The 70,279-nt window shown below is 43.9% G+C and overlaps 3 protein-coding genes, 1 long non-coding RNA gene, 5 other non-coding genes and 1 pseudogene across 21 annotated transcripts; 6 read left to right on the forward strand and 4 right to left on the reverse strand.

Moving 5' to 3' along the window:
• The first annotated feature begins 996 nt into the window (after positions 1 to 996).
• LOC110496406 (intelectin pseudogene) lies at positions 997 to 2,451 on the forward strand (annotated as a pseudogene). The gene has a single exon (XR_016488553.1). The product of XR_016488553.1 is annotated as an intelectin pseudogene (transcript).
• Positions 2,452 to 16,468: 14,017 nt separating this feature from the next.
• On the reverse strand, positions 16,469 to 27,964 carry LOC110496407 (glucocorticoid modulatory element-binding protein 1). Of its 6 annotated transcripts, none has more exons than XM_090208837.1 (10): positions 27,469 to 27,964; positions 26,272 to 26,419; positions 26,026 to 26,072; positions 25,822 to 25,940; positions 25,258 to 25,361; positions 24,839 to 24,987; positions 24,385 to 24,522; positions 21,329 to 21,466; positions 20,814 to 20,936; positions 16,469 to 20,548 (listed from the first exon to the last, which is right to left on the reverse strand). In XM_090208837.1, the coding sequence occupies exons 1-10, from the start codon at positions 27,569 to 27,571 to the stop codon at positions 19,569 to 19,571; spliced, it is 2,049 nt and encodes a 682-aa protein (XP_090064963.1). In that variant the 5' UTR covers positions 27,572 to 27,964; the 3' UTR covers positions 16,469 to 19,568. The 6 variants fall into 6 exon arrangements, with proteins under 6 accessions (XP_090064963.1, XP_021427962.3, XP_021427963.3 ...); XM_021572287.3 differs by having other exon boundaries at positions 20,814 to 20,951; positions 27,469 to 27,930; XM_021572288.3 differs by having other exon boundaries at positions 25,822 to 25,943; positions 27,469 to 27,930.
• LOC118941242 (U11 spliceosomal RNA) lies at positions 27,795 to 27,930 on the reverse strand. The gene has a single exon (XR_005037571.2). It is a non-coding gene; the product is annotated as a U11 spliceosomal RNA (small nuclear RNA).
• Positions 27,965 to 28,589: 625 nt separating the features above from the next.
• Positions 28,590 to 35,936, reverse strand: LOC110496408 (ras-related protein Rab-39B). Its single transcript, XM_021572290.3, has 2 exons — positions 33,949 to 35,936; positions 28,590 to 32,853 (listed from the first exon to the last, which is right to left on the reverse strand). The coding sequence occupies exons 1-2, from the start codon at positions 34,161 to 34,163 to the stop codon at positions 32,418 to 32,420; spliced, it is 651 nt and encodes a 216-aa protein (XP_021427965.1). The 5' UTR covers positions 34,164 to 35,936; the 3' UTR covers positions 28,590 to 32,417.
• Positions 35,041 to 38,445, forward strand: LOC110496411 (uncharacterized). 4 transcript variants are annotated; one of them, XR_002469550.3, is made up of 9 exons: positions 35,041 to 35,533; positions 36,173 to 36,237; positions 36,504 to 36,563; positions 36,786 to 36,852; positions 37,046 to 37,093; positions 37,321 to 37,379; positions 37,665 to 37,740; positions 37,939 to 37,996; positions 38,189 to 38,445. It is a non-coding gene; the product is annotated as an uncharacterized LOC110496411 (long non-coding RNA). The 4 variants fall into 4 exon arrangements; XR_002469553.3 differs by having other exon boundaries at positions 35,466 to 35,533; positions 37,665 to 37,744; XR_002469551.3 differs by lacking the exon at positions 36,173 to 36,237 and having other exon boundaries at positions 35,468 to 35,533.
• On the forward strand, positions 36,279 to 36,414 carry LOC118941233 (small nucleolar RNA SNORA16B/SNORA16A family). Its single transcript, XR_005037562.1, has one exon. It is a non-coding gene; the product is annotated as a small nucleolar RNA SNORA16B/SNORA16A family (small nucleolar RNA).
• Positions 36,609 to 36,688, forward strand: LOC118941232 (small nucleolar RNA SNORD103/SNORD85). Its single transcript, XR_005037561.1, has one exon. It is a non-coding gene; the product is annotated as a small nucleolar RNA SNORD103/SNORD85 (small nucleolar RNA).
• On the forward strand, positions 36,881 to 36,959 carry LOC118941231 (small nucleolar RNA SNORD103/SNORD85). Its single transcript, XR_005037560.1, has one exon. It is a non-coding gene; the product is annotated as a small nucleolar RNA SNORD103/SNORD85 (small nucleolar RNA).
• LOC110496409 (CTP synthase 1) lies at positions 37,899 to 47,907 on the reverse strand. 4 transcript variants are annotated; one of them, XM_090208839.1, is made up of 17 exons: positions 47,784 to 47,907; positions 46,214 to 46,386; positions 45,383 to 45,553; positions 44,743 to 44,843; positions 44,377 to 44,577; positions 44,165 to 44,245; positions 43,794 to 43,945; positions 43,091 to 43,223; positions 41,825 to 41,913; positions 41,444 to 41,538; positions 41,188 to 41,294; positions 41,001 to 41,097; positions 39,448 to 39,503; positions 39,272 to 39,368; positions 39,033 to 39,159; positions 38,824 to 38,906; positions 37,899 to 38,725 (listed from the first exon to the last, which is right to left on the reverse strand). In XM_090208839.1, the coding sequence occupies exons 1-17, from the start codon at positions 47,831 to 47,833 to the stop codon at positions 38,709 to 38,711; spliced, it is 1,830 nt and encodes a 609-aa protein (XP_090064965.1). In that variant the 5' UTR covers positions 47,834 to 47,907; the 3' UTR covers positions 37,899 to 38,708. The 4 variants fall into 4 exon arrangements, with proteins under 4 accessions (XP_090064965.1, XP_021427968.1, XP_021427966.1 ...); XM_021572293.3 differs by having other exon boundaries at positions 39,033 to 39,177; XM_021572291.3 differs by lacking the exon at positions 47,784 to 47,907 and adding an exon at positions 47,390 to 47,637 and having other exon boundaries at positions 39,033 to 39,177.
• On the forward strand, positions 38,050 to 38,123 carry LOC118941244 (small nucleolar RNA SNORD99). Its single transcript, XR_005037573.1, has one exon. It is a non-coding gene; the product is annotated as a small nucleolar RNA SNORD99 (small nucleolar RNA).
• Positions 47,908 to 70,279: the final 22,372 nt, after the last annotated feature.

Raw genomic sequence — 70,279 nt, forward strand, 5'->3', positions numbered from 1 at the left:
TTTTACTGAGTGACTTTTACTCAAGTATGACAATTGGGTCCTTTTACCACCACTGGTATATATATATATCAGCAAACAGTGGAAAATAGGAGGGGTGTTCAACAATAATGTAATATAGAATAAATACCCACACACTACTGAATGTGCAGGTAGACATTTATTTTCATGAATCTTGCCTTGTAGGACTAAGTGATTTCCACTAGATGGGTCAGCTGCAATGTCAAAATTGGCTATATCGTAAAAAGTCATGAAAAACTAGGTTAGGGTTAGCGGTGTGGTTAAGGATAGGGTTAAGGATTAAAATCATATTTTACTACTTTGTGGCTGTGCCAGCTAGTGACCACTCTGCAGAGCTGTCTCCAAGGCAGGATTCATGACAATAAATGCCAACCTGCGATGAATGCTCCCATTGTTAACTATGCACAGTAAAACAACATTGGCGTTCATCAGCGTGCAGATATCTTTTAATTATTTCAGAAGTACATTTTTTGTACCCAGCTCCTATAAGTCATTAGATGTGTGTACACTAGATTTGAAATGAGTGCTCAACAACAAGGACAGGAATCCAAAAAAGGGCTTACCCAATAAGAAATATTAGAATGCTGAGGTTTCGTTCCATGAGATGGACAGAACAGGTATACTGACGTGGAATTCAAATTTTCTGTTTGAAAAGGAAACTGTAGCACACTTGCATTTTTTTGCCAAAATACCACCACCAATGTTTAGTACCAGATCCATTAAACACATTGTGGAGCGTAAAATTGAGGGCAACATTTCCCACCTGACAGGTGTCTTCATGAGAGGAAAATGTTTCCCAAGTCATTTTTTTTCTACCAAGTCTGCAAAGATTTTTGATTTCAACATTACCCCATTTGCCAGGTGTGTCATTGTTAATAACTACCATAGTACTGACAGCTATGTGCTTTAACAAACATTGATATTGGAACATTGCCAAAACTTAACATATAAGTACCTCAAGGAAGCAACGTTCAACAGATCCTCACTACAACAGACATGATGTACCAGGCTTTTCTGCTGGCGATCCCTCTACTGATGGTGTTTCAGACGTCGTGCATAAACACTTCACCGCTTGATTCTGTAAAAACGATTGAGCAGGCAAGAGCTCCAAAAGTTAGCTTGAGCCGTCTTGATGAGCTAAGAAATAGGGCTAAATTCATTGGCAGAAGCTGCAAGGAAGTTAAGGACAGATATGGTCAAGCTGAAGACGGTCTGTACTACCTGACCACGTCTACTGGGGTGGTGTACCAGACCTTCTGTGACATGACCACAGCGGGCGGCGGCTGGACTCTGGTGGCAAGCGTGCACGAGGACAACATCTACGCGAAGTGCACAGTTGGCGATCGTTGGACCAGCCAGCAGGGAAACAACGCCAACTGGCCAAAAGGGGAAGGCAACTGGGCCAACAGGAAGACTTTCGGAACAGTGGAGGCAGCCACGGACGATGACTTCAAGAATCCTGGCTACTATGACATAGATGCAGAAGACATGTCGGTGTGGCACGTTCCCAACAAAACGCCCTTTTACCACTGGAACCTGGCCGCCATCATGCGCTACCACACTGAGAGGCGCTTCCTCCATCTGTACGGAGGAAACCTGTACTACCTCTTCCACCGCTACCCGGTCGAGTACAACGTTGGAAAACACCTGTCCGACAATGGACCCTCCATTCCCATAGTTTATGACTTCGGGGACAAAGAGTCCACCAAAATGTTCTACGGCCCTAACACTAGAGGGGAGACTGAGGGAGGCTTCATCAGTTTCAGAGCCATAAATCTTGAACGGGCGGCCACAGCCATCTGCTCTGGGGTCAAACCCAAAGGCGGTGAGGTTGATGCATACTGTATTGGTGGTGGTGGGTTTTTCCCTCAGGGTAACCCTCTACAGTGTGGGGATTTCACCTCCTTTGCCTGGAACGGCTATGGGACCAATGTAGGCTGGAGTGCATCAAAACAGATGCTGGAGTCAGCTGTGTTACTCTTTTACCGCTAATTCACAGTGCATTTATTTTTCTTTGATTGTTTCATAGATTGATTGATAGATTTTTGGGTAAAACAATTCATACAGTTTAAAATGAAAAGTACATTTAAAAGTAATTTTGGAAATATTAGTAATACCTTTTTATATTTTTTATCTATTCATTCCATTACTACAAAGAAATAGCATAAAGCAATAACGACTCCATTCATCATACAAATATTTGTGTCTCATACAATCATTAAATAGTTATAGCTGATAGTGACAAGTATTATTCTGTCATGTGAGGCTCTTAATAACTGAATTACGGTAAGGTTAGTGTAAACCACTTTGTAACACCGGTTGTGTTGGGGTGATGAGGGTTGGAAATTCAGTGTATGGATTGTGTGTGCTTGTTGGAACTTTCTTCCTGCAATAATGTAACAATAAAGTAGTCTGTGGGTCTGAGAGCATGAAGTGAGCCTACTGTACTTTTTCATTATACAATTTCTTTTTTTGGTGGGGGGGGTTAAGATGAGCTTACCTTTTGTCAAGGAGGGAGAGAGAGACAGAGAGGACATATTCTGAGGAGAGAGGGAAACAAGAGAGAGAGTAGAGAGCTATAAGGTGAGCGAGAGAGAGAGAGAGAGAGAGAGAGAGAGAATCAGAAGGAGGGGAGGCAAAGGGACATAGAGAGGACTTGTTCTGAGTGCTGTAATGATGCCCAATTGTTTGACACAACTAGATACACTCAACAACAAAAAATGCTGGGTTGTTAGAACAACCCAACTGCTGGTTTGCAGGGATTGGGTCACTTAGTTGTGTTTTCTTTAACAAGAGCAAGGTTCTGATCTTAATGCTGGGTTATTGATGTTGGGTTATTGAGATATGACCCAGTGGGTGGATTATTTATCCCACAAATGTAGAGGATCAATGTGATCCAGCAAGCTCGTGAATGAGGATTGTTGCAGCTGTGTACCATACAGTGCAGCTGGCACTGAGTAGAATTACTTTTAGACAGGCAAATGGCCAAAGCTTTGTGGCTGACCCCCCAAAAAAGCTAGGAATAAATTACCTAGCTATCATAATTATATTATCTCAGTAATTGACAATTTTATATAATCAGAGCTAGCAAACTACTTAGCTAACATTTTCTAATTTAGCTGGCTAGCAAGCTATTTTCCTGTGCTGTGTGTGGTACTAAACATTTTAAGTTTGGTTGTATTTTTAAAATCCTAATTGTTTCTGAATTGGCTAGCTAGATGGGGATACCTAGTCAGTTATACAACTGAAATGTGTCTTCCGCATTTAACCCAACCTCTGAATCAGAGATCGACATAATCGACATCCACGGCACCTGGGGAACAGTGGGTTAACTGCCTTGCTCAGGGGCAGAACAACATATTTACCTTGTCAGCTCGGGGAATCAACCCAGCAACCTTTTGGTTACTTGCCTAATGCTCTAACAACTATGGTACCTGCCTCCCCCTAGTCTCAGTCTGAATGCAGACAGTTACTTTAACTTCATATTGAAATGAAAAAAGCGTCTCAATTGTTCATCCAAGTTTAGACTCTCCACTTAATCTGCGTTAACGTTGTCTTTGTCACCAACTGCCCTGATACTAGAGGCTGCATGGCCCTGATACTAGAGTCTGCATGGCCCTGATACTAGAGGCTGCATGGCCCTGATACTAGAGGCTGCATGGCCCTGATACTGGAGGCTGTATGGCCCTGATACTAGAGGCTGCATGGCCCTGATACTAGAGGCTGTATAGCCCTGACACTGGAGGCTGCATGGACCTGATACTAGAGGCTGCATGGCCCTGGTACTGGAGGCTATATGGCCCTGATACTAGAGGCTGCATGGCCCTGATACTAGAGGCTGTATAGCCCTGATACTAGAGGCTGCATGGCCCTGATACTGGAGGCTGCATGGCCCTGATACTAAAGGCTGCATGGCCCTGATACTGGAGGCTGCATGGCCCTGATACTGGAGGCTACATGGCCCTGATAGTAGAGGCTGCATGGCTCTGATACTGGAGGCTGCATGGTCCTGATACTGGAGGCTGCATGGCCCTGATACTAGAGGCTGCATGGTCCTGATACTGGAGGCTGCATGGCCCTGATACTAGAGGCTGTGGTAAATCACATAACCCAACAGTGCTGGATCAAAATAACCCAGTGCTGGGTATGTACTGTAGTGACCCAGCGCTGGGTTACAGGATTTACGCAAATTGGTCATAATTGACCCAGCATTTTTTTAGAGAGCATGTAATGTTTTGAAATGTAGATATACATTATATGCTGCTGTCTGTCGGATTAAAACATGTTTGTCACTTGACGAAAGACACTGAACATGATCGTATCCAACTAATAGTGCTCCTCCGCCACACACACATGGCTGAGAAGCAGCATGTGACACAATGATGAAGAGAAGAAAAGCAGCCAGCCTGGCCTCAGAAAGTCCATGGCAATACAGCATCATTATTTCTGGGTCTTTTTCCCTGGTTGAGGCTTTCCTGGAGGTTGAGAGCCAGAGATGCTACCACCACTATCAGAGTAAAAGACACATAACTAGAGTGTTCTGGATAACACACTTCACCTTGTGTTAGGATCACAGTCACACACAGCCGTACACACACACCAGTGGAGGTTGCTGAGAGGAGGACGCCTCATATTAATGGCTGAATTGGAGTCAATGGAATGGTACACGTAGTTTCCATGTGGTTGATACCATTCCATTGACTCCATTCCAACCTTTACTATGAGCCGTCCTCCCCCCAGCAGCCTTCACTGCCACACGCGTCAAATCAAACTTTATTTGTCACATGCGTCGAATACAACGGTGAAATGATTACTTACAAGCACTTAACCAACATTGCAGTTCAAGAAAGAGTTAAGAAAATAAAGATAAAGTTAAAAAATTATAAAAAAAGCAACACAATAAAATAACAACAACGATAACAATAACGAGACTATATACAGGGGGTGCCAATACCGAGTCAATGTGCAGGGTTACAGGTTAGTCGAGGTCATTTGTACATGTAGGTAGGGGTGAAGTGACTATGCATAGATAATAAACAGCGAGTAGCATCAGCGTAAAAAACAAGTGGGACGGGACGGGACAGGGGGGGGGGGGTCAATGTAGATAATGATTTGATTAGCAGTCTTATGGCTTGGCGGTAGAAGCTGTTAAGGAGCCTTTTGGTCCTAGACTTGGCGCTCCGGCACTGCTTGCCATGTGGTAGCAGAGAAAACAGTCTATGACAATTTTATGGGCTTTCCTCTGACACCGGCTATTTTATAGGTCCTGGATTGCAGGAAACTTGGCCCCAGTGATGTACTGAGCCGTACACATTACCCTCTGTAGCGCCTTATGGTCAGATGCCGAGCAGTTGCCATACCAGGCTTTGATGCAATCGGTCAGGATGCTCTCAATGGCGCAGCTGTATAACTTTTTGAGGATTTAGGGACCCATGCCCATTTTCAGTCTCCTGGGGGGGAAAAGTGTTGTCGTGCCCTCTTCATGACTGTCTTGGTGTGTTTGGACCATGATAGTTTGTTGGTGACGTGGACACCAAGGAACTTGAAGCTCTCAACACGCTCCACTACAGGTCCATCAATGTTAATGGGGTCCTGTTCGGCCTGCCTTTTCCTGTAGTCCACGATCCGCTCCTTTGTCTTGCTCACATTGAGGGAGAGGTTGTTGTCCTGGCACCACACTGCCAGGTCTCTGACCTTCTCCCTATAGGCTGTCTCATTGTTGTCGGTGATCAGGCCTACCACTGTTGTGTCGTCAGCAAACTTAATGATAGTGTTGGAGTCGGGTATGGCCACGCACGTAGGCAAACGGCTGAGAGGTTGAGCACAGGTTCAAGGTCTAGTGTGTGTGTGTGTGTGAGAGAGAGAAACACAAGGGTAACCTACAGGCTAGTGCATTATTAGGAGGGAACCCTCACTGCACGCACACACAGCAGAGGTATGTCATAGTTTTGAAACAAACTCTACATGGGACACTGAGTTATGCACCTTTAAGTGAGCCATTGAGAGCATACGTCATCACCCATCACGCAATAGACGTCATCAGAGCGCACAAAAGATCAGTGTACTGTCTACATTGTTGTTTTCATGACATACTGTAGTTTTGATTAAATTGTTTTTAATCATGTCAACAACAACAACATCTTTAACGATTGTAGGTTCTGATAGCTAACGATTCCGCAACGCGGTTAGCTTATTTGGTTGAGACCGCAAGTTTGTTTCCCGGATTCCTGCAAAAAAACCACGAATGTTATTGGTTAGCCATCATGCTAACAAAGCAAGATCATGCTAGCAGCGCTAGAGTCAAAACACCAGCGGTATTTGTGTCTACGTCTGGGCTCAAATGCGCTAGGTGCTCAGATCATATCTATGCAAGAGTAGGAAAATAAGGTGGAACTGATATATTAACAAATTCTTGTCTGTTCCAAATGTATCATCATCAAGCAGCTTAGAGAAGAGATTATCCGACTGCTAGCTTAGCTGTGGAAAAAACACAGCATTTCAGTTCTGAATGCCTGCTACCGCCAAGGGGTGCCGACGAGACGGGTGGGAATGACGTGATCCAATCCACTGGACAGATGGTAAGCTCAACTCTGCGGCCCGTGGGAGACTTGACACTGGAAAGACGAAGGAGGTCGGGTGAAAGGCAGTCTGGTCGGCCTCCATATATCCTAGAGGATCAGGTCCAGCTTTTTAACAGCTTTACCCTGCTGGAGGTGGACATACTGGCCCCGGGGGTCAGCTCTGATCCTGGGAGTACACCAACAGCCATCAGCTGCGTAAGGACACCCTCCACAGCTCAGCCGGTCGCTGATCAAAGGGAACTAGGTCTTGGGACCTCCTCTATTTCCCAGAGGATTCCTACGCCATCCACTGCTACTGGTACATGTACAAACCTCCCCCCCCCCACCATTGTCATGGACTGCTCGACAGTGAGAGATTTTGGCCTGCCTGTGGCCTGTGGGCAGACCAAGGTTCACTGTCACCCAGGCACCCATTTCCAAGACATCAACTCCTTCATGCCCACAGTTCTAGCCAACTACTCTAATATTGGCACCATTGTCACTCACGTTGGATTTAACATTTGCTTTCGGCAATCTCAGGAACTGAAAAAGGACTACAACATTATCTTGAACACCCTTGTTAGCACATGGAAGAGAACAGTCATCTCTGGTCCCCTTCCATGCTATAGAAGGGGAGCGGAACATTACAACCTCCTCGCTACCTCTGAACGAATTCATGAAGAAACTGTCTCCTTTTGTGAAAATGTTTACTTGCTATGGGAGCAACCAACACTCTTTAAAATATTTATAAGATTGTGTTGTTATAATTTATATTAATATTATCTAATATTGTTACAAAAAAAAAATCTGGCTGTTTTCCATGATATTTGGTTAGTTCTCTTAAAAATCTCCCTCATACACTACCGTTCAAAATGTTGTCCTTGTTTTTGAATGAAAAGCTAATTTTTTGTCCATTAAAATAACAGAAATTGATCAGAAATACAGTGTAGACATTGTTAATGTTGTAAAGGACTATTGTAGCTGATTTTTTATGGAATATCTACATAGGCGTACAGGGGCCCATTATCAGCAACCATCAATTCTGTGTTCCAATGGCACTTTGTGTTAGCTAATCCAAGTTTATCATTTTAAAATGCTAATTGATCCTTAGAAAACCCTTTTGCAATTATTTTAGCACAGCTGAAAACTGTTGTTCTGATTAAAGAAGGAATTCAACTGGCCTTTAGACTAGTTGAGGATCTGTAGCATCAGCATTTGAGGGTTTGATTACAGGCTCAAAATGGCTAGGAAAAAATACCTTGCTTCTGAAACTCATCAGTTTATTCTTGTTCTGAGAAATTAAGGCTATTCCATGCGAGATATTGCCAAGAAACTGAAGATCTCGTACAACGCCGTGTACTGCTCCCTTCACAGAACAGCACAAACTGTCTCTAACCAGAATATAAAGAGTGGGTGGCCCCGGTGCACAACTTAGCAAGAGGACAAGTACATTAGAGTGTCTAGTTTGAAAAACAGATGCCTCACAAATCCTCAACTGGCAGCTTCATTAAATAGTACCCGCAAAACACCAGTCTCAGTGTAAACGGTGAAGAGGCAACTCCGGGATGCTGGCCATCTAGGTAGAGTTACTCTGTCCAGTGTCTGTGTTCTTTTGCCCATCTTAATCTTTTTTGTTATTGGCCAGTCTGAAATATGGCTTTTTCTTTGCAACTCTTTAAAGTATTTAGCTTCAAACAGGAGTAAAACAAGGCAGTCTGTTCTCTCCATATCTATTCATTTTGGCCATTGAAATGCGATTAAAATTAGATCCAACAAGAACATCAGGGGGTTAGAAATCCAGGGGATAAAAACAAAAGTGTCACTGTATGCTGATGACTCAAGTTTTTTTTTTTCTTAAGTCTGCAATTTGGATCCCTGCACAGTCTCATTGAAGATCTTGATCTCTTTTCTAGCTTCTCTGGACTAAAATTGAATAATGACAAATGCACCATACCACGCATTGGATCGTTAAAAAACACTACCTTGTAGTTTACCAATAAAATGGGCGGATGGGGATGTAGACATACTTGGTATTCACATCTCAAAAAATATAAATGAACTTACTGCAATCAATTTCAATAGAAAATTAGCAAAAATAGAGAAGATTCTGCAACCAGGGAGAGGTAAATACTTGTCTATTTATGGAAAAATCACATTGATTAACTCTTTGTTCCTATCACAGTTTACTTACTTGCTAATGGCACTGCCTACTCCACACAACTTGTTTTTTAAATCATATGAGCAAAAATTATTTAATTTTACAAAATTAAACGTGCCTATTTATATAATGCATATGTGTTTGGGTGGCTAAAATTATTAAATATTAAAACTTTAAACCTCTCACTAAAAGCTTCACTCATACATAAAATATCCTTAAACCTAAAATGGTTTTCCAGTAGATTAATAAGAATCCTTTGTTCAAAATGGCCTTTGTGCCTTTAAACAGATTACAACTTCTCATTTCCAACTAATTGAAAATCAAATTTTGTTTAAAGTATGGCCCTTTCTTTCTTATTAATGATATTATGAATAGAAATTGAGGAGTTATGTCACATACGCATGACAGCTGCGCCACACAGGTTGCAAAATGAATGGGTAGAGATTTTTGATGTACCAATTCCATGGCATGGTGGCCAGGAAAAACTCCCTAGAAAGGCCAGAACCTAGGAAAAAACCTAAAGAGGAACCAGGCTATGAGGGGTGGCCAGTCCTCTTCTGGCTGTGCCAGGTGGAGATTATAACAGAACATGGCCAAGATGTTCAAATGTTCATAGATAACCAGCAGAGTCAAATAATAATAATCACAGTGGTTGCCGAGGGTGCAACAGGTCAGCACGTCAGGAGTAATTGTCAGTTGGCTTTTCAAAGCCGATCATTCAGAGTATCTCTACCGCTCCTGCTGTCTCTAGAAAGTTGAAAACACCAGGTCAGGGTTCCATAGAACATTTGAAACTGGAACAGCAGCACAACCAGGTGAACTGGGGACAGTAAGGAGTCATCAGGCCAGGTAGTCCTGAGGCATGGTCCTAGGGCTCAGGTCCTCCGAGACAGAGAAAGAAAGAAAGAAATAAAGAAGAGAAAAAGAGAAGAGAGAATTAGAGAGAGCATACTTCAATTCACATAGGACACCAGATAAAACAGGAGAAAGACTCCAGATATAACAGACTGACCCTAGCCCCCCGACACATAAACTACTGCAGCATAAATACTGGAGGCTGAGACAGGAGGGGTCGGGAGACACTGTGGCCCCATCCGATGATACCCCCGGACAGGGCCAAACAGGCAGGATATAACCCCACCCACTTTGACTAGAAGGATATCTTCAACCACCAACTTACCATCGTGAGACAAGGCCGAGTATAGCCCACGAAGGTCTCCCCCACGGCACTCCCCCATGGGCGCCAACCCGGACAGGAAGATCACGTCAGTTACTCAACCCACTCAAGTGACGCACTCCCCCTAGGGGTGCTATGGAAGAGCACCAGTAAGCCAGTGACTCAGCTCCTGTAATAGGGTTAGAGGCAGAGAAACCCAGTGGAGAGAGGGGAACCGGCCAGGCAGAGACAGCAAGGGTGGTTTGTTGCTCCAGTGCCTTTCCGTTCACCTTTACACTCCTGGGCCAGACTACACTCAATCATAGGACCTACTGAAGAGATGAGTCTTCAATAAAGACTTAAAGGTAAAGGTTGAGACCGAGTCTGTGTCTCTCACATGAATAGGCAGACCATTCCATAAAAATGGAGCTCTATAGGAGAAAGCCCTGCCTCCAGCTGTTTGCTTAGAAATTCTAGGGACAGTAAGGAGGCCTGCGTCTTGTGACTGTTGTGTACGTGTGGGTATGTACGGCAAAACTAAATCAGAAAGATAGGTAGGAGCAAGCCCATGTAATGCTTTGTAAGTTAGCAGTAAAACCTTGAAATCAGCCCTTGCCTTGACAGGAAACCAGTGTAGAGAGGCTAACACTGGAGTAATATGATCAAATTTTGGGGTTCTAGTCAAGATTCTAGCAGCCATGTTTAGCACTAACTGAAGTTTATTTAGTGCTTTATCCGGGTAGCTGGAAAGTAGAGCATTGCAGTAGTCTAACCTAGAAGTGACAAAAGCATGTATTAATTTTTCTGCATAATTTTTGGACAGAAAGTTTCTGATTTTTGCAATGCTAAGTAGATGGAAAAAAGCTATCCTTGAAACAGTCTTGATATGTTCGTCAAAAGAGAGATCAGGGCCCAGAGTAACGTCGAGGTCCTTCACAGTTTTTTTGAGACGACTATACAACCATCAAGATTAATTGTCAGATTCAACAGAAGATCTCTTTGTTTCTTGGGACCGAGTTTAATAGTAGAACATTTGCAGCCATCCACTTCCTTATGTCTGAAACACAGGCTTCCAGGGAGGGCAATTTTGGGGCTTCACTATGTTTCATCGAAATGTACAGCTGTGTGTCATCCGCATAGCAGTGAACGTTAACATTATGTTTCATCAAGAGGTAAAATATATAGTGAAAACAATAGTGGTCCTAAAACGGAGCCTTGAGGAACACCGAAATTTACAGTTGATTTGTCAGAGGACAAACCATTCACAGAGACAAACTGATATCTTTCCGACAGATAAGATCTAATTTAGGCCAGAACTTGTCCGTGTAGACCAATTTGGGTTTCCAATCTCTCCAAAAGAATGTGGTGATTGATGGTATCAAAAGCAGCACTAAGGTCTAGGAGCACGAGGACAGATGCAGAGCCTCGGTTCTGACTCCATTAGAAGGTAATTTACCACCTTCACAAATGCAGTCTCAGTGCTATGATGGGGTCTAAAACTAGACTGAAGCGTTTCGTATACATTGTTTGTCTTCAGGAAGGCAGTGAGTTTCTGCGCAACAGCTTTTTCTAAAATTTTGGAGAGGAATGGGAGTATAGGCCGATATTTAAAAAAATATTTTCTGGGTCAAAGTTTGGCTTAATAAAGAAGATATTCTTTATTACTGCTACTTTTAGTGAGTTTGGTACACATCCGGTAGATAGAGAGCCGTTTATTATGTTCAACAGAGGAGGGCCAAGCACAGGAAGCAGCTCTTTCAGTAGTTTAGTTGGAATAGGGTCCAGTATACAGCTTGAAGTTTTGGAGGCCATGATTAATTTAATCAATGTGTCAAGAGATATAGTACTAAAAAACTTGAGTGTCTCCCTTGATCCTAGGTCCTGGCAGAGTTGTGCAGACTCAGGACAACTGAGCTTTGGAGGAATACTCAGATTTAAAGAGGAGTCCGTAATTTGCTTTCTAATTATCATGATCTTTTCCTCAAAGACGTTCATAAATGTATCACTGCTAAAGTGAAGGCCATTCTCTCTTGGGGAATGCTGCTTTTTAGTTAGCTTCGCGACAGTATCAAAAAATACATTTTGGATTGTTCTTATTTTCCTCAATTAAGTTGGAAAAATAGAATGATGGAGCAGCAGTGAGGGTTCTTCGATACTGCACGGTACTGTCTTTCCAAGCTAGTCGAAAGACTTCCAGTTTGGTGTGGCGCCATTTCCACTCCGATTTTCTGGAACCTTGCTTCAGAGTTTGGGTATTTTCTGTATACTAGGGAGCTAGTTTCTTATGGCAAATGTTCTTTGTTTTTAGGGGTGTGACTGCATCTAGGGTATTGCGCAAGGTTAAATTGAGTTCCTCAGTTAGGTGGTTAACTGATTTTTGTACACTGACGTCCTTGGGTAGGTGGAGGGAGTCTAGAAGGGCATCTATGAATCTGTGTGTTGTCCGAGAATTTATAGCACGAATTTTGATGTTCCTTGGTTGGGGTCTGAGCAGATTATTTGTTGCGATTGCAAACATAATGAAATGTTGGTCCGATAGTCCAGGATCATGAGTAAAAACATTAAGATCCACAACATTTATCCCACGGGACAAAACTATGTCCAGATTATGACTGTGGCAGTGAGTAGGTCCAGAGACATGTTGGACAAAACCCACTGAGTCAATGATGGCTCCGAAAGCTGTACATGAGGCTGTGAATTAACTGAGAGAGAAAGCACCTACGGCCCTCTACGCCATTAAAAAACTAATTCAAATTGAAATGCCTACTAAAATTTGGCAAATACTAATTGAATGTGTCTATGAACCAATTGCACTTTATGGCATCTGTGTGTGGGGTCCACTTTCAGAACAAAATTTCACCCAATGGGACAAACACCCTTTTGAAACCCTGCATACAGAGTTCTGGAGAGAGATGTGTGAGCAGCCAGTCACTGGATACGTTTTTAATTTTTTTACATTTCACCTTTATTTAACCAGGTAGGCCAGTTGAGAACAAGTTCTCATTTACAACTGCGACCTGGCCAAGATAAAGCAAAGCAGTCAACAACAGAGAGTTACACATGGAATAAACAAATGTACAGTCAAAAACATAATAGAAAAAAAAGTCTATATACAGTGTGTGCAAGTGGCGTGAGGAGGTAAGGCAATAAATAGGCCATAGTAGCGAAGTAATTACAATTTAGCAAATTAATACTGGATACATTAAGAGATTAAGTGTACCCATCTATACACAACGTGTCAACTGTGTTGTCAGAATACTCTGAATAGCCAAAACACTGAATAGACTCAGCTACCATTCTAGCTGGAAAAGGACACTACAGTTACGGGTCTTCTCTTTCTTCTCGTCCTCTGAAGATGTATGGAAAGGTAACACTATCCAGACACTGTAATAGACCTTTCCACAGCTTCTCACCTTGACACAGGTGTGTGTGCATGTGCGCGTGTGTGTGGCCTGCATGTGTGTGTGTGTGTGGCATGCGTATGTGCACATGTGTGTGTGTGTTTGTGCGTGCACGCATGTATGTGTGAGTGCTCTCCGAACAGTCTCATGTGTGTGTGCGTGTGTCCTCCAAACAATCACATCATCGCTAGTTTAGCGTTGGCAACTTCCTCCTGCTGACGTGCTAAAGATGGTTAACACACACACACAAACCCACTCACACACCTCTGTAACTCACCCGACACAGGTGAGATGGGCACAGGTGAGATGGGCACGTCACATCCCCTCATGTGCTGTTGTTGCTTGACACCTCATGACAGAATACCCTGTGATTGGTTCACACCAACCCCACCCACTTGGCCACTTCAATGGTGTTAAGTGGCTGCAATGTATATTGCTAAACTTCTGTGTTGTGGTCATGTCATGTAATGTAATGCTTTGCTTGTGTGTTTGATTGGAGACACTCTGACACAAGACAGATTTCCCCAAGGGGATCATTCAGTAAAGTCTATGATGTCTGGCTCCTCTTTTTTATTTTATTTTTTACCTTTATTTATCGAGGCAAGTCAGTTAAGAACAAATTCTTATTTTCAATGACGGCCTAGGAACAGTGGGTTAACTGCCTGTTCAGGGGCAGAACGACAGATGTGTACCTTGTCAGCTCGGGGGTTTGAACTTGCCTCTAGCCTGGATCCATAGTTATTTCTGCTGTAGGGGAGAGTGGTGTAACTTGAGCCTAAGTGGGTATGTTGAGCCACACTAGCTTCTTGGAAACCATACACAAAATGTACAATTTGACAAAATATTTAGGAAGAGGTCATAATTTCATGGAGTCTGTAAAGGAAGAATGTGTGTGGCCTGCATGTGTGTGTGTGGCATGCATCCAAGATGCATACAAGATGGCGTAGCAGTGGGGATATCTGTTATGATTGTCTTGTCACGTCCCTTGTATATGTCGTCTTTCTATAATATTTGTATTATTATATATTTTTTAAATCACATTTTCAAACTACGGATTTAACATACTCACCTGCAACCCACCTCACCCAAAGTGGTATGGATCTGCTCTTTTTACACTTTGGAACCGGAATCCCCTAGCTACTGGTTAGCCTGGAGCTAGCCTCGAACTAGGCCCATCTCCCGGCTAGCTGAAGAGATTCCATCAAGCAATCCCTGGGCTTCAATTACCTCTTTTACCAATTGGCCTGGACCCTTTGCTGCTGACACAGAGCCTCGCCAATCAATCATGACTGGTCTACCGACGTAACCGTCCAAGGGGGTTTCTGTCCCGAAGCAAGCACCAGTTAGCCTGGAGCTAACCTCGAGCTAGGCCCTTCTCCCGGCAAGCCAAAGAATTTCATCAGATAATTCCTGGGCTTCAATACCTCTTCTGCCAATTGGCCTGGACCCTTTGCTGCCGACACGGAGCCCCGCCGATCCATCACAACTGGTCTGACGACGTAACCGTCCGAGAGGGGTTTCAACAGACTCTTGTTGCAACGTCCACCTGAGGCCCATCTGCAATGCTGCTGCTAGCCTCGGCCTGCTAGCTGTCTGAATCGCCGTGCCTCCAGCTCGCCTAGCTACTCACTGGACCCTATGATCACTCGGCTACACATGCCTCTCCCTAACGTCAATATGCCACCTGTGCTACTCCTCCTGCCTACATGCTTAGCCCTCAGACACTCTGACTGTTCAGTGTAAGGAAAACATCCCATATAATAACCAGCTGGGCCCAGGTACCATGTCAGCAATGCACTGCGACAAGCCCCACGCCCTTCATGGATACATCACATGACAAGGCGGATTAAACCCTGCAGAGCAGTGGGCATGATAGAGAGAATCCAGAATCCAGACAGTGTATGCGTGCTGTCTATATTAATGAAGGACAGGGCAGAAGCAATCCTTGACTCAAGCTCTGCAACCTACAATGAAATAGATCTCTACTGCTCTCTAGTGGTGATATAAGGACATTACTTTCTTCCTTTCTTTAGGAGCATGCAGCAGGACCCTCAAACTCAACTCTGGACCTCGAAGCCAGTTCCACCACAGGAGGTTGGTGGGACTTAAATTGGGGAGGACGGGCTTGTGGTCAAGTCAAGTCTCAAGTAATAAACTTTGAGTTTCGAGTCCTTAACAAGTCATAATGTGCTCTTCACCAAATGTAATACCATTTTATATTTTTAACAAGAGTAATAGTTAGTATATTACATTTACACAAATCATGAATGCTTTTAAAAATATCTATATTTTTATTACTTTATCAAGTTAGCTTGAATCAAAAGGCTCAAGTCGAAGTCACGAGTCAGTGGTGTTAAAGTCAAAGTCGAGTTGCAAGTCATCATATCTGTGACTCGAGTCTGACTCAAGTCCTAGTCATGTGACTCAAGTCCACACCTCTGTTGAATACCCTACGCAGGCAATCAACGACTCCTCTCCATAATACTCTCTTCTGGACTTCTCCAGCTCATTCCACCCCCTGCCAGATCTTTTGGTATCTGCTTCAAGCGCTCACCTCCAGGTGTTTGTGGATGCCCTCTCTTCTATTTCCCTAGTGCAGGGGTATTCAACTCTTACCCCATGAGGTCCGGTGCCTACTGATTCTGTTATACCTGATAATTTATTGTACCCACCTAGTGTCCCAGGTCTAAATCAATCTCTGATTATAAGAGAACAGTTAAAAAGCTCTGTTGAACTTCGAGGTCCAGAGTTGAGTTTGAGGTCCCGAGCTGCATCTAGTACAGAGCTTGCCTGGTGATGTTGGAGGGGACTTTAAGAGGGTGTGGCCAATCCATCCATCTCCATCCCCTCCTCCACAGAACATGACTGGTGCGCTCCCAACCACCACACCCACAATAATCACCACACCACTACCAACCACCACACCCACACCAACCACCACCCACCAACCACTACCAACCACCACACCAACCACCACACCCACACCAACTACCACCCACCAACCACTACCAACCACCACCAACCACCACACCCACCACCAACCACCACACCCACCACCAACCACCACACCACTACCAACCACCACACCACCACCACCACACCCACACCAACCACACCACCACCAACCACCACACCAACCACACCAACACCAACCACCACACCCACACCAACCACCACCAATTTATTTGTCTTTTAATTTTAATATTAAAACACATTACAAAGTCATTATGGAAATAATTTTTCAAGCCTTGAGTAAACAGAGGTTAACTATAGAACAGGTCATTACATATATATTAGTTAACTTCAAATACCCTGCAAGTATGTTCACATTCATTGACCAAAATAATTGAATGGATTTATTAATTTCTGTCTCAACACTGCACTTCTGTGTCTGAAAGCAATCAGGATCATGGAACTTTGCATGTTATTATGAGTAAAGAAAACAAAGTAAGAACTTTTGTTTTTTGTTCTAGGCTGGGCAGCGGTTTGGGTAAAACTATCTGACGGTTGTTATGAATGATACTGCAAGCTTTACATTTTAGTATTTTAGCAGACGCTCTTATGCAAAGCAACTTACAGGAGCAATTATGGTTAAGTGCCTTGCTCAAGGGCACATCGGCATATTTTTCACCTAGTTGGCTCAGGGATTTGAACCAGCGTCCATTCTGTTAATGTCCCAACGCCTTCAACAGCTAGGCTACCTGCCGCCTCAAACACTGATTTCTCACATAAATGCAAATATTAATTCAGGTTACAGACCATGTAACTACGCCTAGGACCCCTAGACAAAACGAGTGCAACAATATCCGTAGGCTAGTGAATTGTTATGAATGGTTTCATAAAGGTGTTATGAATGCCGTATGTATACCCCCTTCCTAAAGTGTTAACAGCATTTTGTTCAGCTTGACATTAGAGTCCCTGTTATTCTACTTTGACTTACATAAATAACCATCTTAGTCATACTTTAACTTTAGGTCCATTTATATCTATTAAACTTGTGAGGCAAAATAACCACACACTAAAAATCATAAACAGAGAAAGAAAATGCAATGGAGAGAAATATGTTGTTCTCTATGGAACTTGCATATACAGTACCAGTTAAAGGTTTGGACACACCTACTCATTCAAGGGTTTTTCTTAATTGTTTAAAACTATTTTCTACATTGGAGACTAATAGTGAAGACATCAAAACTATGAAATAACACATATGGAATCATGTAATAACCAAAAAAGTGTTTAACAATTCTTCAAAGTAGCCACCCTTTGCCTTGATGACAGCTTTGCACACTCTTGGCATTCTCTCAACCAGCTTCATGAGGTAGTCACCTGGAATGCATTTTAATTAACAGATGTGCCTTGTTAAAAGTTAATTGAAGAATTTCTTTCCTTCTTAATGTGTCTGAGCCAATCAGTCGTGTTGTGACAAAGTAGGGGTGGTATACAGAAGATAGCCTTATTTGGTAAAATACCAAGTCCATATTATGGCAAGAACAGTTCAGATAAGTAAAGAAAAATGACAGTCCATTATTACTTTAAGACATGAAGGTCAGTCAATCTGGAATTGTAAAGAACTTTGAAAGTTTCTTTAAGTGCAGTTTCAAAAACTCTCAAGAGCTATGATGAAACTGTCTCTCATGAGGACCGCCACAGGAAAGGAAGACCCAGAGTTACCTCTGCAGCAGAGGATAGGTTCAAGTAACAGACACATCTCAACATCAACTGTTCAGAGGAGACTGCGTGAATCAGCCCTTCATGGTCGAATTGCTGCAAAGAAACCACTACTAAATAATAATAAGAGACTTGCTTGGGCCAAGAAACACAAACAATTGACATTACACCAGTGGAAATCTGTCCTTTGGTCTGATGAGTCCAGATTTTAGATTTTTAGTTCCAATCGACGTGTCTTTGTGAGAAGCACAGTAGGTCAACAGATGATCTCTACATGTGTGGTTCCCACTATGAAGCATGGAGGAGGTGTGATGGTGCTTTGCTGGTGACACTGTCAGTGATTTATTTAGAATTCAAGCACACTTAACCAGCATGGCTACCACAGCATTCTGCAGCGGTACGCCATCCCATCTGGTTTAAGCTTAGTGGGACTATCATTTGCTTTTTAACAGGACAATGACCCAACACACATCCAGGCTGTGTAAGGACTATTTGATCAAGAAGGAGAGTGATGGAGTGCTGCATCAGATGACCTGGCCTCCACAATCACCCGACCTCAACCCAATTGAGATGGTTTGGGATGAGTTGGACCGCAGAGTGAAGGAAAAGCAGTCAACAAGTGCTCAGCATGTGCTCAGCATATGTGGAAACTCCTTGGAAAAGCATTCCAGGTGAAGCTGGTTGAGAGTATGTCAAGAGTGTGTAAAGCTGTCATCAAGGCAAAGGGTGGCTACTTGGAAGAATCTCAAATATATTTTGATTTGTTTAACACTTTTTTGGTTACTACATGATTCCATGTGTTATTTCATAGTTTTGATGTATTCATTATTATTCTACAATGTAGAAAATAGTAAAAATAAAGAAAAACCTTTGAATGAGTAGGTGTGTCCAAACTTTTGACTGATACTGTACATCTACTGCATTTATCGCCATACAGACAATCATGTGAAAAATTATGCAAATCTTGAAAAGAAAAAGGCTTCCAGTGAAGAATACAATGTGTCGATTCACAGAACTGACAACAGTGAGCTCAACATATTATCTTTGTTTTGTTTTACAAAAACTGCAGAAAAGACTTCATCCCAAAAGCTGCACAGAGGAGGAGTGGTATGCTTTCTATTTAATGAAAGAAACATAGAGCAGACTTTATTGTTTTAGAACTGTTGCTGTCATCCCACAGTAGACCTCTAGCCCCACACACACACACACCAAAAGGGTAACACACGTGTTACAAAACAAACAACATAAGATACCGTGCCTGGCTGTGTTGTCGTTTTGATAAAAACAACAATGAAAATAATGGACACCCTGGCCTAGCTGCTAAGGACCACAGCTTCTCTAAGAAGGCAAGGTCTTTGGCATCTCTCTGTGTAAATAGCATACTCCAAACACTTACTCACACCACAAGTCTGCCTGCATGCTCTTTTATGTTCTGTCAATGAGTCCACCCTCTGTTTGTGCTGTTTTTCCAGCTCTTATGATCATTGTCACAGAGAGTTGGCAAGACAGCACAAACATATCTGGAACCAGGCTAGTCCATCCCTACTGTCTCACATTGCAACATGGAGAGGAGAGGGTATTGTCTCTGTCTGCAGAGCAGAGCTGGGTCATTTGGACTGTTCCTCTTCCCGAGTCTCCTCCTCGATCACCATTATCCTTAGGCATGAGATCTGCCCGTTAGCATCCAGCTCTACCCCTTCTACCTGGCTCTGCTGCCCAGCTTCGAGAACCTCCCCCTGAACCACCATTCCCTCCCCTCCCTTCCCCTCCTCCGAGACAATGGTCACATCCATCCCACCATGGACGACCATGGCGGAACCCTCCTCCCCAACCTCAGCCTTTCCTTCTTGGGCCAGCTGTAGCTCCATCACCGCCCCCATGGTCTGGTCGCCCGGGGCAGGGTCAATCTCGGTCACTGTTGTTTGTGCCTGGCTCTTGTCCTCTACTCCCTCCACCAATCCCTCCTGTATCATCCCTTCCTGGTGGAGTACCATTGTCCCACTCTCCACAACTTGGCCCATGGGCTGCTCAACCATCATCTCCCCACTGACGGTCACCCCTCCCTGGGTGAGTTGGACCAGCTCCAAGGGACTCATCATGGTTCCTCCCAGCTGACTTGGGTCCTGGAGGGTGGTGCCCACCAGCGTCAGCCCTTGGGACGGTTGGAGGGTCAAGGTCTCTGTCTTGCCGTCGGCCCCAACCATGGTAGTGATGTATTGGGTGAAGGTCTGGGTGCCAGCGGGTAGGGTGTGGAGGGTCACCGTGTTGTTCTGTTGACCCAGCGTGGCCATGGGGAGGCCTGACAGGCCAGACAAGCCAGACAGGGAGAAGGGCTGGCCCATGGAAGAGAATGAAATGGGGGAAAGTACAGTGAACTGCTGGGGCTGCAGGGTGGCTGTATGGGGCTGGGAGAGGGAAGAGGTGAGGAGGGTGGTGGAGGCTGGCCGCTGCAAGCGAGGTCGTTTGGCCTTGGGCTTGGTGGGTTTGCCTCCTGGGGTGTGACTGATGTTGTTGTCGGGCTGGGGGTGGCAGAGCTGAGCTCTGAAGTGCTGCTGTCGTCTCTGTTCCTCCAGCTGCAGCTCCAGGTCTGTGGAGATCAGTCAGAGGTCAGAAATGACTCAGATGGAGCTCTACAGTAATCAACCGTACCAATTAGCAAGTTTGAGGCCAGATCCAATACAGGTCCATCTTTACTATTGAATGTAGACTTGGCTTTTTTGTTTCCTGACCATTGACATTAAATAATATGACTAAAATGGAAATGATCCAAAACAAAACATCATAGGAATATTTATATACATTTCTCAATCTCCCTTCCTCTGCCTGAAGTTACTGAATTGAACATTACTCACTGGTCAGTGTGCTAATGACCTGCTCCTCTCCAGGGTCAGTCTGTTCTCTCCTTACATTCAGGATGTGTTTGACTGAGTCCAGCAGGCCAAACACCTGGGCCAGGTTACTCAACACTGCCACCTCTACCAGACAGGAATCTGAGATCCATCAGTGGGCAACCAATCACATGGTCAGTAACAACACATCCATCAACCAATCACAGGGTCGCTTACAACACATCCATCCACCACCCCTCTCACTCCCTCATATCGTCTGTAACAACACATCATCAGTCAATCAATTAATCAAAGCAAAGAAGTGTAAACTTTATTCACTTACTAAAGTAAGACAATTCAACAAGACATAAAATGTGTCCCCTATTTTGGGGGATGCCCCACAAAAGACCCATAATGTAGACTTTACTTCATTTAATCCCCAGACTTGATCAACAGAAACCAACATTGCACCTGTGTGACACCATGCATATACCCTTAGAAAGTACCCTATTCCCTGTGTCTTAGGTGCCAGTACCCACCAGCGTCCTGCAGGGCAGCCTGCTCGCTGCGTAGCTGCACTCCTCTCAGCATCTCCAACAGCTCTGTCCTGATGTTGTCTACCACCTCCCCCATCAGGCCCACGTCAGCTATGCCTTTCCAGAAGTTCAATGTCTCCTCTGGGGGAACAAAGGACACAGCAGAGTTCAAAGTAGTTTATATGCCATTTGAGTAACAAGGTAGAGAGAGATGAGAAAGACATTAAGTCAATTACATGTCACATACGTTCAAATACTTGCAATGTGGTTGGTTTAGCTTGACTGGCATATAGGGTGGGCGGAGTTTGCACTTTGGGGATTATTCCATTGGTTCCATTTTACCGGTCGAGCTAATCCAATGGCACCCAATAGCAAGTATCTGACATAATGTATTTGACCCAGGTACGAACCTTAGATTGATACAAGACTAATGACCGGAAAATTACATTGAACAAAAATATAAACGCAACATGTAAAGTATTGGTCCCATGTTTCATGAGCTGAAATAAAAGATCCCAGAAATGTTCCATTTGCAAAAATTTCTCTCAGGTTTTGAGCACACATTTGTTTACATACCTGTTACTGAGCATTTCTCCTTTGCCAAGATAATCCATCCAGCTAACAGGTGTGGCATAACAAGAAGCTGATTAAACAGCATAATCATTACACAGGTGCCCCTTGTGCTGGGGACAATACAGTGCCTTGCGAAAGTATTCGGCCCCCTTGAACTTTGCGACCTTTTGCCACATTTCAGGCTTCAAACATAAAGATATAAAACTGTATTTTTTTGTGAAGAATCAACAACAAATGGGACACAATCATGAAGTGGAACGACATTTATTGGATATTTCAAACTTTTTTAACAAATCAAAAACTAAAAAATTGGGCGTGCAAAAGTATTCAGCCCCCTTAAGTTAATACTTTGTAGCGCCACCTTTTGCTGCGATTACAGCTGTAAGTCGCTTGGGGTATGTCTCTATCAGTTTTGCACATCGAGAGACTGAACATTTTTCCCATTCCTCCTTGCAAAACAGCTCGAGCTCAGTGAGGTTGGATGGAGAGCATTTGTGAACAGCAGTTTTCAGTTCTTTCCACAGATTCGATTGGATTCAGGTCTGGACTTTGACTTGGCCATTCTAACACCTGGATATGTTTATTTTTGAACCATTCCATTGTAGATTTTGCTTTATGTTTTGGATCATTGTCTTGTTGGAAGACAAATCTCCGTCCCAGTCTCAGGTCTTTTGCAGACTCCATCAGGTTTTCTTCCAGAATGGTCCTGTATTTGGCTCCATCCATCTTCCCATCAATTTTAACCATCTTCCCTGTCCCTGCTGAAGAAAAGCAGGCCCAAAACATGATGCTGCCACCACCATGTTTGACAGTGGGGATGGTGTGTTCACGGTGATGAGCTGTGTTGCTTTTACACCAAACATAGCGTTTTGCATTGTTGCCAAAAAGTTCAATTTTGGTTTCATCTGACCAGAGCACCTTCTTCCACGTGTTTGGTGTGTCTCCCAGGTGGCTTGTGGCAAACTTTAAACAACACTTTTTATGGATATCTTTAAGAAATGGCTTTCTTCTTGCCACTCTTCCATAAAGGCCAGATTTGTGCAATATACGACTGATTGTTGTCCTATGGACAGAGTCTCCCACCTCAGCTGTAGATCTCTGCAGTTCATCCAGAGTGATCATGGGCCTCTTGGCTGCATCTCTGATCAGTCCTCTCCTTGTATGAGCTGAAAGTTTAGAGGGACGGCCAGGTCCTGGTAGATTTGCAGTGGTCTGATACTCCTTCCATTTCAATATTATCGCTTGCACAGTGCTCCTTGGGATGTTTAAAGCTTGGGAAATATTTTTGTATCCAAATCCGGCTTTAAACTTCTTCACAACAGTATCTCGGACCTGCCTGGTGTGTTCCTTGTTCTTCATGATGCTCTCTGCGCTTTTAACGGACCTCTGAGACTATCACAGTGCAGGTGCATTTATACGGAGACTTGATTACACACAGGTGGATTGTATTTATCATCATTAGTCATTAAGGTCAACATTGGATCATTCAGAGATCCTCACGGAATTTCTGGAGAGAGTTTGCTGCACTGAAAGTAAAGGGGCTGAATAATTTTGCACGCCCAATTTTTCAGTTTTTGATTTGTTAAAAAAGGTTGAAATATCCAATAAATGTCGTTCCACTTCATGATTGTGTCCCACTTGTTGTTGATTCTTCACAAAAAAATACAGTTTTATATCTTTATGTTTGAAGCCTGAAATGTGGCAAAAGGTCGCAAAGTTCAAGGGGGCCGAATACTTTCGCAAGGCACTGTACCTACCTCATCCCCCATACAGTATTTATTTATTTATTTATCTTGCTCCTTTTCACCCCAGTATCTCTACTTGCACATTCATTTTCTGCATTCCAGTGTTTAATTGCTATATTGTAATTACTTCCCCACCATGGCCTATTTATTGCCTTAACTCCCTTATCTTACCTCATTTGCACTCACTGTATATAGACTTTTTGTTTTCTTTTGTTCTACTGTATTATTGACTATGTTTTGTTTATTCCATGTGTAACTCTGTGTTGTTGTATGTGTCGAATTGCTGTGCTTTATCTTGGCCAGGTCGCAGTTGCAAATGAGAACTTGTTCTCAACTAGCCTACCTGGTTAAATAAAGGTGAAATAAAAAAATGTACAATGACGGTCTACTCCGGCCAAACTCTCCCCTAACCCGGACGACACTGGGTGCGATTGTGCACCGGCCTATGGGACTCCCGATCACGGCCAGTTGTGATACAGCCCGGGATCAAACCGGTCTGTAGTGACGCCTGTAGCACTGAGATGCAGTGCCTTAGACCGCTGCGCCACTCGGGCGCCAGATTAGAGGCCGAATTAATTTATTTAAACTGACTGATTTTCTCATATGAACTGTAACTCAGTAAAATCAATGAAATTGATGCATGTCGCATTTATATTTTTGTTCAATATATTTGACATCAGAGTTGTGAGTGCAACTACCGTAAATAGTCACTAGTGGGAGCTGTTGGGGTGAAGAACACACCTGATATCTCACTGGTTTCCTTCTTCTCTGTCTCCATGGCTACAGCCCCTGAACTCCACTCCATTGTTCCAGTCAGAACATCTGACCTCTCCTCTGTTGTCATGGCAACCTGGCCACCATTACCTATCACCACCTGGGCTACATGTCCAACAGGGGAGAGACATGGTCAGCTACACTACTTACAATATTCAATACACAAAATAAAACAGATGGTTCTGGTCCTGGATGCTTATTGACTGATACTGTATTCCAAACTTGTGTATATATCCCAATGAAAATGTCAAGTTAATGGACATGTGTACAATATCACCAATTAAAAAATAAGTTAAAATGGGAGAAAATAGGATTAAAAGGTCCCTTACAGAAAATAACTGCCTGACAAACTTTTAAATTGTTTTGCCACAGACAACCTGAGATCTTTACAGCCCTCAGTGAGGGGTGTGTCTGGTTTCACCTTGTGAGGAGATGGGCGTGGTGAGTCCGCTGCCGTCAGGGGGGAAGCGTGTGTTGTTGATCAGTAGGTCAAACTTGGTGCTACGACACGTGTTGGTGCACAGAGTGCTGTGTTCATAGAAGTCTAGCTGACCCGAGTCCATCATCTTCCTGAAGGAGAGAGATTATTAGATAAAGGACAAGAGTGAAGAAAGACAGAGGGAAGAGAAGGGACACATCGTCTACATCAATCACCTCGGGTTGATTTTCCCCTCAGACCTGGGATCCTAACTGGCAACCCTCCAGTTTCTGGTCCACCTCTCTAACTTCAAACTACCTCTAGATTATGTCTGTCTATCAAATTGATCTCAGATCTCTGCACAAGTGCTTAGGGGCTAGAGGGCAGGGGTTAATTTGGGACTGGTCAACTCTACTCCTCACCTGAGCATGACCCCTCCCATCCGGATAGCTCTTTTCCAGTCCTTCAGTGTAGCCTTCCCAGACATGTGGACAAACTGCTTGGGACTGATCAGTTGGTCTTCATACTGTATTGGGCAGACGTTAGTGTGAGAGAGTTTAGAAAGGAACCATACCTGTTCACTGGGATTACAATCCTATACATACACCACCTTATTAGAAAGGAGACAGTAAAGAAACAACTGGCCAATGAGAAACATTCAACTGATGTCTAAGGCATTCTTAAAGCAAACAACTGGTCTTGTATGGCTCAGTTGGCAGAGCATGGTGTTAGCAATGCCATAGTTGTGGGTTTGATTCCTGGGGCCACCCATAAGTTAAATGTATGCACACAAGACTAAGTGGCTTTGGATGAAAATGCTGCTAAATGGCATATATTAAATGGTATGTGACAATCTCTTCTGCTGACATTGTACAAACAGGATTATAAGTATATCAATAGCTGGCAGGCTGAGCTGTTCCTTCTCTGCATACCAACATTTGAAAAACTTGATGATTTCTGTAGAAAATACAATGACCATGACTAACCTTGACACATTTGACGTTTATTCCAGGACAGACAAACTTCTTGACCAGCAGCACAGCTTTACACTCTCCACATGTGATGGGATAACCCAGCTCTACCTCCTCCCCATCAACTGTGGCTTCTTCTGAAGGAAAATGTTTTATGATATACTTTGTTTGTGTTTATTTATGAGTGTGTTTATTTATATATGTGTATATGTCAATTACCTGGGTGTGCCTCCACAGCTGTGTCTGTCTCTCCTGACTCATCCATACTGCAAGGGAAAGTGAAATAACAAATGAAAATGTTGACAAAAAACAAAGCAGGGTCTGACTATGTTAGCTCACTAACCTAAAGCCTGGGCAATTCGATTGGGAAGCCATCATGTGAGTATGGTTCACCGAACCAACTGTTACACTAGTCTTGTCCCCTTTTCCCCTATCAGGTCCAAGTAAACATCAGTGTGTACATACCCTGCTGTGATTGGTTGTAGCTGGAGGATGACCTGTGTGTTGCTGTCCTCATCATCACCATTCTCTTCATCAGTAGCCTTCACCACCACTAGGTCCCCCATGGAGACCGTTGTCACCTCGGTTTGTGCCATCCTCCCAGTGTAGCCTACTGAATGCCCAGGTGAGAATAGGGAAGAAGAGCACAATGGTTACAAATACAGTAGATTAGAATAATGTGTGTGTGTACAATAATGTGTGTGTGTGTGTGTGTGAGTGAGTGAGTGAGTGAGTGAGTGAGTGAGTGAGAGAGAGAGAGAGAGAGACAAAGACTACAGGAGGCCAGACTCGACAAGGCAGAATCTGGATAAGATGCTCTTAGGGCAGACCATGCCCGTAAACAGATTAAATTGCCTCAAAGTTCCAGCCAATGACTATGGATTTTCAGCATTTTAACCTCCAAAGTATTACTCAGTTATTCTGTCATATTTAGAAAAGGGGGCACATCATGGTTACTAACTTGCTGTGCATAACTTTTAACTAGTAGCCAGCTATTGTTACACCGGATCTCCTAACTGAAACTAGTGTACTGCACTGCCCATACCCACAGAAACGTTGCGTTAGCTAGCTACTAGTTAAGCTTTATGCACGGCAAGTTTTCACTATTTTTCTACTCACAACGTTTCTATGGGTATGGGCAGTGTGGTGCATTAGTTAGTCATAAGATCAGGTCTAACATTGATAGCTAGCTGCTAATGCACCATTTGCCCGAATAGCCTACACCAGTGAGGTGTATATGAACGGCTAACGCCCTTGCAATGACAATGTACTATCTTGCTAGCAAGATGGCTAGGCTAACTAAAGTAATAGACTTTGGGCAGAGGTTTGGAGCTTAAGCAACCGACGGCTGGGCTGTTACTAGCCACCTTGGATATTTACATAGTGACGGCGGTTACGTGACGCTTTTTTCTGAACAAGCGTGCGCCCGTTCGTTCAACTATTTCCTTTTCTCCGCTCCCTCAAAATTACGTCCCTGTGCGGCAGCACGTACACGAAAACAACAACGCGGCGACGGCGTTGCCCCGCCATTCGGAGCGAGCCCGGGGTGTTGCCCCTTTACAAATACCAAACTCTACGTGGAGATAGACATATATAAATCAGTTCGCCCTTACAATCCGAATAAACCTACAATTACAAAACCATCGTTCTGATTTTCCTTACCGTTTTTACGAAGTCGAATACATCCATCCCTACAAGCTGCTGGGCATGCGCACTTCGTGCAGTTACACTTCCTGAGATATAGCGCGGCTCGCCAGTCATGCATGCTGCTTCCCCCAAAATAGGTCAAACATAAAACACAAGCCTGTTGACAATCAGTCACTGTAAAAAAATGTTTTGACAGCAATCATCACTTATTTCACAGACGTTCGGGTTATGACCTGCTTTAGCAATTGAATATTTAATTTTGTGGACCAGTGATACAGGCATGTCTGTGTTTGTACAGGCGTCGCACAACAATTAATCACTACTTAATTTGTATAATAAATTGGGGCGCAAAGATTCACGTTCATTCGCAACCCCAGAAGTTAAAAATTATGCTTCCGAAATCTCTTGATGTAGATTCCGCAGGAAAAGTGGTGAATCCCTACCTTCCCTGTGCTAAACATAGCAGAAGCCCTTTTTACGCTAAAACCCACAGTTCTACAATCTGCTCTCTGGACACAGGGACTTCAGTCACGGTAGAGAATATATTTACCTTTATTTTACGAAACATGTTCTGTTTGTGATTTTCAGTTGGGTTAAATATGTAAATAATATTTTAGATGACAAAACAAGAGATAGCATTGAATCAAACAGAATTTCATTTATCTTTAATATTTCCTGACGCAAAGCATCATGGGATAGATAGGCTGACCTTGCAATTTTATTCCAAATCGACACTACCATCTACCCTCTGCGTCCCATTCCGCCTGAAGTGTGTACTTGTTCACGACTCCCCCGCAAATGTACAAATATTGGATCGGTGTACTGGCGTTTCCATCCATATACCATTAATTTATTTTCAAATCCATGAAGGGAACAAATGCACACTTCAGAAAAAATGTGAGACGGTTGGGACCCAGCTCTAGGGGTCAATCATTCCGGAATGGGAAACTTTGATTGGGGTCCACAAAAAAACGGATCTCATCAATTGATTTAATTGTGCTATTATTGGTCCGCTAGACCAATCTAGACTCGGTACCAGGCCAAAATCCATGCTCAGTAGGCTTACAAAATAGCTTTACTCACTTTCATAAAATAATTAATTTTAAAAAGATATGATCATATAAATGAATCAAGTCTTTCTTTAATTTAACATAACATTTATTTTATCTTTCACCACCTATCAAATAATCACACATTTTGACAGCTTACAAAACCATATGATACAGCTCAGCTAAACTAAACGTACATTAGAAATTGCACAGAGAGATTTGCACTGTCATTTTAATGAATTTGCACCTTTAGCTTGTGTGTATCTGCATTTCCTCACTCCAGATGTTTCATTGAGAACCACGGTTGTTTCTACCATAAGTCTATATATGGTTTCTAAAGGTGAGCTTGGACAGCAGTGGAGGGTGCAAGTGAAAGCAATATCAGTGAACAGCTTCATTTCCACAAGTGATATTAATCTGTTATTGTTGATATTGATTAGTTAAACCAATTAACACTTGTGATTTTCAACAGAGGCTAATGAAAATTAAAACACACCATCACTGTTATTACCATACACAGTTTTATGTTTATTAGTTGAAGTTTAGTATTTTATTTGCACTGTGATTTAGCTAAGTGGGTCAGGTATGCAGTTCTGTTGTTACCAAAAGAGGACGCCACAACCCTGGCATGGAGCTGGTCAATCATAATATGGCACCATGGACATAATGTTGTTTATTGACTGAATAACCCTTTAACAGTAGAGTACCTTGCCCAGGACATTTAGAATAGAAAATAAATAACATTTATTCCATCAAGCTGTGAACTGTGATCAGACTTAGTCAGAGGCAAAATAGAGGTATCAACTGCACTGCTGTGATGCTTTGTCTAGTTCTAAGCTTGCCAAAAAACAGAATTTGCAAGAAAAATGCATTAGTGATTTGTCATATGTTGTTGTACTATCATGGACCTAAATAGATTGTTTTGTCAATTGATATTCGAGTTACAGTATTATGATATAACTATCATCACAATGAAAATTGCCACTTATTACTTATAATCAACAATTTCTAAAATATAAATTATTAAAATCTAAAATCTAAACTTTTCTAGTTCGACTGGCAATGTGTCAAGATCCAAGAACCAAGCTCAATCTCTTCTTTCAAGTCCTTGAGCCTGATTAGGCTGTTGAATATAGCTGGTGCTCCATCTCAGTGACATGGGCCTTTCTCCAGATACACCTTTTTCATAGACCGTCATCGGCATCATCATCACCACAGCTTGCTATTTCCTGTTTTCTTCATATCTCATGTAACAATACAATAAGAATCCTTATCAAATTCAGTGATCAGCTGTGAGCAGCTGTATTACAGCACATATTATCATTATTATAAGCATTAAAAATACAGCTGTACAAAAAAAACTGTTATAAATTACACACAAAGCTGAAAAATGAAAGAGGTACGTACTATAAGGAACATGATTTGACTTTAACTTCCTTTGTGGATTAGAATGGAAACATTTGCTGCTTTTCAAAAGGAGTTGAATTGCGATGACCAAACAGACAGCAGCCTACATGATCATACCTCTGAAACCATGTCTGAAAAATATAATTCTCCATTTCTATACATTCCCAGGCAAGACTGTTTTAGTTCATTTAAAGGGTATGTCTCTTCTCCCTAGGCCTCGGTATTGCCTTCTCTTTGTAGATGTGTCCTTCCTTACCGTAACAAGAACATGGATCAATACAGAGTGTCATAGATATTAGTTAGCCAACTGATTTAACTTTGAAAGAAATGAGACATGGGTTATGACCTGTGATAACAGAGGTTTAATCAAAGTCTGTGAATGTTCACTGGAGCTGAAAAACTGACCACGGCATAACTATAAACCTGGTTAAACCCATGAGTGTGGGAACAACTAAACTATGTTTGCATCAGACTTTGTAAAGAAAGAGGCAAAACATAAGGACTGTATGTAGACAAACATTGTTTGCTGAGGCTTTGTAAGTTGTTTGCCAGAATGTATGTAAAGGCTTACAAAAGTTAGTTAGTTAGACATTCCTTTCAACAAGTCAAGTCGCATGGCCATGATACAGCCCGGATGCTCCTGGACCTTGCCCAATGACCACTGAAACACAAAACCAACATAGAACACAATATCCTATAAAGTCACTGTTGCTGAATGCACAATGTCTCTCCTGTCATCTACAGTGTGTGAAGTGTCTGGTGAGGTGTGGTGCTGGTGAGAGGTGGACAAGGTGAGCTGAGGGGAAGGAAGGAGGGAGGTAGGAGGAACCAGGCAAAGTGAGCTGTTATCTAGGCCCTGAGCCATGGCTGTACACTCCTATGGTAATACCAGAATCTACAGCCAAGTCTCAGCGCAACTGTTATCTGCACTGGGGTTTGCTGTATAGAGGTAGTAGCCAAAGGAAACTAGAGTTATCTTCCTGTGCCTCTCTGCAAGCAGAAAGGGACTATAAACAGAGCAGTGCAAAATTCTGTCTGTCTTGATATCGGAACCATTCTGATGGAGCATGGAAGCCATTAGGGCCAAAATGTCATGTTCTCAACCAGATAATGTAATAATGCCAATAAATTGTTATTATGGCTACAAAAGCCCCATGTGAGCAGTCTTAAAGTCAGCCAATACCTCTCTCCAATTAAAGGAAAATGGCTTGGTGTGGTTTTCCCCCTTGAAGACCCACCTTGGAAGGTTTGTTTTGTTTTTAATATGCCATATAGTATTCAAATACAAAGAGTGACTACCAAATTGTTTGTGGCTTCAGCAATGTACTACAAATGGTAGATATGTTTTAAAAAATTTTGAAAACATTACTCGTCTGCTCTGAAGTAGGAAGTCCACAACATGATGCAACATGAAAATGATTTGGCTTACATAGATTAGTAGTCTACAGGACCATATTGATTAGCAGGGGATGGGGGGTCGTGGTGACACATATAGAGTACAGTTTATTCTCACTGCCTATTATCAGTGACCTTTTAACACCAGAGCTAACCATACCGAACATGATGTACAGTCTCAGGGGACTGCATACAGAGCAACGACATATGCACACACACACACACACACGCAGAGCCAAACAGGAGCCAACCAACAACAACGTAATGGGAGTGATGCCAGACCGCAATAATGCATTGTCCGCAAGTCCTGACCTCGCTTGCTTGAGACTCCAGTAACTCCAGTAAGCAAAGGGCATCCAGGAATGAATAGGGTATGTACTGGAATAACTCAAGGCCTGATCGCTCTCATACAGGTGTCTCTGGCTGCAGCCCAATTCTGATCTTTTGCCCACTTATTGGCAAAAGGCCTTTTCTCATTGGCCAAATGAACAATAATTGGGCAAAATATCAGAATTGTCTGCCTGTGAAAATGCAGCCTCTGTGTCTGTTAATTTTTGTACGTTTAGCATGTACATGTATGATGCTTTTCCACTGCAAGGATTTACACTAGTGTTTGGCCTAAAGACTCAGACTTTTGTGTTTGTAGAGAAGCTTTTGTCACATCAAGATGTATACTACAGGATGGGTATTGTGCACTCCTATCAGAAAACAGCCCCATCCTGACCTCTGTAGGAACTGATACAGAGGGGACTGGCATCCTATCTACACTAAGCATAAGATAACACGTGGACGCGTGATGATGATGTCATAGGACAAGGGCCTCACTTTAGACTGTGGCTTAATTTCGATGGGAAACTGACTAAACTGTGAGACGATGGGAGATACTTGTGGAGATAAGAGAGGGGGAACAACAGTGGAGACATGAGTCGTGTTTATTAGGGCACATATTGGAACACGTTTTCTAAAACGTTTCGCAATGGAAAATAAAAATGTGCGTTTCTTATTGGACAATTCCAAGTAGTCCCTCTCTTTTTCAGTCCGTTTTCTTCCATTTGGTGCCTAATGAACATGACCATGGATGAGGTCAGGGGTCAGAGATCGAGGCTCAGTCTCTCAGCAGTTGCAGCTCTTCTCCCTTGGCTCCACCTCAATGTCCTCTTCGCCCGGGTACAGGACCCCGGTGGTGAGGCCGCTCTTCACCCCATCCCATCCGTCCCTCGTGGTGATCTCCCCCATCTTCATCAGCTCATAGATGTCCCTGCTGAGCAGCTGGAAGGCCCGGTCCACGTTGCTGTTGCACTTAGCCGATGTCTCCACATAGCGGATCCCCATCTCCGCCGCCAGCTGCTCAGCCTCGTCCCGCGTCACCTTCCGGTCCTTGTTTAGGTCGCTTTTGTGGCCAATCAGAATGTAGACCATGTGGTGAGGCAGAATATGCTCGCTCACTTCCTTGTGCCACTCCCTCACGTGGTCGAAGGTCTTGCGATTGGTCAGGTCGAACACGAGGAGCCCGCCCACTGAGTTACGGTAGTAGGAAGTAGTAATGGACCTGGAAGTTGGAGTAGGAGATGTTACAATTCAGCTCTGACCCATAGTGAAACGTGCATTTAAACAATGCTGACTTGAATCTCAGTGTAACTCTGAACCAAACTACACTCATAGCATGACAATAGCCATATAGGAGTTGGCAAAACAGCATAACAAGATCCACGACTCCTTGCAGGTCCAGGGAAAAACATAACTTGTGGCTTACAAAGGAACGATAACTAACAGTACAGACCTGTAGAGACAGTTCATTCATGCCACTGAGAATCTATTTTAGGTGTGTACTGTGACCCTCCTAGGGGAAAACAGTCTTTCTTCCATAATGTTCTGTCAGAGACATGCAGGTTTGGCTTCAAGAGGAAAGGGAGATCTGAGAGCAGTCTGCAAACACAGTTATAATGATCTTAGAGGAATTGTATCTGAGACTACAGGCATCAGTGGGGAATGAATTATGTTGTTTACATGTTCTTTACATGTTATTTTCAACTCCTGGATGGCTACTGTACATGTCCGGGCATTGCAGACTAGGCTACAATGAGGCACATTACAACATGTATGTAATAGAGAGAGACAGACATGCCTGCGGATTTACAGGCCATCTCAGCAGCAACAAACGACACTTACAGAATAACTGGATTTGAGTGTACTCCATCCAAAGACAAAACCTTCTTATCATTGTATTATAAAGGGATATTTAATTAGTGTATTACACAAAACAATATCAAGGCGAGGTTGTTGCCCATCATCAGTGAATGAATGTAACTGATGATGCGCCACAATTTGGTGACTGTTTTTATAATGGAGATTGGAGTAAAGGGCCTCCGTTATTACAGTCATAGGGTAAAACATGACTGACGATGACTGACCTCGTTTCTCTGTGGGTTACTAGAGAGACAATAAAAACAAATATTTTTCTCCACTGTTATTCACCAGAAATTGTAAACCAATCACAATAGATATCGTGGGGGCTGGTGCGTGTTACTTATTTGTTACAAATCGGTTAATTTATACTGATGGAAATAATTAATTACATGATCTTGTCAACATATTATTGATAACAGATATAGGCCTAGGATAACATTTATTGTCTACATCTCACCTGAATCGTTCCTGTCCAGCCGTGTCCCACAGTTGAAGCTTGATTTTAATCCCTTGCTCAATGTCTAGCGAACGGGCATAAAAATCCACACCGACCGTTGGATCCGCTACATCGCTGTAAATTCCATCTGTAAACCGTTTCAGCAAAGACGATTTCCCTACCGTCGAGTCTCCGAGCAAAATTATCCTGAACTGATATTGCCACAAAATATCCATGACATGGCTAGAGAGAGACCCACAATGGTGGTGGTTCCGAAACAAAGCTGCGCAGCACGTTGTGTTTACAAAGCCAGTGACTGCTGCTGCCTACTACTGCCTTCTGGTCAGACAAGGATGGGAGCGCCAGCGAGCAAAGAGCGATAGTGCTGCAGTCATGTGATAGGCTACCTACCCAGGTCCATGCACGGGCTTTATTATAGGGCCTATTGCTTCAGAACATCACCATAAAAAGAATACAGCGTCACATTTATGTTATGACAACTCTACAGCCTTATTGTACTTTATTCTAGCCTATGGGCCAAGGCCACGAAGCGTAATTTCGATAATGAAAATATGAATCGTACGTGAGGCCTATACAGTGTGAAAATATAGTTAGATAGCAGATGATAAGGCAAGATGTTATCTGACTCTCAAATTGGTGTGAAATTCCATGGAGCCTATGCCTGGTCCGTCTATAAATTGCTTATTGACTTGAGATGGCCATGACGGCGTACCATGAGCTGTAGGCGAAACTATTTCCTGCGCTGTACACGAATTGTGATATGCATTGCATGATATTCTTGTATTTGTTGTGTTATGTCTGTTCGAAAGGCAATTAAATCCTGGCGTTTCAATGAAACTGTGGTCGCAGCAGTCATGGAACTGTCCCTGGTGCTGAAATGTTGAGACGGGTTTTTGGCGTCAGTCAGTGCGTGCGTTTGTTGGGTTGTTGACTTTGATCAGTTTAAATCTAGTTTTCACTTAGGCTTGCCTAACAGCATTGATTAAAGTAACCACTTTTAACACTATTGGCCAACTAAAAATATACACCTCGATTGCATAGATGTCCTTCAGACCTACACATCTATTTTCAAATCCGGAAGTGTAATTTCCCATTGTCGCCAACTCGTGTAGGCATAGGACGTCTGGAATAAATACTAGTGTGTGGGTTTGATCAATCTCAGATGCCTTAATCCAAAAATCACAAAGTGCAGCAATCCATTGATTTGTCTTGGTCAGAACTACATTGACCAGGCGTAATAAATTAGCAATAGCTTCAAGTGAAAATGTTTTTGTTTGCCTCTCTTCAAACAGGTATTTCTGTTTGGATTTTCATTTTTTTAATCATGTGTATTTTCGTTGTATTATTTGTTCATGTTTTATTGTTAATCTTATGAGTAGCCAATGCATGCATTAGCTATCTAATTTATGCCACATTCTAGCATTAGTAGCTATGTTGATAGCGGTCTATGATTTATGGCGAACGTCATATACCGTCATACATCTCGTCCATGTGACACATGTGGACCAATCGCCAGGTTGTCCCACACTATATAAAGCAATAGAGGGTGCATTTTCTCTCTCTTCAGTTCAAGCTAAATGCAAAGGTGAGTCGCCAGCAAAAGAGTTATCGCATGACATCACCTTTTATATTCAAGTGAAAGCTATTTCACTTATTTGCCAATATCAGATGTTTTGGGAAAAGCATGTACTTTAATGTTAAAATGGGTTTTCTGTCGATTTGCTATCGGTTCCTAGGACGGGTAGACTAACTTCCGTCGGGATCTGCACCTTCCTGTGCTCTCGTTGGCTATATAGCTAGCTAAGTTAGCAACTAAAGTAGTTTCTGTGGCCCTTGTGGGCAAACTTATGTTAATCGTGAAGTTGCATGTACCATTTCGAAAATGCTTACCTACGCTAGTTCGATGCTCATTGTTAGCCAGCTATGTTGGCCTGTGATTTCCACGTGGCGGCTGCTGCTCGCGGCACTTATTGAAGCCGAGTCAGTACACTCTTCCGGCTGACTCGATCAACAAAGGAGTTATGGTTTTACCGAAAAGAACAGTGGGATAGAACTTACTCTTTTTTTTAGTGAGCCAGCAACTATGGCTAATCATGTCAAACATTGAGTAGATGGTTATGCTAACAATTGTCACATTTTGTGCAGTGAGTGTAGGCCCACACAGCTGACGTTAGTTGGTTAAGGTTAGCCCTACTGAGTATACCTCATTGATCTCTGCTTCTAGGTGGACAAACGGCATACGATAAACCCTGCTCAGCCCAATATGGCTGCATTGCTACTGCAGAATAGGTGAGCAGTGTCAAATAACTCTGTACAACCCATTCGAAAACCCAGGCACCTATCGAAGCCGTTCCTGCATTCTTGTAGCAGACATGGTCAACAGGATGCCAAAAACAATACTTTCACCGACGGTCGCTGTCCAGTTCGAAAGTAACTGACGCAGCAACATTAAGGGGAAGGACATTCCATGCACCATTGTACCTAGAAAATGTTGATGTATTGGTCATATGATGGATGAAGCTTTCTAATTGGATTGCTTCCCTATGCCGTTTAAGCTCAATGGTATCTTCTGAGCAGACCTCAAGACGGTGGAATAACAAATGGATATGCAGAAGGTACGTTTATGCAGGATGATTTTGAGAAGTTTGACCATCCTTCATTCTGGCTGTGATGAGACACTTGCCCTCACTTAGAGGAGTGCCTCGATGCTGAGAACTTCTTAGTACTCGTCTGAGCCCAAATATATCATTGATTTAAACTGAATGTAAATTGTGTGGTTTTGACTATACAACAAAGTATCTCTATACCTGATCCTAATCTTCTAATGCTCTCTACAGGATTAGGATCAATCTGAAGACCCTATAAAATGGGATTCGAATGAACCAGTGGACGTTTTAATTCGAGGTAAAACTGATTTTAAAAAAAAATCTGTTTTGGCTGTGATGACAAACTTGCCCTCACTTAGAGGAGTACCTCGTTGATGAGGTTTTATAGTACTCGTCTGAGCCAAAATATTGTAATGAGAGGGAATTGTGTGGTTTACCATGTATTAAAAAAACACATGTAGCCGTCTCACCTGACTAAATTTTCTCTATAGGCTTATAACCTCGGATGGCTTGAGAATTAACCACGGAACATTCTGAAGGTAATTCAAAATGTCTGCCTTTCATTCTGGCTGTGACACACTTGCCCTCATTGCCATGGCAATATAACCTACCTGGTTAAATTAAGGTGAAATGATAAATGAGGACATTCCAGTATTCAACTTCTGAGCCTGTTTATTGAAAGTAGTAATGAATTAAACATCCATGCTTTGGAATGGAAATGAACCTAGATTGATCAGCCCACTAAGGTCACTTTGTTTCTCATCAGGTCTCGTACCAACTGAAATGGTAGCGGTGATGATCCAATCACCTTGGGATTGAACAGCGGTAAGGATTTTTTAAAACAAAGTGTTATCTGGTCGCATGCTATCCTAAGGACCCGGGCTCTGTCTGTAGCCTCTGGTTCTCCAAGTTCATGCCAGAGAAATGGGGAGTCTTTGACTGTCCTAGCCTCTCTGTGCCTGAGGTAGTCACTCTACTGTCCTACAGATATTTAGCTGCATCTTTGAACCATAGTAATGTTGCTTTGATAGTTCCACCAATGTAAATCCTGCTGTTGGAGCTTAATTTGTGCGCGGCTGAATTTCTAATGTCGACTTGCTATTTCTGCAGGTATGGAGGTACAAGTGTGCCTTAACACTTAAGATGTAATGGCCCAATCCAGGTCCCTTGATGGGAATGTCAATCTGTAGGTATATCCTGAACTGTCATTTTGGGGGGGATAAATCACTCACTTATCTTAGAGGGCCTGGTATGTTCTGATCAATGCTGATACCTTTTATGTGACTGCTGGATGAAACATGCGGATATCGGACTTAAGATCAAAGTAAATCCTTGGACATAATGTGTGTATATATCAAGATGCTAAACTTTATTTCATTTGCAGGTCTTATGACTGACCAATTACACTTCAACGTTGATATACCCGTAATATGGGTTTTAAGGTACTTCTGTTTTGCCTCGTGCTAATCAGTCATCTGTGCAGGGTCTGGTGTGTTCTGATCAATGATTGATACCTTTTTAAAATGTGACTGATGGATGAAACATGCGGATATGGGACTGAGATCAGAACAGCACCTTCAAAGTGTATATGATACAAATTGTCTCCAGCCACTAAAACATTACTTTATTCTCAGGTCTTGTGAAAAAATGATTGAGGCCTGTCATACATCCTAATGGTCTTATCCTGCCAGCATAACATCGACGTGGGAATTCTACTAACGGCCTGTATGCGGCTCAAATCCATCCAATGAGTGAAGCTAAAATAAGACAATATTATTTGTGCCCTGGTGCTATAAGCTCATCACGTCCCATGAGCCAGGTTGAGTGGTAAAATATTTCCTCTCCACTTGTAAAGCCTGTTTACTGCAATAAAGATGACTTAACCCTGCAATGTACAGACATTTCTTGTCAAATATTGGGGGGGGGGTTCCTTGACATTCAGTGTTTCAATGAAATGAGACGCTCCCCATCCATTGGTTTCATCTCAAGGGAGTTATCCTGGGTAAAGAAACTGTCAGTTTCATTTGACGGCCTGTTGTCGGGAGCATATAGACATGCCAAATAACCCATTCAGGTCAGGAAAAACATCTTATGAGCTAATTTTAGCACTTGTCTTCATCCTCCGTTTAGAAAGGGATTTCCTTTTTCAACACTTCATTGTTCCTTTCCCTCTGCAAGAAATAAAGTGTGGGAAGATGAATAGTAGGGTAGCCAAATATGCTCCATTTCAATTCCAGGCTTTAAAAAAGTCAATGAAATTGTTGCTTACCAGTCACACAATCCTGTGAGGTGGAGGACTCAACTATTTCTGAGTCTGGGGTGCTGCTGCCGCTCTGATCACTGTATGTGTCCCTACAGAGATGGTATTCAAACGGCATATTGTTACTATACAATGGAAGTTCCACAACACTTCATTTAGCCAGTTCTCGTAACATTCAACACGGGTTTAGGAATCATACTGAGTGAATTTTCGATTACCGTGGAGACAGACAGCAGCCCTTCTGTAGGTAGCTCTGTAGTTTCCCGGCTGATGCCAGCAGGAGGCCAAAGTAGGGAGGCGATGGTTTGATGGGGCGAGAGGTGAACTCGGGATGATACTGCACTCCTACGAAATACGGATGATCTAGAATTAAAAGCAGAGGGGTGTAGTAGGTATAAAAGGTACCATACCAGAAAACATTTTGTCCACTTATACACATGATCCCGGACACTCTTACCGTCTAACTCAATGACTTCCATTCGCTCGCCTTCTACGTCTTGACCCACGAAGTGAAAGCCTTTCCCCTCAAAGTGATCCTTCAGCTCTGGGTTCACCTGAGAACGGAAACAAGGTAAGCACACTGAAAAACTAGTAACATGTAGAGAAAGTATATAGAGAGAAAGTGACGTGAACCTCAAAGCGATGTCGGTGTCTCTCATCCACGTACTCAGCATCTCCGTAAAGTCTTCCTGCAATGACATTTTTCCACATCGTTACCTTAGACTTACTGTGAAATGGATGGAAGTTTTTTCCCCTAATCAATCTACAAATCTGTTCCCTATAATGAAGCAAAAAAGGGTTTGAAGCTTTTGCAAATTCATTTAAAATAAACATATTTACATAAGTATTCAGACCCTTTACACCATACTTAGTTGAATCACATCCGGCAGCATCAAGTCTTCTTGGGTATGACGCTACACGCTTGGCACGGCTATATTTGGGGAGTTTCTCCCATTCTTCTCTGCAGATCCTCAAGCCCTGTCAGGTTGGATCGGGTTTGAGTCCGTGCTCTGGCTGGGTCACAGACATTCAGAGACTTGTCCCGAAGCCATTCCTGCATCGTCTTGGCTTTGTGCTTAAGGTCGTTGTCCTGTTGGAAGGTGAACCTTCACCCCCAGTCTGAGGTCCTGAGCAGGTTTTCGTCAAGGATCTCTCTATACTTAATGCTGTTCATCGTTCCCTCGATCCTGACTAGTCTTCCAGTCCCTGCCGCTGAAAAACATCCCCACAGCATGATGCTTCAACGTAGGTATTGTGCCTGGTTTCCTCCATACGTAAAGCTTGGCATTCAGGCCAAAGAGTTCAAATGGTTTCATCAGACCAGATAATCTTTTGTCAGTTTCTTTAGGGGCCCTTTGGCAAACTCCAAGCGGGCTGTAATGGACCATTTACTGAAGAGTGGCTTCTGTCTGGCCACAACCATGAAGGCCTGATTGATGGAGTGCTGCAGAGATGGGAGAACATTCCAGAAGGACAACCATCTCCACAGAAGAACTTTGAATCTCTGCCAGTGACCATTGGGTTCTTGGTCACCTCCCTGACCAAGGCCCTTCTCCCCAGATTGCTCAGCTTGGCCAGGAGGCCAACTCTAGAGTTGTGGTGGTTCCAAACTTCTTCCATTTAAGATTGATGGATGCCACTGTGTTGTTAGGGACCTTTCAATGCTGCACAAATGTTTTGGTACACTTTCTACAAGTCCCCAGATCTGTTCCTCGGAGCTCTATGGACAATTCCTTCGACCTCATGGCTTTGTTTTTGCTGACATGCACTGTCAACTGTGTGACCTTATAAAGACAGGTGTGAGCCTTTCCAAATAATTTCCAATCAATTTAATTCACCACGGGTGGACTCCAATCAAGTTGTAGAAACATCAAGGAAGATGAATGGAAACAGGATGCACCTGAGCTCAATTTCTAGTCTCATAGCAAAGGGTCTGAATATTTGTAAATAAGGTATCTTTTTATTATTATTATAAATGTGCAAAAATATCCTAAAAACTAGTTTTCACTTTATCAATGTGAAGTAGTGTATGTAGATTGATGAGGAAAATGTTTTATTTAATCAATTTTAAAATAAGTCTAACATAACAAAATGTTGAAAAAGTCAAGGGGTCTGAATACTTTCCGAATGCACTGTATAGTGTGTGATTACAACAGTGACTTTACTCTCAAAGTTTGGTCTCTTACTTAGTATACTGTTGGTGGTCTTGAAAATGGTCCGTCTCTTTCCCAGCCTCATGGTCCCACCCATCTGCCCAGGATTGTGTTCTGGCATGTCAATCACCTAGAAAGAACCAGTAAGGAAACAGATTTATTTTTGTTGGCCTTCACGACCAGTAAAAGGGAGGCGAGATCTTATGAAGGTGGAACCTACAACAGGATGCTTTGATTCGGGATGAAACTCTGTAGAGTTGGCATCTTCCCATTCTAGCACATTCCTGGCAAACTCACACACAGCCAGCTGCATCCCTAGACACACACCTGCAAACCCATAGAAGTCAGGTTAACGCTGCACATACATGAAGGAATGTGAATGGAAAGCTTTAATTCCATCCTTAGGTGTAATTTTGTCCTTGATGTAAAGACTGCATCCTCATGGCTACCTGCCACCAATACAGACAATTCTGTACCTAGGAAGGGTTTCTTCTGTTTGCGTGCCCAGTTGATGGCGTGGATCTTCCCCTCTGTCCCTCTGACTCCAAACCCTCCAGGTACCAGGATGCCACTGTGGAGGGAGGGAAACACCATTATCATGAACATAGTCACAATATTGACCCTGTTCTCTACCAGTCCAACTGACCCCCCCGTGATGCCATATCTCAGTGTTTCTCCCCGTGTGTCCCCCAGCCACTTCTACTTAATTGATGTATTTAAGTTCAGGCATACCCTATTCAACTGGATGAATCAGCTGTGCTGGTACTGGACTACCGTACATAAAATAAGTGAACAATACCATAAAAGATGCCACATCCCACCGCTAGACCTTCTACCCCGGACCCTACCATACTTACTCAGCACTGCAGAGTTTTTGCCACGCCTCATGGTACTTCACAGGCTCCTCCTTCAGTGTGTTTGGCTCCAGGTCTGCTGAGTCAATATACTGAGAAAAAAAAATAGATGAGGGGAGGGGGAGACATGAGAATGGGTTGCTATTGACCTGATCGGACATAGCTTATCCAATACATAACACAAAAATGTCAAACGATTTTACGGAGTTAAAGTTCATAGAAGGAAATCAGTCAATTTAAACCAAATTCATTCGGCCATAATCTATGAATTTCACATAACTGGGTAGGGGCACAGCCATAGGTAGGCATAGGGTCACCCACTGGGGAGCCAGGCCAAACCAATCAGAATGAGTTTTTCCCCCACAAAAAGCTTTAAAGACAAAACACTCCTCAGCAGCCCCCCGGTGAAGAAGCCGGATATGGAGGTCCTGGACTGGCGTGGTTACATGTGGTCTGCAGTTGAAGCCGGTTGGATGTACTGCCAAATTCTCTAAAACAACGTTGGAGGCGGCTTATGGTAGAGAAATGACCCTTAAATTCTCTGGCAACCGCTCTGTTGGACATTCCAGCTGTCAGCATGCCAATTGCACGCTCCCTCAATTTGACATCTGTGACATTGGGTTGTGACAAAACTGCACATTTTTGAGTGGCCTTTTAATTGTCCCCAGCACACGGTACACCTGTGTAATGATCATGATATTTAATCAGATTCTTGATATGCCACACCTGTCAAGGTGGATCGATTATCTATGCAAAGGATATAGGCTCACTAACAGAAATGTAAACAAATTTGAGCAAAATAAGCTTTTTGTGCATATGAAACATTCCTGGGATCTTTTATTTCAGCTCTTGAAAAACGGGACCAACGCTTTAAATGTTGCGTTTATATTTTTGTTCAGTATCGTTGACATGACTGCACAAACAAGTAAGACTTAAACATGAAATCACACATTATAGCAGCAATCTTCTTCAAAATAAAACCTATTCCTGAGGACATCCAAGCCAGAGGAACAGTATAATTTAGCCTTGCTGTGAAATAAACTAAATAGAAAAAGATGCACTGTCATGCACAGGTTAAGATGCTTGTGGATGTTGGGCTGGTTTCCCAGATACCGATTAAGCGTAATCCTGGACTAGAATGCGCTTTCTTCATTGAAAGTATTTCTTAGTCCAGGTCTAGTCTTATTATATGTCCAGGAAACCAGCCAGTAGTGCCTTTCCAAATGTGTAGTTTGTACATGTGTTTTAGCCTGGCTGTGTGCGTTTTACCTTGATATCCAGTTTGTGGCAGATGGCTAAGGCCGAGTGTTCTAGCGCTTTGATGACTGACGCGTAGGAGTCTGTGAACTTGGTGTATTTCCCCACCAGGGCTATAGAACACTGCTCTAGGAGCCTGTCTGACCTGGGATTCAAAAACACCACAGGCAAAGTTATATGCCGTGTTCAAAACTGAGACCTCTGAAATCTCCAACTTCGGTGTTTTCAAGACAACTGGGAACTCGGAAACTATGACATCTTTCTAGAGCTCCCGACTTGAAGATAACCGCTGTCATGATTTGACCCCCTTTTTCAGAGTTCCCAGTTGGCTTAAAGCACCAATCATCTGAATACAGGTCACTCCATAGTGCTGCAATACAACAGGTGAACAGGCAGAGCAATCAAACAGCATCATTACATACCTCTGTAGTTCTTTATCCAGAGGTCAAACTCAAACTCGGTGGGTCTAAATATGGGCTGTTCAATTCTGGTCCTGGAGGGTCGACACACTTGTTTTTTGTTTCTACCTGGTAGTTAATTGCACTCACCTGGTGTCCCAGGTCTGAATCGGTCCCTTATTAGGACCGACAATTAACAGCCCAGGGCCCGGTTTTCCAAAAGCATCTTAATCACAGGAAACTGAGCCCTGGTCTAAATAATCAAGCACTACCAGTCCCAGAGACTGCCTGCCCGCACGCCTGTCAGACACACCCACCTGTCAGACATCTCCTTCCACTTAGTGAGCATCTTCCTGGGGCGGGTCTCTATAGGAAGGTCTAATCTCTGACAGAAGTAGCCCACCACCCCCTGGTTCTCCAGTAGCAGAGGCACTCTGTAGATGGACGACACGTCTGCCACGCAGATCACCTGGGAGAGGAGGGGAGAACTAACAGTCACAACTAGAGGCTTCAGTGGTTCTTTATTCATCTTTCCTTGATTCCTCACATCAGCCAAGGGGAGATTTATTGGACCTTCTCTAATACAGTTGAGAAGGAGGTGACAAGGTAGGATGTGAGGAATCACTGGGAAGATTTATTGAGCCAGTGTCATTTCATCCTAGTGTGTGACTGTACGATCAGGTCTTACCTGTTCAGGTTCTACATGACAGAACATGGAGATCTTCTCTTTAACAGAGTTCTCCAGGGAAGTGGAGCAGCGACACATGATCTGGAGGGAATTGACAACAAACACAATTAGCTAACAGACAATCCTTGCACTAAATGTACAAATGGACAGAATGGACAGTGGTTATGACGGCTTGCTAGGATTAGAAAAAACTTGGGTTCATTTAAACTCACCAGATCAGGAGACAGGCCGAGTCCTCTGAGCTCTCTGACACTGTTCTGAGTGGGTTTGGTCTTCTGCTCTCCTGTGGCACTAGGCTGTGGGACCAGGCTGACGTGGATGTTACAGAAGTTCTCCCTCTTCACCTTGAACTGGAACTGCCTGAAGGCTTCGATGAAAGGCATGCTCTCGATGTCTCCCACAGTGCCTCCTAGCTGCACACATGAAACAGACATACCGGGAAACACAATTATACAGGAATACAACTAGTAACTACCCAGCCTGAAATGGCTCCGCAAGTACATATGTCACACTATTATCAAACCAATAAAGGTTCTCTGGAAGTCATTGATCTACCAGTGTTAACCATAATCTTTTACCTCGATGACACAGATCTGAGGCTCCACACCGTCATCGTCAACAGGTACTCTGGCCTGACGCATCACCCACTCCTGGATCGCATCAGTGATGTGGGGCACCACTGCAAGGATACACCAAACAGGGACAGTTAGTCTAGAGATGCAGAGAAAGTGACGAGAACTTGATAGCTCATATCCTTCCTTTTTGTCATTGGTTCTTCATAGGATATTGGACTGAGGTCAGAACTGCCATGTCACACAAGCTAAATCAAATGCATAAATGCAAATGCATAAATCAAAATCAACTATTCAACAAGGGTCTGAACTCCTGTATACCCAGTCTCTCTCCCAGCATGACTATCTTTCTGTCTCTTCTTCCTGTTGATGACAGATTGGTAGCTCTTCCTTTAACCCCTGTATATACAGGGCAGTGGTTAGAGTATTGGACTAGTAACCGGAAGGTTGCAAGTTCAAGCCCCCGTGCTGACAAGGTACAAATCTGTCGTTCTGCCCCTGACGGCCACTGTTCCTAGGCCGTCATTGAAAATAAGAATTTGTTCTTAACTGACTTGCCTAGTTAAATAAAGGAAAAAAAATATATATATATACACAGTTTCTACAAGCCAGCCCTTGTCCCGCACTGTTTTATAGTTAATCTTACCCTGTACGGTCTTTCCCAGGTAGTCTCCTTTCCTCTCCTTGTTGATGACAGACTGGTAGATTTTGCCAGTGGTCAGGTTGTTGTCTTTGGTCAGTCTGATGTCCAGGAACCTCTCGTAGTTCCCCAGGTCCAGATCCACCTCACCCCCATCGTCCAGCACAAACACCTCACCTGGAGGGAGAGCAGAAGAACAGCGTTAAAACACCTCACCTGGAAGAAGTCGAGTGGTATGGTTAAAACCCTAGCCAACACGCAAACATGTCACATAGACACAGAGCGAGGGACAGGATTCTGTATATTTGAATAGGTGTCTCCATCTGTATCGATGTTGATCTAGACCAGGGGTATTAAACTCTTACCCTATGAGGTCCAGAGCCTGCTGGTTCTCTGTTTGACCTGATAATTAATTACACACACCCGGAGCCCCATGTCAAAATCAGTCCCTGATTAGAGGGGAGGGGAACTGACTTCAAGGTCCAGAGTTGAGTTTGAGGGATCAAGACTATTGATGTTGAGTTACCCTTCTGTGTACACAGGACACCAACACACATTCCTAGTAACATTTATTGTATGGCAACAACATTTTCTGATTCTGACAACTGTGCTTGAGCAAAGAAAGTAATTCCATAACAAACAGAGAATAGTACTTAGGACGCCTCATCATGGCATATAACTGCATTGACATTGTCATTTCAACCTATAATAGTTAGTTAGCATTTTCTTCTGTTTCATGACCCTGGACTCACCATTGTGAACCACGTTACACAGCATACACACAAGACAGATCTTAAAATCACTATTTCTATAATACAGAACATTTCCTGAACTCACCATGCTCGTACGGAGAGAAGGTCCCTGCATCTATGTTGATGTAGGGGTCAATCTTGATGGCGGTGACACGCAGACCACATGACTTGAGGATGGTTCCCACACTGGAGGCTATGATGCCCTTCCCGATGCCTGAGATGACACCACCAGTGACCAGGATGTACTTCATTGTGGCACTGGGTAGGAGACAAAAATACAGATTATAGTAATGTAGTTAATTGATTCTAGTAGCTACTTGAGGCGGCAGGTAGCCTAGAAGCTGGAGAGGTGCAACAAAAACTGGATAATTTCTGGTTCGAATCCCAAGTCCGACTGGGATGATTCTAGGTATCCTACACCTAGATGCCATCAACTGCTGTTGTGACCTTAAGCAATAAAGCCCTGTCTTTTTCATGTGGTGTTGCTCAACCAAGCAGGTCTACCCCTCTGAAATGGTGGAAAAATTGCACAATAGTTTTTTGTAATCAACAGTCCTTCCCCTCAGGATGGGAGGGGTCTTGCTGATTCCTATCGTTCAATAGTACTGTACATGCAAAGACCGTACAGTGGTAGCTGCGTGGTGACTAACGTTACATTGATCAGAGAAATAAAGGACAAAGAGGGCGCGCGCATCAACGTTACTTTTTTTCTAAAATCGGAAATCTAGCTACTCTCAGCCGTTACAACCACCAAGTAAATGCAACAATGTACAACAACTGAGCTCGTTGATAAACATTGCAGTTAGCCAGGTGCAAAGGTTGTAACAAGTTACCTAACAGTAAAGGTCTTGCAACATATAAAGTAACGTTATCTACAGAACAGTTAGCTTTACTAGCTAGTTAGCTTGATATCCTATTCCATTATCAATAACTTTGAGCCACACTAGCCGGATAGCTAGCTAAACTGAATCCTAACCTAGGACAATGCATTGATGTACCACGCGCCCAAACCTGTCATAATACAGTACAGGGGATGTAGAACACGCGGACTCCACGGGAAACAGGCCCGAGGATTCCGTCATAGATAGAACAACGAGCTCTACAAATATTTGACTCCATAAAGTTGATTTTTTATTATGAATAATCTTTTTTTTTATAATAAAAAAATATTTGACTCCATCGCGTCAATTGAGCTAACCGCAGGCTAGGCTACCTCAGGGCTGCGGTGAAGTTCACAAAGGAAGCATATTTTTCAACTCACCAAAAACGAAATAGTGTAAGGCGGTCAAATGGTAAATATTTGGACTTGATTGATTTTAAATTGTCGATATATATACACATTTAAATTTTTCCTTCAAATCTTGAATAATACTTTTAAAAAAGGTGACTTAATTAGAATTGACTATCCATCCACTCCAAGTTCCAACACGTGTTCACTGGCCAAATCTTGTATCAGAGCAGTACAGAAAACGACGCGCGACGAGGACGCCAAGGTTGCGTAGGATCTGCGCATTCACCACGCTGGAAATGTAACTATTGTATTTTTTTAAGGGTAGCTATATCAATATGCCAATCGTTATTGCAATTTTTTGTCTACATTTTCATACTAATTGCATTATTGTGAGTAAAATAGTCAAACGATGTCCGATACAAACCAGCATACGACAATAATTTTTGTGCTGCTCCCATGTTGCTTTGTTGTCATGTGTTACTGCCTTGTTATGTTGGTGTCTGTCTTAGGTCTCTCTTTATGTAGTGTTGTGTTGTCTCTTGTCATGATGTGTGTTTTGTACTATATTTATGTTATTTATTTAATTTTATCATAGCCCCCAAAATCCCACAGGGGGTATTTTGCCTTTTGGTAGGCCGTCATTGTAAACAAGAATATGTTCTTTAACTGACTAGTTAAATAAACAAACAAAAAATACTCCGAACAGTCCACGTGATGGTGGGGGTAAGTGTTTACAGCTGATAATTAGTGGGACAACCGGCAGGTGACAGTATTGCTCCATCTAAAATTCTTGTTGGCTGCTTTGACGGGCTGTACATGGCAGAAAAATGCAATGAATAAACTAGAAACAATAAACGTTGTCTTTAATGCATAGACATATTTTGAAAAGTATATAATATATTCTGAAATGGAGGGAGTACAATAGTGGTGCAATGCCTCTTCGCTCTACCCCTGGTACCTAAGGCCTTTATAATTATGTTTACATGCAAACACACAAGATCACATCCACTTTCAAACTCTGTTCTACCTGGGGGCAGGTTGACATATTTTTTTATTTTTTTTTACCACGTTTTTATTTGTTTTGTTATTTTTTATCCATTATCCATTTCAAATGATATGTTTATAAAACATGTACTAGTAAGCTGCCACTCAAAAGAAGAAGAATAAAAAAAATACAGAGTTTAAGTAATAATACTTTCAGTATAAACAGGAAAAGAAAACAAAAAGAAATGGGCCTCAACCCCCAACCTCCCGTTTCCCCCACGGAAACCTTCCCACCTCCCTAGCAACTACGGTTGCTCATCAGGCAACCCCCACCCTCCCTCAGACCAGAGAAAACCGTCCCCATATTAACCCTTTCTCATGGGCCTGAAAGCAAAGAAAGTAAAAAAGATTCAAATATAGTATATATACTGAGTGTATAAAATAATAGAAACACATGCTCTTTCCATGACATAGACTGACCAGGTGAATCCATGATCCCTTACATGCTTGTGTTGGGCTTTATGAATGGCTCATTTGTAAGTGTTGGGCTTTTGCTGAGATAATTCTTTAACTAGGCAAGTCAGTTAAGAACAAATTCTTATTTACAATGACAGCCAACACTGGGCCAATTGTGCACCACCCTATGGGACTCCCAATCACAGCTGGATGTGACAGAGCCTGGATTTTAACCAGAGACTGTAGTGATGCCTCTTCCACTGAGATGTAGTGCCTTAGACCACTGTGCTATTGTCATGTACTGTCATGTTGTGTCTTGTCTCTGTCCTTTCCCTTCACCCTGTCTCCCTCTGCTGGTCGTTGTTAGGTTACCTTTTCTCCCCCGCTTTCCCCCAGCTGTTCCTTGTCTCCTCTAACTACCCATTCACCCCGTTTCCCACCTGTTCCCTTTTTCCCTCTGATTAGGTCCCTATATCTCTCTCTGTTTCTGTTCCTGTCCTTGTCGGATTCTTGTTTGTTGTGTTTCATGCCTGAGCCAGACTATCGTCATGTTTGCTGTAACCTTGTCCTGTCCTGTCGGAATCTGCCGGTCTATCTGAGCCTACCTATGTTTGGTTATTAAAGAAGCTCTGTTTAAGTTAGTTCGCTTTTGGGTCCTCATTCACTCATCATAACAGAAGAATCCGACCAAGAATGGACCCAGCGACTTCGGATCCTCTCCACTCAGCCGTCGGGATCCAGGGAGCGATGCTAGGCAGACACGAGCAGGAAGTGTCTGCTGCTCGACATGCCGTTGAGACCCTGGCCACCCAAGTCTCCAACCTCACAGAACAGGTTCACCATCTCCGCCTCGATCCACCGGCCACTTCCAGGGCTTTCGAATCTCCGGAGCCCAGAATCAATAACCCGCCGTGTTACTCTGGGGAGCCCACTGAATGTCGCTCGTTCCTCACCCAGTGTGATATTGTGTTTTCTCTCCAGCCCAACACTTACTCCAGGAGCACTGCTCGTGTCGCCTACGTCATATCTCTCCTTATTGGACGGGCTCGTGAGTGGGGCACGGCAATCTGGGAGGCAAGGGCTGAGTGTACTAACCAGTATCAAGACTTTAAGGAGGAGATGATACGGGTTTTTGATCGATCTGTTTTTGGGGAGGAGGCTTCCAGGGCCCTGTCTTCCCTATGTCAAGGCAATCGATCCATAACAGACTACTCTATTGAGTTTCGCACTCTTGCTGTCTCCAGTGGCTGGAACGAGCCGGCCTTGCTCGCTCGTCTTCTGGAGGGTTTCCGCGCAGAGGTAAAGGATGAGATTCTCTCCCGGGAGGTTCCTTCCAGCGTGGATTCCTTGATTGAACTCGCTATTCGCATTGAGCGACGGGTTGATCTTCGTCACCGAGCTCGTGGAAAGGAGCTCGCGCTCTCCGTCGCCTCCCTCTCCGCATCACTACCATCTTCCTCTGCCGGCTCGGGTGCTGAGCCCATGCAGCTGGGAGGTATCCGCATCTCGACTAAGGAGAGGGAACGGAGAATCACCAACCGCCTCTGTCTCTATTGCGGTTCCGCTGGTCATTTTGTCACTTCATGTCCAGTAAAAGGCCAGAGCTCGTCAGTAAGCGGAGGGCTACTGGTGAGCGCTACTACTCCTGTCTCTCCTTCAAGATCCTGCACTACCTTGTCGGTCCATCTACGCTGGACCGGTTCGTCAGCTTCCTGCAGTGCCTTAATAGACTCTGGGGCGGAGGGCTGTTTTATGGACGAGACCTGGGCTCGGGAACATGACATTCCTCTCAGACAGTTAAAGGAGCCCACGGCCTTGTTCGCCCTGGATGGTAGTCCTCTCCCCAGGATTCAGCGTGAGACGCTACCTTTAACCCTCACTGTTTCTGGTAATCATAGTGAAACCATTTATTTTTTAATTTTTCGTTCACCTTTTACACCTGTTGTTTTGGGCCATCCCTGGCTAGTTTGTCATAATCCTTCCATTAATTGGTCTAGTAATTCTATCCTCTCCTGGAACGTCTCTTGTCATGTGAAATGTTTAATGTCTGCTATCCCTCCTGTTTCCTCTGTCTCTTCTTCACAGGAGGAGCCTGGTGATTTGACAGGGGTGCCGGAGGAATATCACGATCTGCGCACGGTGTTCAGTCGGTCCAGGGCCACCTCTCTTCCTCCACACCGGTCGTATGATTGTAGTATTGATCTCCTTCCGGGAACCACCCCCCCCCGGGGTAGACTATACTCTCTGTCGGCTCCCGAACGTAAGGCTCTCGAAGATTATTTGTCTGTAGCTCTTGACGCCGGTACCATAGTCCCCTCCTCCTCTCCCGCCGGAGCGGGGTTTTTTTTTGTCAAGAAGAAGGACGGGTCTCTGCGCCCCTGCATAGATTATCGAGGGCTGAATGACATAACAGTGAAGAATCGTTATCCGCTTCCTCTTATGTCTTCAGCCTTCGAGATCCTGCAGGGAGCCAGGTTTTTCACTAAGTTGGACCTTCGTAACGCTTACCATCTCGTGCGCATCAGGGAGGGGGACGAGTGGAAGACGGCGTTTAACACTCCGTTAGGGCACTTTGAATACCGGGTTCTTCCTTTCGGCCTCGCTAACGCTCCAGCTGTCTTTCAGGCATTAGTCAATGATGTCCTGAGAGACATGCTGAACATCTTTGTTTTCGTTTACCTTGACGATATCCTGATTTTTTTCACCGTCACTCCAGATTCATGTTCAGCACGTTCGACGTGTCCTCCAGCGCCTTTTAGAGAATTGTCTTTTTGTGAAGGCTGAGAAGTGCACTTTTCATGCCTCCTCCGTCACATTTCTCGGTTCTGTTATTTCCGCTGAAGGCATTAAGATGGATCCCACTAAGGTCCAAGCTGTCATTGATTGGCCCGTCCCTAAGTCACGCGTCGAGCTGCAGCGCTTTCTCGGCTTCGAACTTCTATCGTCGTTTCATCCGTAATTTCGGTCAGGTGGCAGCTCCTCTCACAGCCCTTACTTCTGTCAAGACGTGCTTTAAGTGGTCCGTTTCCGCCCAGGGAGCTTTTGATCTCCTCAAGAATCGTTTTACATCCGCTCCTATCCTTGTTACACCTGACGTCTCTAGACAGTTCGTTGTCGAGGTTGACGCGTCAGAGGTGGGCGTGGGAGCCATCCTTTCTCAGCGCTCCCTCTCTGACGACAAGGTCCACCCATGCGCGTATTTTTCTCATCGCCTGTCGCCGTCGGAACGTAACTATGATGTGGGTAACCGCGAACTGCTCGCCATCCGGTTAGCCCTAGGCGAATGGCGACAGTGGTTGGAGGGGGCGACCGTTCCTTTTGTCGTTTGGACTGACCATAGGAACCTTGAGTACATCCGTTCTGCCAAACGACTTAATGCGCGTCAGGCGCGTTGGGCGCTGTTTTTCGCTCGTTTCGAGTTCGTGATTTCTTATCGTCCGGGCTCTAAGAACACCAAGCCTGATGCTTTGTCTCGTCTCTTCAGTTCTTCAGTAGCCTCCACTGACCCCGAGGGGATTCTCCCTGAGGGGCGTGTTGTCGGGTTGACTGTCTGGGGAATTGAGAGGCAGGTAAAACAAGCGCTCACTCACACTCCGTCGCCGCGCGCTTGTCCTAGGAACCTTCTTTTCGTTCCCGTTCCTACTCGTCTGGCCGTTCTTCAGTGGGCTCACTCTGCCAAGTTAGCCGGCCACCCTGGCGTTCGGGGTACGCTTGCTTCCATTCGCCAGCGTTTTTGGTGGCCCACCCGGGAGCATGACACGCGTCGTTTCGTGGCTGCTTGTTCGGTCTGCGCGCAGACTAAGTCCGGTAACTCTCCTCCTGCCGGCCGTCTCAGGCCGCTTCCTATTCCCTCTCGACCGTGGTCTCACATCGCCTTAGATTTTGTCACCGGACTGCCTTCGTCAGCGGGGAAGACTGTTATTCTTACGGTTGTCGATAGGTTCTCTAAGGCGGCTCATTTCATTCCCCTTGCTAAGCTTCCTTCTGCTAAAGAGACGGCACAAATCATCATCGAGAATGTTTTCAGAATTCATGGCCTTCCGTCAGACGTCGTTTCGGACAGAGGTCCGCAATTCACGTCTCAATTTTGGAGGGAGTTTTGCCGTTTGATTGGGGCTTCCGTCAGTCTCTCTTCCGGCTTTCACCCCCAGTCTAACGGTCAAGCAGAACGGGCCAATCAGACTATTGGTCGCATCTTACGCAGTCTTTCTTTTCGTAACCCTGCGTCTTGGTCAGAACAGCTCCCCTGGGCAGAATACGCCCACAACTCGCTTCCTTCGTCTGCGACCGGGCTATCTCCTTTTCAGAGTAGCCTCGGGTACCAGCCTCCGCTGTTCTCATCTCAGTTCGCCGAGTCCAGCGTCCCCTCCGCTCAGGCTTTTGTCCAACGTTGCGAGCGCACCTGGAAGAGGGTCAGGTCTGCACTTTGCCGTTATAGGACGCAGACTGTGAGGGCTGCTAATAAGCGTAGAACTAAGAGTCCTAGATATTGTCGCGGTCAGAGAGTTTGGCTCTCCACTCAGAACCTTCCCCTTAAGACGGCTTCTCGCAAGTTGACCCCGCGGTTCATTGGTCCGTTCCGTATTTCTCGGGTCATTAATCCTGTCGCAGTTCGACTTCTTCTTCCGCGATACCTTCGGCGCGTCCACCCGGTCTTCCATGTCTCCTGCATCAAGCCCGTCCTTCGCGCCCCCGCTCGTCTTCCCCCCCCCCCCCCCCCCCATCCGTGTCGAGGGCGCACCCATCTACAGGGTCCGTAGAATTTTGGACATGCGTCCTCGGGGCCGTGGTCACCAGTACCTCGTAGATTGGGAGGGGTACGGTCCTGAGGAGAGGAGTTGGGTTCCCTCTCGGGACGTGCTGGACCGTGCGCTGATCGAGGATTTCCTCCGTTGCCGCCAGGTTTCCTCCTCGAGTGCGCCAGGAGGCGCTCGGTGAGTGGGGGGGTACTGTCATGTACTGTCATGTTGTGTCTTGTCTCTGTCCTTTCCCTTCACCCTGTCTCCCTCTGCTGGTCGTTGTTAGGTTACCTTTTCTCCCCCGCTTTCCCCCAGCTGTTCCTTGTCTCCTCTAACTACCCATTCACCCCGTTTCCCACCTGTTCCCTTTTTCCCTCTGATTAGGTCCCTATATCTCTCTCTGTTTCTGTTCCTGTCCTTGTCGGATTCTTGTTTGTTGTGTTTCATGCCTGAGCCAGACTATCGTCATGTTTGCTGTAACCTTGTCCTGTCCTGTCGGAATCTGCCGGTCTATCTGAGCCTACCTATGTTTGGTTATTAAAGAAGCTCTGTTAGTTCGCTTTTGGGTCCTCATTCACTCATCATAACAGCTATACAGGAACCGAATATACTTGACTTTAAAGTCAAGTATATTTGTCCAGGCCTCAATTGTTCTTTGACTAGCACCATTCCTTCTCACTGTTGATTTTTATAACTTCTAATAGTAGGTGATTGCCTTCTAAGAGCCAACATGGTTTTTGCTGCAGTGTTGCCTGCCAGCAGTAATCGTCTCTGATTTATGGAGAGATTCAAGGAGCTATCATTGTTAGGTAACATAATAGATGCAAATAATTGAATATTTACATTCTTGCACGAATAAAAACTTTACCCTATAAGTATTTAACTGCAGGGCACTCCCACATCAAATAGAGGAATGTGCATACCTAATTTAGGGCTCCTGTGTGGTGCAGAGGTCTAAAGCACTACTTCTCAGTGCAAGGGGTGTCACTACAGTCCCTGGTTCAAGTTCAGGCTGTATCACATCTGTCAGTGATTGGGAGTCCCATAGGGCGGTGCACAATTGGCCCAGCTTCATCTGGGGTAGGCTGTAATTGTAAATAAGAATTTGTTCTGAACTTACTTGCCTAGTTAAATAAAAACTCTGGGAACAGTGAAAAGATGGGAGTTGGGGCCAATTTCATCATAAACTGTTTCCTTGGTGTTAAAAACAGTTTGTGAGCAAACTGATGGTTCTGTTTACGGGATGCCAAGGACATATTTTTCCATATTCTGTTCCAGATAAAGGGTTGTTCAGATTCAACATAGATCTGTGGACCATACTTTTTTAATGGCTAGCTCAGACTATGAGCTTTCCAAAAGTTGACCAGATCATTTATTTATAAATACCATCATTAGCTAGTTCGGTAGTTGGGTTTCCCAAGGGACTCCATAGGCAGCATAGTTTACATAAATTGTAAATATAGAAAAAAGGATTTGCCTGGTAATGTGTATGTATCTTCCATATCATGGAATGTTCTCAAACCATTACTGTCCATGATATTGACATGGGTATGGATTACACATTTGGACCATTAGGGGGATGCAAAAGGCGGTCCGCCAGATCGCAAGTCATTATTGTGAAATATTTGAGTAGGAGCATGCCATTTTGATTCCCAGTTACATTGTTTTAAAATGTTGCGCCAAATAGAAATTCTGGGAGCAATAATAGGACCAAAGCATAGTTTGCATTAAGGGATACAGTGGGGCAAAAAAGTATTTAGTTAGCCACCAATTGTGCAAGTTCTCCCACTTAAAAAGATGAGAGAGGCCTGTAATTTTCATCATGGGTACACTTCAACTATGACAGGCAAAATGAACAGTTTAATATCTGTGTTCATCAAAGATAGTGGAAGATACTGAACGGCTTTGTTAATCATTTTGTGCAATAGTGGACCTAATTGATTAAAAAATGTTATTTATTTTTTATTTAACCTTTATTTAACTTCAAACATTTTAAATAGACTTCAGGAGGAATACTGTCCCATCCAGGTGATTTGCCTTTATTCATGCTATCCAATGTCCTTTTGAGTTCATTGAGAGTGATTTGGTCTCCCAGCGAGGTGGCTACCTCTGTTGAAAGAGGAGTTCTTAATTCTTCTGTCCTGACTTTGGAAAGAGTAACAGCTACCAAGGTCTGAAATGTGTGTTTGTTGAGTACGCTCTATCACAGTTAATAACCTTTAAAATTCTGATATCTTCTTTAATTGTGATTTATTCAACCTAGATGCAAATGCAGTTGCATTATTTTTTTTAATAAAGCCTTTGGTGGCATCCCATAGAATCCAGGGGTCATCGACTGAATTTTTGTTAGTTAATATGAATTCATTCAATTCAGTTTCAAATTCTTCATAAAAAGTAATGATTTTGTAGTAAACATTAAAGCACCATCTTGTGGCAATTTTAGGAAATTCTGAAATGTGTAACAGGCAGTAAGTAGTAAGCATGATGATCAGATAGGCTCATATGCCAAATTTCTATTTTCGTGATTGAAGAAAATAGAGTAGTAGATAATCGTTTTGAAATGGGTTCGGGGGAATGTTTTGTGCCTTTTTGAATGGAAAGTGTACTCTTTGGCTTTAGGGTTATGAGTTCGCCTGGCATCAATGAGGTTGTAATCAGAGAGTATATGTTGGAGAGCCTTAGTTGCCTGTGGATTGTAGTTGGTCTTATTAGATTTGTCCCACATGTCCAAAATGGCATTCATGTCTGTCCCAATATCTAGTTGGAATTCAATTAATTATAACAATATGCTCTTCAGAGACTCAAAAAACTTGGAACATACACATTAATAAAGGCCATTTTTGTTCAATTTTGGATATATTTAAGGAAAGTGATTCTACCTTTGCCAAGGATGGTGATTTTGAGTTTCTTATGTATCAGTATGATTACACCCTTAGTTTTGTATGGGGCTGATGAACAAGCAGCCAGTTTGAACAAATGGTTCTCTATTCTATGTGAGTCCTTTTGGAGTTTGTGTGTTTCTTGGAGCATTGCTACAGTATATCAATATGGTTTCTTGCCAGTGACATGTTGATGTGCTTCCAAGCATGCAGGCAGTTTATCAGGGTACAGCAGGAGTCGGCTAAAATAATTTGTGGGGGGAGTAAAAGCGCATGTTTTAGGGTGAGTTTCAGTTCAGTGTAGTTGAACAGACAAAGGTCACCCTCTCTTATGTAGCAAACTCCAAAACAAACCGTCCCTTTATAGAGCTTCCTGGGCAGGACAGAGTGGTGCATCTTACACGATCTCCTTCTGACTCATAGTAATTCATAGGAGCACTACACTTACATGCTGTCTTCCACTCCAACGCACTGGCTCCGTGTGTGTGTGCGTGTGTGTGTGTGTGCGTGCGTGTGCATTTCCCTTAGCAGGTACATTTTATGTTGTTGAAATGCAGATAAATAAAATTCACACTGGGAGAAGGAAAAAAAATACTATTTAGAAATAATGCTTTTCAGCCTATTCATTGATGGAAATAGAAGTGGAAGTTGGTCTATGAGTTAATTTGCATAATTCAGTGGAATTCAATTGGTGCGTGTGTATATTCGTTATGTATCTTATGTATCACACTTGCACAGCATACAGATACAGGGCCTGTCAGACAGCGCTTTTATAAGCCCAATCATTGCGCAACAGTTCTAAATGCAAGATTCTAAAAAAGCTACTCTTTTTATTTCACAACTGGTAATTAATTGAAGCAAGCTTCCCATTCGCCGTTCAAATGAATAGACAACGGAAGGCAGACTTCATCGGCGCTTCACACACCGCTTTGCAATGATCTGGAGGCAGTTCGCATTTTGAAAACATATACAGTGCCTTGCGAAAGTATTCGGCCCCCTTGAACTTTGCGACCTTTTGCCACATTTCAGGCTTCAAACATAAAGATATAAAACTGTATTTTTTTGTGAAGAATCAACAACAAGTGGGACACAATCATGAAGTGGAACGACATTTATTGGATATTTCAAACTTTTTTAACAAATCAAAAACTGAAAAATTGGGCATGCAAAATTATTCAGCCCCTTTACTTTCAGTGCAGCAAACTCTCTCCAGAAGTTCAGTGAGGATCTCTGAATGATCCAATGTTGACCTAAATGACTAATGATGATAAATACAATCCACCTGTGTGTAATCAAGTCTCCGTATAAATGCACCTGCACTGTGATAGTCTCAGAGGTCCGTTAAAAGCGCAGAGAGCATCATGAAGAACAAGGAACACACCAGGCAGGTCCGAGATACTGTTGTGAAGAAGTTTAAAGCTGGATTTGGATACAAAAAGATTTCCCAAGCTTTAAACATCCCAAGGAGCACTGTGCAAGCGATAATATTGAAATGGAAGGAGTATCAGACCACTGCAAATCTACCAAGACCTGGCCGTCCCTCTAAACCTTCAGCTCATACAAGGAGAAGACAGATTAGAGATGCAGCCAAGAGGCCCATGATCACTCTGGATGAACTGCAGAGATCTACAGCTGAGGTGGGAGACTCTGTCCATAGGACAACAATCAGTCGTATATTGCACAAATCTGGCCTTTATGGAAGAGTGGCAAGAAGAAAGCCATTTCTTAAAGATATCCATAAAAAGTGTCGTTTAAAGTTTGCCACAAGCCACCTGGGAGACACACCAAACATGTGGAAGAAGGTGCTCTGGTCAGATGAAACCAAAATTGAACTTTTTGGCAACAATGCAAGACGTTATGTTTGGCGTAAAAGCAACACAGCTCATCACCCTGAACACACCATCCCCACTGTCAAACATGGTGGTGGCAGCATCATGGTTTGGGCCTGCTTTTCTTCAGCAGGGACAGGGAAGATGGTTAAAATGGATGGGAAGATGGATGGAGCCAAATACAGGACCATTCTGGAAGAAAACCTGATGGAGTCTGCAAAAGACCTGAGACTGGGACGGAGATTTGTCTTCCAACAAGACAATGATCCAAAACATAAAGCAAAATCTACAATGGAATGGTTCAAAAATAAACATATCCAGGTGTTAGAATGGCCAAGTCAAAGTCCAGACCTGAATCCAATCGAGAATCTGTGGAAAGAACTGAAAACTGCTGTTCACAAATGCTCTCCATCCAACCTCACTGAGCTCGAGCTGTTTTGCAAGGAGGAATGGGAAAAAAATTCAGTCTCTCGATGTGCAAAACTGATAGAGACATACCCCAAGGGACTTACAGCTGTAATCGCAGCAAAAGGTGGTGCTACAAAGTATTAACTTAAGGGGGCTGAATAATTTTGCACGCCCAATTTTTCAGTTTTTGATTTGTTAAAAAAGTTTGAAATATCCAATAAATGTCGTTCCACTTCATGATTGTGTCCCACTTGTTGTTGATTCTTCACAAAAAAATACAGTTTTAAATCTTTATGTTTGAAGCCTGAAATGTGGCAAAAGGTCGCAAAGTTCAAGGGGGCCGAATACTTTTGCAAGGCACTGTAGCTACTTAATTGTTTGAAACCTGAATGTTTTACTACAAATTATTAGGCATGTTTTACCTTGCCTCAAAGTAGCCTAGGCAAAATCCGTCCATATTAGAAGAGGCAATTATTTTATAAGACTTCCACATGCATTGGAACCAGTAGCCTATTTCTCTCATGTTCTTTGGTTTTCAACTTTCTTTCATTGTCTGGTAGCCAAATGCAGATTTGCGCGTAGCCTACAGCCGTGTGCGCATTGATGTGCTAACAATGTTAAGAAATAATAATTTCTCAAAATGTTAAGCTAAACTTTCTGATCTGTTGCATCAGATTCAATCATTTTAAACATATTTTTATGTAGCCTAGGCCTACTGGTTATATGAATTTGGGATCTATCTTCCCACTACTGTCCCATAGTCTGTTTGAGTTATTTCTTTTTCGACATACTGACCAATAGAATACGTACACCTTTCTACTATGGGGGAATGTTACTGAACAAAAATATAATCTAACATCTAATAATTTCAAAGATTTAACTGAGTTACAGTTCATACAATGAAATCAGTCACTTGAAGTAAATAAATTAGGCTTAGGGCTTTATTTGCAAACATTTCTAAAAACCTGTTTTCGCTTTGTCATTATGGGGTATTGTGTGTAGATCGATGAGGAAAACATTTGTTAAATCAATGAAAAAATATGGCTGTAACTTAACAAAGTGTGGAAAAAGTCAAGGGGTCTGAATACTTTCCGAATGCATTGTAACTATTTGTTCAGCTCTTTTGAAATGTACAGCGACAGAATTCAGAACATGAGCCATTCTTACAGTATTTTCCCTGTACACCAAGTCAGAACGTTAGGATAAAAAAGGGGGCATATAAGCTGACAATATTTTTCAATATTTGATGACATTTCTCTAAAACAGGCTAAAGGCTACATGTCCACCACCAAGTCAGAACAGTACGCTAAATTATGAAAGGAAAAGGGACTAAATTATAAGGGTGAGGCACATGGACTGTTAGGACCAAATGATTAGGGCGAGGCACATGGGCTACCAACAGCTTACACATCATACACTTAGTATTACTTTCTTAGGTACAGCATATCATTTATGCAGCAACATACAAGACATTTTTGGACTCACCTTGTTGTGCTGTGCTCACTTGAACAGGAAGGGGGTATGGCGGTCCTTCATGGACAAATTCTGTCATCAGACTTTGTCATCAAAGTCTGGCATTCTCTGGAATTATGGTGCTTTCAAAACAACTGGGAACTCTGAAAAAAACAAGGTGGAATCATGACATGATTCAAGAGCTCTAGAAAGAGGCCCGAGTTCCCAACTTGCAATTCCAAGTTGGATGACTTTTGAAAACTTATTTTCCCAGTCAGAGCTAGTTTTTTCAGAGTTCCCAGTTGTCTTGAACTCACTGAAGTCTGAGGTTTCCCAGTATGACATTTCCAATTGTATTTAACGTGGCAGAAGTCATGCTGGATTGAAAATAAACCTTTAAACCCAGATTTGGACCACACAGCCACTCCACTGAATAGCAGGCTAGTGATTGTTTTGCCATACTTGCAGTTAGTCACTGATTCCTTCCAAACCACTCATTGTTGAATTTGTGATTTCTAACTTATTGTGTGATGTTTATGGTCGATGAGCACCGATATGTTTGATCTATAATTTCTCTTCAAATGACAAAGGATTGAAAATAATTTGCCAGTTGATTCATGATGATGATTGCATGCTTGCTAGCTAAGATTTTGAAAGTATGATGTTGATATGATCAGACCAATCAAAGCTATGGTAGATATAACGTGATTTGACATCATTTTATCTGGCCAATGACCTTGAGCCTTCTTGGATGGGCACTTCTATGGCAGCAACCTAGGTGCTTTAATTTTTTAGCTCTCCCCGTAGAATTTGCGGTGACGTAGCGTCCCCATGAGTGACAGAAAACTGAGCCAATCATGGCACAACTAGAGAACATTACCAACCCCTACGCGCTGTATTTTCCGCTGGCTGCCCCACTACCACAGAAAACACTGAGCTAGGCTCAAACACCTGCATTTTGGAGCTGCCTCATTGAAGAAAGCAAAAAAGAGACCATGTTGGTATGCAGCTTTATTAACTCAATTATTAACATTTTTTACGTTGTTTGCAAACTGATATGTGACACGTAATAATGCCAGAATTACATGACATTTCCATTTATTTTTTGCTAAACAGGTGGAACTCAAAATAGGTGGGGCTCTGTCCCACCTGCCCTGAATGACGGGGCGCCACTGGCCAATATACAGGAGAGCAGGGTTATCTTCAATATTCCAATATGGCACACAGTAGGAAAACATTTAGCAACAGACAATGAAAATATGTGTTCAGGTAATACCTCCCCGTTTTAGAACGTTCATCTATATTGAACACAACCCTGGGCATTGAGTATTGAAGTGTCTGACTGACGACTGGACCAGAGGGGTGACGACCACAGCACTTCCTAGGGCTAAATGATTCCTTTAGTCCAGAACAGTCATCCCACGCTAGTGAATATTATCATCAGGCCCCTGTCTCTGGGAAGTAACGCCTAATGAGTCCATTTTAATATGGAATCTGACCATGGCAATGATCTCATTAAACTCCCACAGTGTGACTGGCTGATTGGCTGCCTGCCTCCTCCACAAGCCATTTCCTCTGGTTAGAAATGGAAAAGCAGCATGGCAGCTGATTAACCACATGGTGTACTAGGCCTAAGTCCCATTTGCCTTGTGTGATAAAAGAAAATAACAGGGTTTCATCCCTTTCTCAATCCTGCCTGATCTGTGAGGCTGGAGACTGGGAAGTGCAGGTAACAACATAGGGGGTGGGAAAAGAGAGTAATATCTTCGGGTCAGGCTGGGTTGTAATAAAGGTAGGGGTCAGACCTAGTGGAGGCTCTTTAATGCTGGTGTGGATTACCTTGACATGCTCAGAGCATACCACTGACCAGGCTGATAGAGTGTGTATGTGTGTGAGGGGGGAAGGGTAGTGAGGACTGTGTGTTCTTGCTCTCTCTCACTGTCTTTCTCTCTCTCTTTCAATCTTTCTCTCACTTTCTAATCTACAGCTATCTCCCTAGGGTCCCAAGTCAGGAGGACAGCCACATGTATCCACACATGTTATCTCATCAACATCAGAACAACCAAAACCCAGCTAATAGTCATGGCAGTGTGTGCGTGTGTGTGAAGGGTGTGTGTGTGGGTGTTTGGGGCTGTTCTCCTCCACCCACTGTGACTTTTATCTCATTTGATTATTCTGAGAGGATGACATTCGACCAGGGGGTTTATACATGGTGCAGTGTGTTTATACAGTGTGTGACACTCATGTTGGAGTGTCACACACACACACACACACACACACACAGCCAAACCCAGGCCCCGTCTCCCACTCTCCCATCCATTGGCTAATTACATTTAGCCTTCTGCTCCACGGTGACTGTTGGAACAGCTGGGCTTGGTGGTTCCTGGAGAACAGATAACACAAATCATGAATCAAACTACTGTTGCTGCCATGGAGAGAGAGGCAGTGAGGGTGGGGAGCGATGAGAGGGAGAGGAGTGGGGAGAGAGAGAGAGGACAAGGACACAGTGATAATATTTAAAGCCTCATCCCCCACACATCTCATTCATATCTATATCACAGGCTGAAAAGAGGGGGATGGAAAGGCCAGCATATGACTGTTTCATTTCCCTGGCCCAACAGAACAACGTGATGCAGCTGGTTGGGTGTCTTCCTGGCCCAACAGAACAACGTGATGCAGCTGGTTGGGTGTCTTCCTGGCCCAACAGAACAACGTGATGCAGCTGGTTGGGTGTCTTCATGGCCCAACAGAACAACGTGATGCAGCTGGTTGGGTGTCTTCCTGGCCCAACAGAACAACGAGATGCAGCTGGTTGGGTGTCTTCCTGGCCCAACAGAACAACGTGATGCAGCTGGTTGGGTGTCTTCCTGGACCAACAGAACAACGTGATGCAGCTGGTTGGGTGTCTTCCTGGCCCAACAGAACAACGTGATGCAGCTGGTTGGGTGTCTTCCTGGCCCAACAGAACAACGTGATGCAGCTGGTTGGGTGTCTTCCTGGCCCAACAGAACAACGTGATGCAGCTGGTTGGGTGTCTTCCTGGCCCAACAGAACAACGTGATGCAGCTGGTTGGGTGTCTTCCTGGCCCAACAGAACAACGTGATGCAGCTGGTTGGGTGTCTTCCTGGCCCAACAGAACAACGTGATGCAGCTGGTTGGGTGTCTTCCTGGCCCAACAGAACAACGTGATGCAGCTGGTTGGGTGTCTTCCTGGCCCAACAGAACAACGAGATGCAGCTGGTTGGGTGTCTTCATGGCCCAACAGAACAACGTGATGCAGCTGGTTGGGTGTCTTCCTGGCCCAACAGAACAACGTGATGCAGCTGGTTGGGTGTCTTCCTGGCCCAACAGAACAACGTGATGCAGCTGGTTGGGTGTCTTCCTGGCCCAACAGAACAACGTGATGCAGCTGGTTGGGTGTCTTCATGGCCCAATAGAACAAAATGATGCAGCTGGTTGGGTGTCTTCCTGGCCCAACATAACAACGTGATGCAGCTGGTTGGGTGTCTTCCTGGCCCAACAGAACAATGTGATGCAGCTGGTTGGGTGTCTTCATGGCCCAACAGAACAACGTGATGCAGCTGGTTGGGTGTCTTCCTGGCCCAACAGAACAACGAGATGCAGCTGGTTGGGTGTCTTCCTGGCCCAACAGAACAACGTGATGCAGCTGGTTGGGTGTCTTCCTGGCCCAACAGAACAACGTGATGCAGCTGGTTGGGTGTCTTCCTGGCCCAACAGAACAACGTGATGCAGCTGGTTGGGTGTCTTCCTGGCCCAACAGAACAACGTGATGCAGCTGGTTGGGTGTCTTCCTGGCCCAACAGAACAACGTGATGCAGCTGGTTGGGTGTCTTCCTGGCCCAACAGAACAACGTGATGCAGCTGGTTGGGTGTCTTCCTGGCCCAACAGAACAACGTGATGCAGCTGGTTGGGTGTCTTCCTGGCCCAACAGAACAACGTGATGCAGCTGGTTGGGTGTCTTCCTGGCCCAACAGAACAACGTGATGCAGCTGGTTGGGTGTCTTCCTGGCCCAACAGAACAACGTGATGCAGCTGGTTGGGTGTCTTCCTGGCCCAACAGAACAACGTGATGCAGCTGGTTGGGTGTCTTCCTGGCCCAACAGAACAACGTGATGCAGCTGGTTGGGTGTCTTCATGGCCCAACAGAACAACGTGATGAAGCTGGTTGGGCGTCTTCCTGGCCCAACAGAACAACGTGATGCAGCTGGTTGGGCGTCTTCCTGGCCCAACAGAACAACGATTTGCAGCTGGTTGGGCGTCTTCCTGGCCCAACAGAACAACGTGATGCAGCTGGTTGGGTGTCTTCCTGGCCCAACAGAACAACGTGATGCAGCTGGTTGGGTGTCTTCCTGGCCCAACAGAACAACGTGATGCAGCTGGTTGGGTGTCTTCCTGGCCCAACAGAACAACGCGATGCAGCTGGTTGGGTGTCTTCCTGGCCCAACAGAACAACGCGATGCAGCTGGTTGGGTGTCTTCCTGGCCCAACAGAACAACGCGATGCAGCTGGTTGGGTGTCTTCCTGGCCCAACAGAACAACGCGATGCAGCTGGTTGGGTGTCTTCCTGGCCCAACAGAACAACGCGATGCAGCTGGTTGGGTGTCTTCCTGGCCCAACAGAACAACGTGATGCAGCTGGTTGGGTGTCTTCCTGGCCCAACAGAACAACGTGATGCAGCTGGTTGGGTGTCTTCCTGGCCCAACAGAACAACGTGATGCAGCTGGTTGGGTGTCTTCCTGGACCAACAGAACAACGTGATGCAGCTGGTTGGGTGTCTTCCTGGCCCAACAGAACAACATGATACAGCTGGTGAGGGGAAAGGAAAAGAGAGGGACAAAAACATATTCATGCTGAAAAACAAATCCCATAAAATCTTCTAGGATGTTACTTTGTGTGAGGTCTTCCTAACCTATATATTCCTCTATGACCTTGGCAGTACAGTATAATGGTGCATACACAAGCTGCAGGTTTCACATATTGTATTATACTATCCCAATGTATCCTTTATGTCATTCCCTGTTGAACTTACATAGTGTAAATCCAGTTGGTTCTACTCTATATCTACTGGTCGGTTGATGTATCTTCCTGATATATGCCATTTAACAGAGACATTTATACAAAGCAACGTACAAATCAAATTGTACTTGTACGAGCCCCTAACCAACAATGCAGAGTTTTAAAAAAGTAAGAAAATGTTGCTAAACTAAAGGAAAAATAGTAACACATTAAAGAACAATAACGAGGCGATATACAAGGGCTACCGGTACTGAGTCAGTGTGCAGGGTATGGGTTAGTCCAGGTAATTGAGGTAATATGTACATGTAGGTAGGGGTAGTGACTATGCATAGATAATAAACAGAGAGTAGCAGCAGTGTATGTGAAGGAATGTGAGTGTGTGTGTGTGTTGGAGTGTCAGTGTAGTATTTATGAGTGTGTGGGTAGAGTCCAGTGAGTGTACATTCAGCCTGTGCAAGAGAGTCAGTGCAAAAAATAGTAATAAATAAGGGGGTCAATGCAAGTAGGTGGCCATTTGATGAACTGTTCAGCAGTCTTATGTCTAGAAGCCTTTTTCTCCAAGACTTGGCGCCTCAGTACTAGAGAGAACAGTCTATGACTTGGGTGGCTGGAGTCTTTGACAATTTATGGCCTTCCTCTAACACCACCTGGTATATAAGAGGTCTTATAGTAGGCTACAGTATGTGCATCCATTTTGTAAATGACTCTTGCAGGAATCAAACCCACAACCTTGGCATTGATAGCATCACACTTTTACCAATTGACCCACACAGGACTACTATTTCTCTGTGAGAGGCAGATGTGTGTGTGGGTACATTCCAACCGCTGGCTGTATTAGTGACCTTCCTAGACATGATGGCCAGGCCAGATGATTGGACAGTCTTCAACAGATGTTTGATTTGCTGTCTTTAGTGGTGACAGACATGCAAACCAATATGTCTGTCCATTTGGGGATGTGTGTGTGTGTGTGTGAGTGTGTGTGTGTGTGTGTGTGGGCAGGCAGGCGGTGGTAGCTATGAATCATAATAATAGTTTTGGCACTGCCCTAACTCATTTGCTTATATCCGATTCCTTATCAACTTTGTCGATGGCTAGCTGAGGCTTGCGGTCACATGGTCGGGGGTAGGGAAGGTACTAGGGAGAGGAGGATCAGTCACATGTTTACTGGAATGTTAGGCTGGTGTGAGAAGGCCGGACACAGTCATCAGTGTACAGAATTGCAAAGAGGAAGCAAAAGCCTTTTGGACACAGCATTGCTGCCTTGCCACTATGTAGACACTCATATCTGGAGGAGCAGGAGAGGAATGGAAGAGTGCAGTTATATAGAGAAGAAAAATATTCCATAAACTGTAATGATTAATGGTTACTAGTCTAGCACCCTATATCCCCCCCTCTCCTCCCTTGTTCCCCTTTTCTCTGTGAGGGATCTCCAGCTCTATTCCATTTCTATAATGTTTTTTTCCCTCAATAACGTTTATCCCCTCTCTCTCTCTCTCGCTCTCCCCCCCACACTCTATCTCCTATATCTCTCTCTCTCCCCTGCCCCCTTCCTTTCCCTGCTATGTGTTTGAAGTGCCCTTGTGACGCTAGGCGGGCGGGGTCTTTGAGGAGCCCCGTGAATTGCTTGTATAATTGTGTCTTATATAACAGTGAATTAGGCAGGATATATGTTTCAAACAAGGGCAGCAGTGGGGGGAGTGTTCTAGCTTCTGTGTGTGTGTGTGTGTGTGTGTGTGTGTGTGTGTGTGTGTGTGTGTGTGTGTGTGTGTGTGTGTGTGTGTGTGTGTGTGTGCGCGTGTGTGTTAAAGAGAGTGGGCAAGAGAGACGGAGAAGGATGTTTGCATAGGCACAATGGTAACAATGAGTCACAGCTGTACTGAAGAACAAGCGACATGAATCCTTAGAAGCCTCGTGAAACATAAGCTATCTGACAGATTCATGAACACTTTGCGCCATAGTACATGCGTAACAATACAAAACGTTTCATTGAATGAGGTAAAATTGTACTCTTGTGTAAGGTCTAAGCTACATCTACAGTTCACAACCCATATGATCTGTGCCTTTCTACAGTAATCGGTTGGCTGTGTGGGACAGGCGTGTAGTATGTAGTAACCATGTAGACTCAACACTTCATGGGTACTGCCATGTTGCCGGACTTCAATCTTGTTTGTGACAAAAAGAAGTCAACCTTCTATGGACCTTTGTGTACATCGAATAAAGATGCAGTAACTCACTTTTTTGTCGCCCGGCAGTCGAGAACGCAATATGCCAAGTCATATAGCTGGAATATAACTGGAGTTCAAATCAAATAAAATCCAAGTTTATTTGTCACGTGCGCCGAATACAACAGGTCACCCGGCAGTCGAGAACGCAATATGCCAAGTCAAATAGCTGGAATGTGAAATGCTTACTTACAGGCTCTAACCAATGGTGCGGAAAATAAGGTATGTGTGTGTGTGTGTGTGTGTGTCTGTGTGTGTGTGTGTGTCTGTGTGTGTGTGTGTGTGTGTGTGTAGGTAAGTAAAGAAATAAAACAACAGTAAAAATACATTTGAAAATAAGAGTAGCAAGGCTATATACAAACACCGGTTAGTCAGGCTTATTGAGGTAGTATGTACAGTGGGGCAAAAAAGTATTTAGTCAGCCACCAATTGTGCAAGTTCTCCCACTTAAAAAGATGAGAGAGGCCTGTAATTTTCATCATAGGTACACGTCAATTATGACAGACAAAATGAGAAAATAATCCAGAAAATCACATTGTAGGATTTTTAATGAATTTATTTGCAAATTATGGTGGAAAATAAGTATTTGGTCAATAACAAAAGTTTATCTCAATACTTTGTTATATACCCTTTGTTGGCAATGACAGAGGTCAAACGTTTTCTGTAAGTCTTCACTTACAGAAAATACTTTTTTTTCCCACTGTACATGTAGGTATGGTTAAAGTGACTGTGCATATATGATGAACAGAGAGTAGCAGTAGCGTAAAAGAGGGGTTGGCGGGAGGTGGGACACAATGCAGATAGTCCGTGTTCAGAAGTCTTATGGCTTGGGGGTAAAAACTGTTGAGAAGCCTTTTTGTCCTAGACTTGGCACTCCGGTATCGCTTGCCATGCGGTAGTAGAGAGAACAGTCTATGACTGGGGTGGCTGGGGTCTTTTACCATTTTTAGGGCCTTCCTCTGACACCGCCTGGTGTAGAGGTCCTGGGTGGCAGGCAGCTTTGCCCCAGTGATGTATTGGGCCGTACGCACTACCATCTGAAGTGCCTTGCGGTCAGAGGCCGAACAATTGCTGTACCAGGCAGTGATGCAACTGGTCAGGATGCTCTTAATGTTGCAGCTGTAGAACCTTTTGAGGATCTCAGGACCCATGCCAAATCTTTTTAGTTTCCTGAGGGGGAATAGGCTTCGTCATGCCCTCTTCACGACTGTCTTGGTGTGTTTGGACCATTCTAGTTTGTTATTGATGTAGACACCAAGTAATTTGAAGCTCTCAACCTGCTCCACTACAGCCCCGTCGATGAGAATGGAGACGTGCTCGGTGCTCCTTTTCCTGTAGTCCACAATCATCTCCTTAGTCTTGGTTACGTTGAGGGATAGGTTGTTATTCTGGCACCACCCGGCCAGGTCTCTGACCTCCTCCCTATAGGCTGTCTCATTGTTGTCGGTGATCAGGCCTACCACTGTTGTGTCATCTGCAAACTTTATGATGGTGTTGGAGTCGTGCCTGGCCATGCAGTCGTGGGTGAACAGGGAGTACAGGAGGGGACTGAGCACGCACCCCTGGGGAGCTCCAGTGTTGAGGATCAGTGTGGCAGATGTGTTGCTACCTACCCTCACCATCTGTGGGCGACCCGTCAGGAAGTCCAGGATCCAGTTGCAGATGGAGGTGTTTAGTCCCAGGTTCCTTAGCTTAGTGATGGGTTTTGAGGGTACTATGGTGTTGAACGCTGAGCTGTAGTCAATGAATAGCATTCTCACATAGGTGTTCCTTTTGTCCAGGTGGGAAAGGGCAGTGTGGAGTGCAATAGAGATTGCATCATCTGTGGATCTGTTTGGGCGGTATGCAAATTAAATGGGTCTAGGCTTTCTGGGATAATGGTGTTGATGTGAGCCATTACCAGCCTTTTAAAGGACTTCATGGCTACAGACGTGAGTGCTACGGGTCTGTAGTCATTTAGGCAGGTTGCCTTTGTGTTCTTGGGCACAGGGACTATGGTGGTCTGCTTGAAGCATGTTGGTATTACAGACTCAATCAGGGACATGTTGAAAATGTCAGTGAAGACACCTGCCAGTTGGTCAGCACATGCCTGGATCACACGTCATGGTAATCCGTCTGGCCCCGCAGCTTTGTGAATGTTGGTCTGTTTAAAGGTCTTACTCACGTCGGCTACGGACAGCGTGAGCACACAGTCATCCGGAACAGCTGATGCTCTCATGCATGCCTCAGTGTTGCTTGCCTCGAAGTGAGCATAGAAGGGATTTAGCTTGTCTGGTAGGCTCGTGTCACTGGGCAGCTCGTGGCTGTGCTTCCCTTTGTAGTCTGTAATAGTTTGCAAGCCCTGCCACATCCGACGAGCGTCGGAGCCGGTGTAGTATGATTTAATCTTAGCCCTGTATTGACGCTAAGATTGAATCATACTACATCGGCTCCGACGCTCGTCGGAGTGAAGGTTACTCAGGACTTTGCAACACACCTGATAATGTTTATACTTCCAGAACCATTACGGTTAGTAGGGTGTATTGTGTTGTTTTTTCAGTTCAGGGTGTTATGTTTTAGAAATTATGATGACAAAGATGATGATTGTGATGAAGATTGGGATAGTTGTGAATGAGGCCAGCTGCGTCCACACTGTCCAATCAGAACGTCTGGAATGTTTAGAATGTTTTGTTTCTCTCAGAGCTAACAGCAAGAGAAAATAGAGCGAGAGGAGGGGAGAAAGAGAGGAAAAAGGGAGAACACAATATCTGTGTCCTAAGTCTGTTTGTTTCAGTTCTAAGAACTAGTGGCAAGTCTTACGAACGTAGCACAACACCGTGGAACAAAATGTATTCTGCTTGCTAGGAAAAACAAGACAGAGAGAGAGAGGGATAAGTGTGTGTGTAGCACATGGGGAGATGTAAAACGTTCTC

This window comes from Oncorhynchus mykiss, chromosome 18 (genome assembly GCF_057628025.1).
Source record: "Oncorhynchus mykiss isolate SJ-2025 chromosome 18, ASM5762802v1, whole genome shotgun sequence".
NCBI classification, from domain to species: domain Eukaryota; kingdom Metazoa; phylum Chordata; class Actinopteri; order Salmoniformes; family Salmonidae; genus Oncorhynchus; species Oncorhynchus mykiss.

What these genes read in the sequence shown, in the direction of transcription:
- LOC110496408 (XM_021572290.3), bottom strand. Translation starts at nt 34,163, where the DNA reads ATGGATATTTTGTGGCAATATCAGTTCAGGATAATTTTGCTCGGAGAC. An exon ending in GCTGGACAGGAACGATTCAG is followed by an intron (nt 32,854 to 33,948) that starts GTGAGATGTAGA and finishes TCCAACTTCCAG; the next exon opens with GTCCATTACTACTTCCTACT.
- LOC110496407 (XM_021572285.3), bottom strand. Translation starts at nt 27,571, where the DNA reads ATGCATGACTGGCGAGCCGCGCTATATCTCAGGAAGTGTAACTGCACG. An exon ending in TATTCGACTTCGTAAAAACG is followed by an intron (nt 26,420 to 27,468) that starts GTAAGGAAAATC and finishes CTGGGCATTCAG; the next exon opens with TAGGCTACACTGGGAGGATG. An exon ending in GGCTGCCCTGCAGGACGCTG is followed by an intron (nt 20,952 to 21,328) that starts GTGGGTACTGGC and finishes GATGGATCTCAG; the next exon opens with ATTCCTGTCTGGTAGAGGTG.
- LOC110496409 (XM_021572291.3), bottom strand. Translation starts at nt 47,469, where the DNA reads ATGTGTATATATATCGACAATTTAAAATCAATCAAGTCCAAATATTTA. An exon ending in CCTGGGAAAGACCGTACAGG is followed by an intron (nt 44,844 to 45,382) that starts GTAAGATTAACT and finishes GTATCCTTGCAG; the next exon opens with TGGTGCCCCACATCACTGAT. An exon ending in GACACCGACATCGCTTTGAG is followed by an intron (nt 39,369 to 39,447) that starts GTTCACGTCACT and finishes TTCCGTTCTCAG; the next exon opens with GTGAACCCAGAGCTGAAGGA.